This window comes from Hirundo rustica, chromosome 4 (genome assembly GCF_015227805.2).
Source record: "Hirundo rustica isolate bHirRus1 chromosome 4, bHirRus1.pri.v3, whole genome shotgun sequence".
Classification (NCBI taxonomy): Eukaryota; Metazoa; Chordata; class Aves; order Passeriformes; family Hirundinidae; genus Hirundo; species Hirundo rustica.
This window is the reverse complement of record NC_053453.1, coordinates 46,213,188-46,281,467: the sequence shown is the minus strand read 5'-3', so window position 1 is coordinate 46,281,467 and position 68,280 is coordinate 46,213,188. Positions and strand designations below refer to the sequence as shown.

The 68,280-nt window shown below is 40.8% G+C and overlaps 2 protein-coding genes across 4 annotated transcripts; one reads left to right on the top strand and one right to left on the bottom strand.

Moving 5' to 3' along the window:
* Positions 1–7,609: 7,609 nt before the first annotated feature.
* UBE2N (ubiquitin conjugating enzyme E2 N) lies at positions 7,610–26,917 on the top strand. Its single transcript, XM_040062293.2, has 4 exons — positions 7,610–7,740; positions 25,038–25,284; positions 25,469–25,609; positions 26,233–26,917. Exons 1-4 carry the CDS (start codon positions 7,711–7,713, stop codon positions 26,271–26,273), a joined length of 459 nt encoding a protein of 152 aa, XP_039918227.1. The 5' UTR covers positions 7,610–7,710; the 3' UTR covers positions 26,274–26,917.
* A 5,247-nt stretch (positions 26,918–32,164) lies between these two features.
* Positions 32,165–59,230, bottom strand: NUDT4 (nudix hydrolase 4). Of its 3 annotated transcripts, XR_005700490.2 has the most exons (6): positions 58,832–59,230; positions 45,229–45,339; positions 39,310–39,354; positions 36,714–36,801; positions 35,412–35,671; positions 32,165–35,090 (listed from the first exon to the last, which is right to left on the bottom strand). XR_005700490.2 is itself a non-coding variant. In XM_040061768.2 (5 exons), exons 1-5 carry the CDS (start codon positions 58,928–58,930, stop codon positions 35,469–35,471), a joined length of 546 nt encoding a protein of 181 aa, XP_039917702.1. In that variant the 5' UTR covers positions 58,931–59,229; the 3' UTR covers positions 35,175–35,468. The 3 variants fall into 3 exon arrangements, 2 of the variants coding, with proteins under 2 accessions (XP_039917702.1, XP_039917703.1); XM_040061768.2 differs by lacking the exon at positions 32,165–35,090 and having other exon boundaries at positions 35,175–35,671; positions 58,832–59,229; XM_040061769.2 differs by lacking the exon at positions 32,165–35,090 and having other exon boundaries at positions 35,175–35,671; positions 36,714–36,798; positions 58,832–59,222.
* Between the last annotated feature and the right edge of the window lie 9,050 nt (positions 59,231–68,280).

The following is a 68,280-nucleotide window of genomic DNA, read 5'->3' as shown; positions in this document are numbered from 1 at the left end:
CCAGAGCAGGTTTAAACAGTTCCAAGAAAAAGGAAAAAAAAACAGTCCAGGGAAATTCTCTGCCCTAGCTAGCTGAAACTAACTAAAAGCAAAAAAAGATCTCTGTCCTGCAGTCTCTCCAAGCCTCCGCTGAACACCCCGTCCGGAGAAGAATGTGGAGGAGTCAGGCAGTTTTCTCAAAACAAACTCCGCGCTTCTCCTTGCTCTTAGAACCAGTCTTAAAGGCACAGGACTCAATATACAGCACAAACAGAACAGACGATTGGGGATACAAGCATCATAAAGTTACCCTAGGACAAATAGAAACAATTTTTTACTCTTCAGTGCCATATGTACATCCTGAGGACTGCATACAAACACACACATGTAAGTTTGAAAAAGTAGAGTTTCTAATGTTCCTGATGAATGTGACCAACAAGTCTCCTAATGGTGGGATTTTATAGGCTGGTGGCATTGAGTTGTTAATGGCTAGGAACCTAATTCATTAATGAGATTGTAAAGATCAACAAAAGCTTTAATTTAAAGGTAAAGTCTGTACTGCTTCAATAAAGGTTTTTTGGTTTTTTTTTCCTGTAAGGATTTTATTCTGGAAATGTGTGCTTTAGGAACATCCCCACAATGGCAAATCTTGTAACTTAAATCCTAGTTCTGAAAAGTTGCAATTGAAGGTACCACAAAACTTTATTTTTATTTTTTATAAACAGAACCACATACCCTGTTAGGCTTCCAGTCTATTTTTAGGTGGTTTCTATAAAAGGAGTTTTAGGAGATAGTAGATGAGGTCTACCCCCTTCCTGATGCATAATGTTCTGCAATAGTATTCTTAGCAGCATGTCGACAGATTACAGCTTTCTAAAGGGAGATGGGAATTGCTTAAGGACAGCTCAGAAGCGTGACTACACACTTCTCCAGCATGTCTGGAGATGGGGTTATTAATAACTACCAAGGCCCTTGCTTGCCTCAGCAGCTTGTAGACAGCATAGGGGGGAGTTGCTCAGTCTGTATTGGCTCGACAGGAAGGTTGTTTTCTCTGTTACCTGTGGAGATACTGTGGAGACACTAATGCTGAGTTCCAGACCTCTGGGACTTCATGTCCCTGGAAACCTGTAAGGTTTTGTTTCTAGGTTTCTCTCTTAATGAAGATAAACCATCAAACTGCTCTTACTCCAGTAAGTTACAAACTTCTCCAGGAAATGCCCTAACTGATCAGATGGTTGAGCTATAGTTAGGCTGCAGATGCTAAGCAGTGATGAGGGCAGGACTATGTTGGTTGGCTCTGTTTTAGAAAAACAAATTTATAAATCAGAGATATCATCTGCACTGGCGTGGGTTTTGTGTGAGCAGTTGCACACACACACACATACACACACACACGCACCCCTTCTGAGAAACAGAAAATTGGAACCTGGCTATTCTAGCTCTTTTGCCGCAGTGGCATATTTAGGAAATTGTTACTTAGGTAAAATCATTCAGGCTAGATCACTGGCAAACTGAATATAATACACATTTATTTTTTTCATAGAAACTAATGTTTCAAAATATTCCTAGGAATAAACATTTGGCTTCCTTTATTTCCTTTTAATCTGTCAAGGTACTACACAGTCATACCTAGAAATGGACCTAAATTTGTGAATGGATAGATGTGTTTCATTGCAAAAGTTTTGTCTTAACAATAGGGATGGATGGGCCTCCACTCCTGAAATACCATATCTTAATTTCTAGGAGGTTATCCTATAAATGTAGAAACCAAATTTTTAATGATAGTACACTGTAGTTTAGTTATGGTCTTAATTCTCAAGTTTTCTCAAGTCATGTTGTAGACAGACAGATTTCTATGTTTTAAGTCAATCTGTAAACACCCAGAGTAAACACCAAGGCTTATGTCAGTGGGCCCTCTTCATTATTTAGCATATCTCACACCATCTCATCATTGGTCCATCCTGTTACTGGTAAGGAAGAAGCTGCAACTGTAAATAACAGATGACAAAACTAAAGTGCCTCAGCAGTCATATGTGTATGTGCATATGCATATGACTGTGTTCCTGTTTTGTGTAAAAAACAGATAGTAATCTGTGTTCCTGTTGATTTCCATAGTTCAAGGAAACAATATTATGTCTCTATTCAAGCAGCCACTTAATGAAAAAAAATCAGAAATTATTTGCTACAGTGAAGTCTCCTATTCATAGCATCCCATTTTTATGTTCTAAGTTGGTAAAGCATATAACTGGTGGATTTTTTTCCTTCTCTCAGTACAATTTCACTCAGTCCTGCCAGTTCAGATAATTCTGAAAATGTCCAATGACAAATTACTGCTAAATGAAAAACATTACACTTCTGTGCCTTAGTTTCCCCCTTTGTACATAGGCACCATAGCAACTCTTGTGAAATTACTCTGTGATTTACTGAACATTTTTAATATAAAATTTGGATATTACTGTGCGTATTCATTCTGTATGTGTACATACATATATCTGTTTTTTGCTGTAGAACAGATTTTCTACAATACTTGGCAAAAATATAGAACTGCTTTTATGCAAAAATAATGCATCTGGGGTTTGAAAGAGAGTTATAATTACAGCAAAACTTCTATAAGATTGCAAAGAGGAATAGGAGGAGGAAATAAGATTAGTCAGCCACAGGCTCAGCTGGCCTGGATGCACCCACTCAGTGAGTAATTCAATGACAGCAGAAACTGTCACAGGAAGATGGTCAGCAGCTTTATTGAATAGTTCTGGGCATATTAATTGCCAAATTGCAATTACTTCTTTACCCTTCCTGCCTATTGTAGCATTATAGAACACTTTGTTGATGAATAAGGTGGTTGCCTATCTTTGTTCTTGGAACTGTTGTAATCCCAGCAGTGATATGATAATCACAGATTTGTGGGAGGAGGATTGTGCTCTCCATCCTGGCCTCTGCAGTGGTGCAGTGGGACAAGATCAGCTCAGCCAACAGAACAGGTCACTGTTACAGGAGGGGGTGGTCCTACATCTGCACCAGCTCACTCTGTTTCCTGCTGCTTCTCTTGTGCCAGCTCTGATGCCTCAGTGAGCTAGTCAGAAGGGTAACATAGCCAAAAAAACCCCACCAACAACAACCCCCTGTACCCCAGTAGATACATACCAATGGCAAGAGTGGATCAGGAATATAGGACAGGGAAATGGAGCAGGACCTCACTGCTGCCTGCAGCTTCTCCAAAAGGCTAAGGAGCATCCAAAGCTGAGTTAATTACTCACGGATACTACAGGGTGCAATTTCACTCCCACATCTATTACCTTTTGTTGTCTGGGGCTTGCCAGACCCCACTGTAAGACAAACCAATTCACCAGTGCAGCAGAAGGCCAGACTGAATGGCTGTTTTTCTGCCAAGTTAGTGTGTTGTATTAGCTCAGCAGAATGAACAGAGGGGAAAATACCGTGTGTAAGGAAAGAAAGTAGAAGGAGTGATAAGGGAAAGGGAAGAAAGAAGCCCTTTTTTTTAACAGATTGACTCAGCTGTTTGTCTAAAAACCTCACGTATGTGGATCCACACTGTCCCTAATGCAGGGAACTATAGACAGTCCTTTTCTCACACCCTCACCATGGGTTCCTGTCCCCTTTTTTTATGCCTCACCTGTACAGCTGTGTGGCTGCCTGTGGTTCACAGCAGCTTACTGCTCACCCAGGAACCATTTGTGCTTTTGATCAGCTCATCTTAGGTGAGATCACACTGTGAGCTGAGGGAACAGCAGTGTGTTGCAGAGGAAGAGGACAGCAGCCCTCTTTTTAGCAGCAATGCAAATAAAAAGTGATGTGCCCTTGACATGAAACTACACAGTCAATAACTACCGTGTCTCGGTTTTTTGTTCTGCGATTCAGGTGGTTTTAGAGTCCTTTTGCCTTCTGCAAAGCTCTGAGCCAGACGTAAAAAAGAGACAGAGTCTTCAGGTTCTGATTTTTTAAGGTTGCGCGCTTTGTTTATTGTTTCTTATTTTACAATTTTCTCAGTGCCCAACTGTCTTGGTTTTGAAAAGACAGGTCTCTGCTATGGAGAGGCAGGCCTCTCTAGGAAATGAGGGATTTGAATCCTTCCCTCCGTGTTATTATAATTTGGAAGATTAAAAAATAAAACTTTTTATTCAGAGCTATGGGGAAAAGGAATAACATTCCTTTACTAGTAAATATAACAGGACAGACAAAAAAACCCAACAGCAATTATAACAATAGTAGAACAGAACCAAGAACCCCGAGGGCACACGGTGGAAGCTCCGGCGCTGATGGCTGGAAGCCGGGCGCGGTGGACTGTCCTCCGCAGGCACGGGGTGTCCTCGGCAGGCAGAGGTGGCAGTGCCGGAGAAGCCGCAGCGGCGGGACCCGGTCTCACCCAAAATCCAGCAGGACAGCGAAGAAACTCCAAATTCCTGGATACTCCAACAGATGGTAGAATTCCCAGGACCAGACTCCTTCGTTAACCGTGGACTCCAGCAGCCAGCCGTGGCCCGATCGGTGCTCCCCCCCGGAAGAAGAAAAGAAAAGCCGCAAGATCCCCCCACCCTCAGCTCTCTCCGGGAGCTTTTTTCCCTCCCCCAAAACTAAGTTATCAGTTCTTTTGTCCACGTTAAGCACTCAGCACTTAGTCTCCTAGCAGCTTGGGAGGGGGGAAAAAATTCTACAGGAGACTTAAACCCCAACACCAACTAAGGTCTGTGCAGTTGCTTGGGCATCTGTTGACTCCCCCCTCACTGGGCTGTGGCATAATCTTTTATACTAATTGTTACATGTTCTTTATTTATCATTATTTGCTAATACTTATCACTTATACTAAAAAGGTCATCTCTGCTTTGACTTAATCTCTTTAAACTACTTTGTGCCACTGTCACTGCAGAAAATGGAGTGAGGGAAGAAGAAAGAAGAAGCAGGAGACAACGCCTCAAATCCTCCATCTTGCTCCCATTCACTTCTATACTAAAAACTCAAACTTACTGTTTTTTCACCCTGTGATAAGCTAAACTACTATCTTTCACACTCTTGTGGCTTGCAATCCTTCCCGCAGTGCAGGAAGCCTTTCCCATGGACTGGGATCAAAGCCAATGTCCCTCTGGGCTCTGTGCCAGGGTCCCAGACCCCCCCGTCCAGGTCTCTGACCCTCCAGGGCAGCCAAAGGAATGCCCTGGACTCCAACAACCGTGGAGGCCGGCCTTGGCGGTTGGGCTGTAGGAATGAATGCCCGTTTGAATGGGGACTACAGGTGACAGTCTGTAGTCAGTTTTGTGGAGTAGCCAGTTTGGATGGCTTTTCCAGGCCGATATGGATACTCAGGGATCTCTGTAGTAGTTCTTCTAGGAGCTAAAATGGCTTAGGGGAACAATCTAAATCTTTGTAGATATGACAAAAGAAATCAATGTTTTTGTTCACTGCTATCTCCTGATCAAGTGTATTTCAAAAGCCTTTTCATAAAAGAAGCCAGGAGAGGTGTAATGAAAGCTCCCAGGATGTGACAGACCACCTGCTGTGCAACAAAAGCTTTCAAAATATATTAAGCCAGACTGACTTGCTGCAACTTCTGATTGACGCAAGATTCCTGGTCTACAACACTTGAAAGCGGCCACTGAATGCAACACTGATGAACATATATTTGAGCCAACTGTGCTTCACTCTATTGTCCCGTCTCACAGACTTTCAAGAAACTGAGTGCCATCTTACTCCCATAGAGCCTACATCCACCTTTTGGCCCATGTTTTCTTGCATGTATGCCAGTCCTTTAATGGACAGTATTCTGGGAGAAGTGTAAAAGAGAGAAAAAAATTAAAAAGGGGGGGGAAGGCAGAAACAAAGAAAGAGAAGTAATTCAGCATGCACTGTAACAAAGTACATAATTTTCCAATTACTTTTGTCTTGAGTGTAAGGCCCAGTGAAGATGATTTGGTATCTAAATAACCAAATGTTGGAGTTATGGAGTCTTTCTCCTGGATTTGCTATTTCAAGATCTTTACTTTCTAGCAGAGTACACAGAACTACATCCTGTTTAAAATCAAGTCCTGCTTTAAACCAGAAGAAAATACTTGACAGGGAATCATATGCAAATAGGGTTCTATTCCTGGCTGTGCTGCTGTCCTGCTGAGTAACCTATGGGAAATTAGTTCATCTTTCTGTGCTTTCATTTCCCATAAATAATGATGCACATTCTTAGATGTTACTATTACTATAAACACGGGCAAGGAGACCAGTTCCCTTTTAATGCCTTTATTAAAGCCAGCTCTTTTAAGGGGGAACTCGGGAGGTGGCACACACCACCGCTGCTCCTGCTGGACACCGCTGAGAAGGTGGAAGTCAAATCTGCTGCTCGCGCTGCAGAGTCAGGACTCCTGCCTCATGGAGATTCCCACAAACTCACCTTGGCTCGCATAATCTAGGGGTGTCTCTTTCTCTTAGCAATTTTAGGTTATAGAGAGGAGATAAAAACTGCTCATGGGTAGCCTGAGGTTCTGTCTATATAAGAATATCTTTTCCAAGTTGAGATCTTGTGTTGGCTCGTTGTTTTAGGGGCTTTCTGGTGCTAATTGGACTTCTGCTTGGAGCTAAGCATCATGGGAGTCTCTTGATTTCCCTATTAGGTGGCGTCAGTAGTTCGAGGAGCAGGCGGTGTCAGTAGTTTGACGGACAGGTGGGGAGCAGTGGAGGCCTAGCTGGCTGGGATGTAAGGGGAATTTGGGGAGAAATATATAACTTTGGAATACAAGAGTCTGGGATTTAAGGGTACAGGGTCAGCATGAACGGTTTGGAATAGGGGGTAAGTAACAGCATAACATTTTAGCAATAGAACAAACAGTATAACCTTCTTAACAATACAACAAGCAACGTAACTTGGAGTCTTTGGGTTCTTATTCATTTCAGTATGCTTGTGCAGTAATTATATTCCAGCGTTTACAATATTCCTCTTTCTGCTGAAAAGGAAGGAGGTTCACTAACCAGGTGTTATTAAGACAAACACCACAGAATCACAGAATTGTTAGGACTGGAAGATCTTATTTCCAACCTCCCTTCTGAGGCAGGGTCATCAAGAGCAGGTGACACAGGAACACGTCCAGGTGGGTTTTGAATGTCTCCAGAGAGGGAGACTCCACAACCTCCCCACGCAGCGTGTTCCAGTGCTCTGCTAACCTCAGTGTCAAGAAGTTCTTCCTCATGTTGAGGTGGAACTTCTTGTGCTTTACTTTATGGCCATTGCTCTTTGTCCTCTCACTGGGCACCACTGAAAAGGGTCTGGCAGTATTCTCTTGACACCCGCCTTTGAAATATTTTTATGTATTGATGCGATCCCTTCGCAGTCTTTTCTTCTCTAGACTAAACAGGCCCAGCTCCCTCGGTCTCTCCTCGACAGAGATGTACCAGACCCCTCATCACCTTTGTGGCCCTTTCCTAGACTCTATCAGTAGCTCCTTGTCTTTCATGTACTGATGTTCTAAGATATCTTTGAGACAGGTTTAGGGACGCTCACAGAAGCTAAAAGTCAGGGACGGACAGACGTCTCGCTCCGACAGCGCACGGCTCCGCTGACGACGGCTTCGTTCGCTGCGTGCTGAGCGCGGACCCCACACACGGATCCCTCTATCCTACATTTCCCGGAGTCACGCGCGCAGGGCGGTGCCACAGGAAGCGCGGCGCGGGTCTTTCCGGCCGTGCGCGCGCCCCGAGCGGAGGCGCGCCCCGAGCCTGCACCGACGAGACAAGATGGCCGGGCTGCCCCGCAGGATTATCAAGGTACGGCCGCGCGCCCTGCGCGCCGTGCGCCGCTCCGCCGTGCCCCGCCGGGCGCGCCGGGCCGCGGTCCCGCGCCCCGGGCAGAGCTGCGCTGCACCGGGCGCCGCTTCCGGTGACCGGGAGTAGGGCCGCGCTAGGGCAGGGCCGCCCCCCCGGCCTCCTCCCGGGCGAGGGGCGCCTCGCTGCAGCCCCACCCGTGCCCCCTCCGCTTCCCGCCGCCGCCGCGGGAGTCCCCGCGCGCTGTGTCGGCGTGCGCGGGCGGCGGGAGCGGTCGGGCCCTCCTGGCGGGCGCGGGCCCGCGCCCATTGCGGAGATTGCCCGGGCGGCGGCGGCGCCCCACGGCCCCCGGTGCTGCCGAGCGCTGGTATTTGCGCACCCTTCGGGGTCCGGAGCTCAAAAGACACCGGGCACAACCCCCCTCTGGCTTCTGCCGGCCGTGCGGCTCCTCACCGGCGGCTTCCGCCAGGCCCCGGCTTCGCGGCGCAGCTCTCGGCGTGCTTGGGCCGGGGGAGGGCGGCGGTGGCGCCGTGCTCGGCTTCCTCCTGTGTGCTGAGGGACAAGCCACTGGGAGCAGTTAAACCTGGGCTACAGCTGCATATGCATTGGGACATTCACACCGATGGTACACGCTGGGACAGCCTGGTTACTGCTACGTTTGCTCGGAGCTGTCGGCCCTTACTCTATTAACGTGTCGTGCTGCTGGTTCGGTATCATGCTTCGGCTTTGATTTGCCGAGCTTTACAAGGGTTCTTAACTTTGGGGTACTTTCAGCAGATCCTCCGTATTCAGTTCCAGCTTAAGACTTGAATAATTTGGAGTCACTTACGGGAGGTACAGGTAGCTGTCTTGCAAGCTGTGAAAACAGTTCGGTCCTGCAGCTCACGCGGCTGTTTCTGCTGTACTACTGTCTCCTACTCGATTTGTAATGGTGTGAATTGAAACCTTCAAATGGGTAATCGGTCCCTTTGCAAAAGTATTAAGTGATTTCCAGTAAAGTTTGTTATCCCTTGGAGGAAATGACAGCATCCTCATAGCTTGTTTCAGTGAATGGATGTTCATTTATAACACTATGAGGCTCTCTCGGTTGCTAACCATTCTAAATAAATGAATTTAGAAATTGTTATATATTGAATGAAAAAATACAGCTATATTCTCTAAGGAGTGAAGTTATCAAGTAGGTGATAGAGATGATGAGGTAAAATAAGTCAGGAGTAGTGTTTATCTTCTGTGAAATAGAACTGAACTATGATTAGATTAAAAACAAAGACCAATATTACAGATTTTGATGCCTGTCCAGCTGCCTGGGTGCACAGCATACTAATCTGAATGAATTTCAGGTGTGGTAGGGAACAGTGATTCATAATACAGTGGAACTGGTATTTATCATAGAGTTGCAGTAAGAGCTCAGTCATGAGGCTGGTGTCTGTGTTAAATTTTCATTGCTCTTGACAGTTCCCCAGAATACAACCGAGACATGCACCCGCTTATGCTGGTGCATAGATTTTTGTTTTCTTTGTGCTTTTCTAGAAAAAAATACTGGCACAATTTACACAACTCACTTCAGAGATGTGTGCTGATGTGGGACTTTTCTTCCTGGAGAAGAAAGGTGGAGGACAAAAGAGAGACTACAGGTTTTCTAGGAAGGATCCTCCTTAGGCATATGATGGGTTGGGTATGTTCATGCATGCATTGTAAGTTGTCTGCAGCCAGTCTGGAGCTTTTAAATCTTGGGTTGGTTGTATTAGATGACCAGCTCTTCAGCTCCTGTGCTGTGCATGCTTTAGGTTGCCGCATGTGTGTATGATCTAGGACTTGAATCGGACTTGTTACTACAGTCTCAAAAATGTGCAAAGTCATATTTTGAACTGTCCCAGCTGCAGAGGTGCAGACCTAGAAATATTCCTGCTTAAGTTTTCAGTAGTCTTGAATGACAATTGTTTTGATCTTTCCTATCATGCAATTTTGATTTTAGTGTTAAATTTCCTATTCTGGATGTCTTAGAGGGAGGGGAGGGAGTGATCTCAATTGCTAGTGAGAATTTGAAAGATCAGGAAAGAAAATGGAAGAGAGAGATAGGAAAGAGCTGAGTAATGGTAAAATTACTCCAGTAAAGAAAATTAAATCTTCATGTTATGCATGGTAATAAATATTATGATAAATGGCTTAGGTTACTTTTAGGAAAAGACCTTCTCCCTTTGCACCACATGCATCCTTTCTGTTGTCATCCAGGAGAGACCACTGTTGGCTACTTGGGGCTAGGAGAGGGTATTTGGACTGTAATGAAGTCCTGAGCCTGGCTGGCCGCTCCAAATGCAGTTGGCATTCCCTGTCTTGAGCAACTGCTGGCAGATGGCCGGGCTCTCAGGTTGACTTGCAGCCCTGTACTCCTCAGCCTGCGACTTTGCTGTGCGCAGGCTGTCATCCAGCCCAGGAGGAGAGCAGGAGCTTTCCTTGTCACTGCAAGAGCTGTTTATGTTTCCAATACTCTCTTCAAATTCAATGAAAAGGTGACAGTATGGGTGTTGCAAAGAAGTTGTTGCAGAAGATACAGAATTATTCCCACTTTGCTGTCCTCAGATTACTTAGAAACAGACTTGATTAAAGTGTGTATGGGAATAGTCTATGAATTCAAAAGATGACTTGCTTTAGAATTATGACTGTTAGCACATCACAAATGGTGAGTAGAAGACATTGATGTGGTTTTGAATCTTTAAAGACATAATCAGAATTGGGACACCTTATATGTTGTGAATAGAGAAAAAGTATTTTTGTTTTCTTCAGTAGTTCAACACCAGGGTTCCTATGAGAATCATCCTGACCAAAAAAAAAAAAAAAAAAAAAAAATCTATTAATGTAAGATAAAATTCAAATGTGTTATTGGCACATTTACATAGATGTGTGGTTTTGATGCTGTAAACCTTTTTCCAAAAAGTGACTATTTCCAGAATTAAAAGGTGAGCCTTTGCAACAGACAGTAGATAAGCCCAGTGGCTTTTACTTTCCATTCTTTCCCATGTTGCAAAGTCACGTACCTCCAGTCGAGTAAGGAATTGAATTGCATCTGAATTTTTTTCTTGGCTGACATTCAGTCCACCTCATTGCTGTGTCAAGTGCAGTCAGAGTATGTGAATGGGATGGACAATATCACCCCATATCATCTTTTAAAATGTTTTTTTCCCTGCTGTTTTCATTGCTGCAGTGATCTCATCATTCATGATTTGATGCACAGGTCTCTTCAGTTGAGTGTCGTTATTAGTGCTTCTGTTACAATCACTGCAGCCGCTCCTATCATGCAGTAACCATCTGAAGCAGTAGCTGAGATTCCTTCAGATTTTTTTTTTTCTAATTAATTTATCAGTGTTAAATTACAGAGGCTTTGATTTCCTCCCCTGCATGATACTGTGGTGATGTCTGAGATACGCGTTCCTTGCTATTTACTGTGTGAAGCTATTTCCATTATCTGCAGTGAACTCCTGCTTGCTGTATTTTTTGAGACTCTGGGAACACTTGTACTGCTCACTACAAAATGCTGCTTCAAAATGTAAAATTTCTGGGAGGTTTTATGGAGTGTCTCTTGGTTTGTGTGATGCTAGGCACTTAGAACTTTCTTTAGTAGAGGTCAGCATAGTCAGCCTTATATGTTTGAGGGGTTTTTTAGGTATTTAAATTGCAACTGGAGCTTTCTAGAAGTTTTTAAAAGTACTACTGGCAACCAACTTGAAGTTTCTTTCTTTTTCTTGAAAGCTGTGTTTTTTTGAAGCATGGACTTCTGTCTCCACATTAAAATTTAAAGTCACTGCTGCTTTTTGATTTTGCTGACATTTCTGACCACTTTATTTCCTGCCTAAAAAAAATTAAATAACAAAGACTTGAGGTAAACCTAATACCTTTTTGTGGTGTTTTGTATTTCTTTGGATGGTGGTTAGGCACAGAAAACATTACTTCTGAAGAATGCTGTGCCTTGACATTTGTGAGAGAATGTAATGTCTTTTTGCACCTTGTATGCCATTTGAATCTTGTGGATCACTTCAAATTTGGTAGAAGGATGAAAATTTTGGGAATCTTCAGAAGTGTTTTTCTGCTGATCTTAAAACACTTTTCTCTCTGTTCTTCTCCCCCTTCCCCCCAAGTGTAGAAAGGTAGAAAGATAATACATTTGCTGTTTGCAACCCGCATCGAGTCTTCTTGCCAAGTGACCAATATAGCCTGGGCTGGCTGGGATAGTGGGAGTGGTATGCAGGCAGGTATTGGAGGCCTGAAGCTTTGTGCAGGTAGGGGAGGTAAGCTGAGAAGAAGGCTCTGGCCCAGAGGTTAAGAAAACTTTCCAGTTAGGTCTAGTCAGGTTAAGTTTTAAAAAGAAAATATGGAGTCTTAATAACAGATCTTTAAGAGGACACTGGTAACTTTTCACTACCTTTTCCTTGCCTTTCAGTAAACCCTGTAGAATAAAAACCAAGGAAAACCCAAGAAAATAACCCAGATAGAAGCAATAATCCTGTTTGGGCCGTATTGTGTAATACTTGAGCACCTTTGAGGCACAAACCTATAGTACACCAATGGATTTTTATTGCTTTGCATGCAGCTGTTTTATACTATAAACGTCTGTTAAATTTATATGGCTTTCAGAGTATCATCAAAATTTGTTCTTGTAATAGTACAAAACAAAATCACATTTTTGTAGTTACTTGTGACTGGTGGATTAATAGTGAGAAGCAAGTTGCAAATTTTGCCGTAGATGTTGTGGTGGGTTGACCTTGGCTGGACACCACTCTATCCCTTCCCTCCTCCAGCTGAGCAGGGGAGAGAAAATAAAACCAAAGAATCTTGGGTCAAGGGAATCACAATCACAGGGAAGGATCACTCGCCCATTAGAGTCGTAGGCAGAACAGACTTGACTTGGGGAAGTTAATATAATTTATTAGCTATCAAATCCTAGTAGGTTAATGAGAAATGAAACCTAAATTTTAAACCACCTTCCCCCCCACCTCACCCGTCTTCCTAGGCTCAACTTCATTCCTGATTTTCCTCTCTCTCCTACCCCTCAGTGGTGCAGAGGAATCGGAAGTGGGGGTTATGTTCAGTGCATCACACATTTTTGCTGTTGCTTCTTTCTCCTTAGGAGCAAGACTCTCTATACTCTTCCCCTGCTCCAGCATGCAGTCTCTCTCCGTGAACTTCTCCAACATGAGTCCTTTCTCACAGGCTGCAGTCTTCACAAACTCCTCCACTGTGGGTCCTTTCCACAGGGTGCAGTCCTTCAGGAACAAACTGCTTCAGTGTGGGTCATGGGTCGCATGTTGTGCCAGCAAACCTGCTCCAGCATGGGCTTCTTTCTCCACAGGATCTGCAAGGAACTTGCTTCACTGTAGGCTTCCCATGGGGTCACAGTCTCCTATGGGTGCATCCACGTGCTCCAGCATGGGGTCATCCATGGGCTGCAGGGGAATCTCTGCCCCCACACCTAGAGCACTTCCTCCCTCTACTTCTGCCCTGACCTTGGTGTCTGCAGAGTTGTTGTTCTCACATAATCTCGTTTCTTTGGCTGCTGCTGCTGCTCAGGTTGTGGGTTTTTCCCCTTTCTTCAATATATTACTTCAGAAGTGCTACCACCAGTGCTGATGGTCTGAGCCTTGGCCAGGGGCAGCTCTGTCTTGGAGCTGGCTGCCAGTGGCTCTGTTGGACATGGGGGAAGCTTCTGGCAGCTTCTCACAGAAGCACCTTGGTGGGTGTCCCCCAATACCAGAATGAACCTTGCCATGCACACTCAGTATAGATAGCATTTGAACAGAAGCTCAGTATGAGTTACTGTTTGCATTAACCACACTTTGATAGTTGACTCTATACCATATAGTAATGCAAGCTTCCAGTGCAAATGTGCTTCATCAGTATAACTACAGGAATGGTTTACACTCAGCTTCGTGAATAAAGTTGTGCCTTACTTTACAATAGCTGGAGATGCACCATGAAAAGCTCTATCTGTGCTATCACATAGATAATCCTTTAGGAATTTGCATAGGATCTCAGATTCACAGTTTCAAAATCCTGTAATTTGCTGTGGAAAATTCAAGAGTGAGGTCATTCTCGGGGAAGAGTGTTGCTGACCTTAAAATGTCCCTCTTCATGTTACTGCTTGGCTACAGGGTCTTCTTCCAAGAGTGGGTAGATTCCGGTTACTGTTTTTCTATTTTTCTGGGAAGGCACTGTTACTTGGAATACATTGGTCTTTGTCTCATTGCAAGTGGTTTTGCAATGGTTAAAATTGTGTGGTGATGGGATTTGGAGAGCCAGAAGTGTGTGAGATGATTGAGAGCAATCCAGAGTTCATTCACAGTGCTTCCTTAGCAGAGCTGTAGTACCAATGTGCTGGGCAGCTGTCTGTATATTGAATACTAGTTAATGTTTTCTAAATCTGCTGTACCACTGTTTTATTCTTTCTTTTTTTACAGCTGATGCCTTTAAAATGTTGACACTCTGGACTTGTTTTCTTGCCTTTTTTTGAGGAGGTGGTATTAGATACAGTTGGGTCTAGGGTCTGGTAACCTGCAGGGTGGTAGAGGCATTAACGTACAAAAGCCATTAGCCCAGTAATGAGTCCAGGAAGCTGGGGCATGTGGAATGCTGACACTTGGTGATTATATGGCAAGGAAGAGAATTCATGTGGAGGCTGTCTAAACATTCTATTTATGACGTTTGACCCTTGCTTTACATTTTAATGGGTTTTGCTGCTAATTCCTTTTTTCTTTGTCCTAAAAGGTAATGTTATTTTCAGAAGATTTTCTTCAGTGAAGTTGTTTTACAGTGATACAGTTTTAATGTAAACATTCTGAAATCTCTCTGACAATATGACATCTGCTTAGGTAACCAATTCATTTTCAGTAATGCTAGTTACAACCAGTTCTTTACATAGTTGTAGCTAATGAATTGATAGATCCTGGTAGAATTTGTGCCAAAACGTGATGTAATGTTATACTAAGTTTTGAATTAAGTCTTAGTAGTTTTCTGAGGCAGCTTTATTCTTATATGTAGAAGACAGTTTTGACTGGTAAGTTTCATTTTTCCCTACTGCCTCCCCCTCAGAAATCAAAGCAAAAACATGCATGCTTTTTTACCTTCTTGTGTTCAGTTCATCACTCCTCAGTGAAGGGGATCAGTGTGATCTTCCCCCTTATCACAGTCAGACAGGAAAGAATTGTCATTTGGCAAGTAATTATAACTTGTCACTGTGCCAGTATAGTGCTTTAACTAAAGCCTTAAGTTTCTATTTCGTACCCCAGAATTAATCTGGACTATTGGATGTCTTTGGGAGGTAATGATGCTGGGAACTGGCAAGGGTTACCTGTGGTCAGAATGCAGAAGTGTATTCTCCATGTAGTCTGAATTGAAATGCTGAAGTTGGTTATTGTACTTTTGTTTTTTGCAGAGAGCTGCATGAGGTGAAGAAGATAGCACCTAGCTTAACCAGAAGTTTGTGAAGCGATCAATCTGGCTCATTCTTTTAGCAGCCTTGCAGTACCTAAAGTAGGCCTACAAAAGAGCTGGAGAAGGACTTTTTTATACAAGAGCGTATAGGCATAGGACAAGGGGAGTGGATTCAAACTGAAAGAGAGCAGGTTTAGATGTAAGAAGAAATTCTTTACTATGAGGTTGGGGAGGCTCTGGAACAGGTTGCCCAGTGAAGTTGTGGATGCCCCATCCCTGCTAGTGTTCAAGGGTGGGTTGGGTGGGGCTCTGAGCGAGTGGGAGGTGTCCCTGCCCATGGCAGAGGAGTTGGACTGGGTGATCTTTAAGGTCCTTTCCAGCCCAGGCTCTTCTATGACTCTGATTCAGGTTGAACAGCCGTACTGTATGAACAGTATTGTGCCAGTGTGGTGAACTTAGACTGAGGAAGTGATTTGGCTCAGAACTCTACAGTAAAGGTTATTTCTTAAGCCAAATCAGTTCTGTGATCTCATCTGTTATTTGACTTTGCAAACTCTTGGGCTGTTGAGGGCAGTATGTGGAAGGACGACTGTTCAAATTAGTGCTGCTGCTGAGAAGTTAGAGCTTCCCATTCAGGCAAACTTGCATTTTGTGGGGAAAGGAAAAGGTGGAGGTAGTTACAGATGGGTGAAGTTAATCAAGAAGGACTGAGAGCCATGCTGAAATGGTGGGTAGAAGAGCAGTTTGACTTAACTGTAAACTCAACAGCCAATGAAGAATGAAACAAGGGACTTCACTCTCAGTGACTAAAAATAAGTGGAACTTAGGTGTAATTTAAAAAAAGTCATTGATTTTTGCTGTTGGTAGTGTCTTTTCATCTGTTTTAGAAATCTTCTTGGAGGATTTGGCAGCAAATGTTTTATCTCCCTTAGGAAGCAAATACTGAAATGACTGATGAGGAATCAGTTAAACTGAAAGATCTCTCTTTTTCCTCATCACATTTTCTCCCACATAAATTGTTATGTGTGGTACTCTGCAAGTGAAAAGTGTTATCATTTCAGGTGTAGCAAGAAATGGAGCTAGTGGTTTTAATTTTAAGTCTGTCATCTCTTTCTCAAAAATTCTTAATTTTCAGTATCATCTCTGGAGTCTGAAACTGTCTGCTGCATTCTCTCTAAAAGTGGTTCTGGATACCACAGCTCAAACAGATTAAAAAGTACTATGTGATTTATGATGAGGTGGGTTGACCTTGGCCAGATGCTCACCCAGCCACACTCTCTCCTCACCTCAGCCAGACAGGGGGAAAAAATAAGAAGGAAAAGCTCATGGGTCAAGACAAAGACAGAGAGATTATTTATGGATAATCATTATAGCAAAACAAGCTCAACTTGGGGCACATTAATTAATTAATTAATTTGCTTCCATGTAAGATAGAATTTGGATGGTGAGACACAAAAGACAAAATTGAAACAACACCTTTGCCACCCTTTTCCAATACTCAGTTTCATTCCTGCACTCGTTATTCCCCAGCTCCTCTGTCCCTGGTGGATGCAGGGGAATGGGGATGGGGGTTTATGGTTAGTCCACAGTGACCCGTCACTGCTGTTCCTTCCTCCTTACACTTTTCCTGGGCTCCGGAGTAGCACATGGGCTACAGTGTGGGTATATGCTCCACTGTGGTCCTTCATAGGCTACAGAGAATCTTTGCACCCATGCCTGGAGCTCATCCTTACTGTCTCTCTCTGACCCTGGTGTTCACATTAATCTTGCTCACAAACTTTTTTTTTAACCCCTCGCTGCTCTCTGTGGTGTTGTCTTCTGTCCTTAAATATGAGCAAGCATATAAAGCAAGTGTACATTTCATTTTCCCAGGTGTGCCACCAGCTTGGCCGATGGGTTCACCTGTGTGCTGTGGCATGCTTTTGGAGCTGGCTGTGTCTGGTGAGGTACAGCTTCTTGTTTCTCCTCACGGAGGTCACCCCTGGAGGCCCTCTGCTGCCAGCAACTTGACACATACACCCTGTACATATGCTCAGTTGGTAATGCAGTTAAATTAGATCATACAAAAAAAAAAAAAAAGGGTGGGGGGAGAAGCTGATGTGGATTTCTTTCAGTTGGGGCACTTTTTTCATTTTACAAGTAATGCTTCTTTTTTGCCGTTTTGGGACTATTCCTACAGTATTGCATTGTTCCTTTTATAAATGGCCAGGATTACCAAAAAGTTTGTTTTGTGGCTGGCTGTTTGGAGACCTTCGCTTGTAGCACCTGTGGAAGAAACTTGTCAAGGGATGTGCAGATTTTTTTCATTTGTACTCATGGAAGATGCTTCTGTCCGCAGCCAGTGCCAGCAGTTCCATGGTTTCTATTGGAAGTTACTGTCCTCTGCTGGATGGCAGCAGAGTTTTTATGTTGTCAGTCAGCATTTTTCAGATTAATGATCTTGATAAGAAGACCTAGCTCACTTTTCCTGAGTTGCATTGAGAATGCTGACAGGGTGTGCTTTGTCAATAGATTTGCAGAATGGTGATTCCTGGCAAGGTGGCAGCAATAAACACTCATACTTGAGCTGTAGCTCCTGTTGTGGATTAAGTCCACATACGTCATCTATCTTCTCTGATCTGTTCAGAATAAAGCTAGGGTTAGTTGAACCTACAAGTAAGGGTAGATGCTGCCTTCACTTTCTCACTGATGTAGATTAGAGAGGATTTGTACCTTTCCTTGGCCTGACAAAGTTGTAGGAGTGTAGCATCTGTCTTAGTAGGTGATACTGAAGGAAAATTGCTTGACTACTGCTTAGTGAATTGTGCTGGTAAATGTGCTACTGAAAATATGAGGAAAGAATCATTCCCCTGAGATTTTGGATAAAGATTTAAAACATTTAACAGCTTTAAGACCTGCAGTGTTTTCTCTACGTAAGAGACCATTATTAATGTTTCGTGTTTTGAGGTTTCAGAATAATTTTATCACATGTATGTCAGCCTCTTAAAGATATTATCTCTCTTTTTAAGGTATGAGCATAAAGTTGCTAGCCATAAGGATGCTTTTCTGTAGTCTTAGTGCTATAAAAGGTTCTTAGATATCTGTTTATAACAAGTAAGATATGCAGAGTCTTTGGTGTTTAAGACTTTCATAGATGGATGAAGATTTTTAATTCAGTAGTTTACCATCTGTTACTGAAATTAGCTGAGTTGGTAGTTAAGCTTCTTCCTTTGGAATGAGGAGGAAGGCTCTGCATTTCCTTTTTAGGCTGGTTACAGAATAGTAATCTGTTACGCTGGTATCCTGCTGTGATTAACACTGCAGTCCCAACTCTTTAAATCAGGCCTTCCACCGGAAGGAATCTTCTCCTGTCTTTTTGAGAGAATGTGTTTGCCCCCTGCTTTTTGTTGTCACAGCTGTTTGTGTGGCGCACTGCAGCAGGGGCTCTTCTCTCTTGCATGACTTTTTTCCTTTTCTTTTTATTTAGTTTCATTAAGTTTTGTTTCTTTTCTTCCAGATTGGCTACTTGCTATGTTAGACCATGAGATCAAGAGACAGCTATACAGGCAAAAGTGAAACTGTATAATAGGCTGAACTGGAAAGGCAGAACAAATTTTGTTTTTTCTTTTCCTTTCTTCAGTGGCTGATCATTTATCACCTTAAAATATCCAGACCCTCTAAGGTGGTGTGATTTCTCTAAGCTACCTTTGTTCTAATGGATTTTACAAAGTTCACTAGGTGATGTTGCAGCTGATATTAAAGGACATTGTGGACCAGAAGACCATTCTGTAAAATAGTGTGTTCCTTCAATTGGAACACTCACTGAGACCACAGTATTTAATTTGTGGATTAAGAAGCAGCATGTTTTATTTATTAAAGTAATCCGCAGAGCAGTAATATTGAATGTGAAATAAGAAAACTGGGGTGTCAGGAAAATGAAATGCAGATAGCTGAATTACTAAGCAAAGCACATATGTCTAGAGATATGGAGCTTAGATTTCTTCTTTGAGCTAGTTTGCGCTGACTTCACAAGCAAGCTTCTCCTCAATTCTAGTGGCCTTCACACAGTAGCTTTAAAGTTCACCTATTTTATAGGTGCTTGATATTGATTTGTTCCTAACTGTTTTAGTCATGTTACTTGGCAGGCAGTGTGAAATTCGTGGTGGTTAGCTATTGCCGTAGCACAAGGAACAGAACTGCACTATTTTTCTGAGCAAAGAATAGTTCTCCTTTCTAAAAAGTAATGAAGAAGCTTTTATAATTGTCTAATTCCATGCCAGAATTTCTTCCTTCAGTACTGTAGTGGTCTTGGTCAGACAGAGAAGCTTTACATTTCAGCTGCCATGGCTCTGCTATGTAAGAAATAACATTTGGGTTTTTTTGCAAGTAGTTGCGTAGTTGAGTTTTCTGATTGTGGTATTTTCCACTTGTATTTTGGCACTATCTGTTTGTAGTTATTTGTTTGGTCCTGCCTTAGTCTGTTGACAGCAAGCAAGACTTCTGAAGTACCTTTTTGTTTTTCAAAAGGGTAGCACATAGAAATCTTTTTTTAGTTGTTTTTACTGAGGCCTTGGCAGCTTGAGGCTTTTGTAAACACTTCTGCAAGACTCTTCTGCAAGAAAGTGATTGAAATAATATATTTCAAATGGGCTCCTCCTTGCTCATACCTCCATGTTCATTAGCAGTTGATTTTCTTGTATGTAGGTATGGAAGCATCTTCTAGGCTGTTCAATTTACTTCCTTAAAGGAGTGCTCTGTCTCATTCTGTGTGTATGAACAAGGAGAATCCTGGTGGTTATGTGTGCTTTTCAGTAACTTTTTTTCCCCCCTTTGACTGAGAGCAGAATAACCAAGCGAAAACTCAAAGAATGAATGAAACCTACTCTCCTGCGGATCCCTCTGTCCTCATTGTGTGGCTTCTCTTAGTCTTGGCAGTCTCAGAAACCCTCACCTCCACCTCCTCCTGTTCTTTCGAGGCTTCCTATCCTCATATGTTACTGTAAAAACAGGTTGAGAGTTTCTTCCCCCTAAGGTACAATTAGTTTTCAATTTAATGTCTTCATAGAAGACTAGCTATGCAGAATGTCAGCTACACCATCTGTCCCATCAGTATAATCTGTCACTCTGCTTCAGGCCAACTCTGTTAATAAGGAGAGCTTTGCTTTTGCTTGTCAGAACACCTTCAACACTTCCATGTTTTCTAACCACTTAATTAAAAATAAAAAAGGTGAGGCATAAAAAGGGGGGAGGCATAGCCAGTTGTGATTGACAGATTAGGGTTTTTTTTGTTGTTTTTTGAAGTATAGACTGCCCTGTATCTTCCTTTTGGTTTTAATAATTTATTTTAGTCAATGGAAATTGTTGCATTACTTGGAATTGGAAAAAGTGGAGTAAATGCAGGAGTGAGAAGAAATCTCAATCTAAAAACATTGCAGAGTATGACAAATAGAAAGAATTGCCTACGGCAGTATGGGAAACTTTATTAAAAGCTCTAGAGCTTTCAAGATATGTGCTGAAATATCTTCTGTGAATTTCAGTATGCTAGAGAAAAGCTAATAAAAGCCACTGCATAGTACTGTTCTGGAAAACACTTACTTGACTGGAGTTTGTATTCTTGTTGAAGACAAAGCTAACTATTATAAAAACATTTATTGTGGGTAGAAGAACTGCAGAACCCAGTCTAAATTTTTTGTTTTTCCTTTTTAGCTTGTGTATATATGGGTGCTCCAGCTTTTTTAATCCATATTGTCAGGGATTTTTGCTGGCCAAGGATGGTACATACTTGGTTGGAATAAACTGGCCAAACAACAGTCGTGGTATTGGAGTTGTTCATGACTTCCTCTCCAGTAGCACTAGGCTTGGTTAGCCTTACTTACTGACAGCTGACAATACATACAGAACAGTTGAAATTGGACAAAGGGTTTAAAGGCAGTTTTGGGGGAAAAGGGGGAAGTAACAGAGTGCATAACACTCACTTCCTCAGTTAAAAAAGTGTAAGAAAGATTGCCTAAAAAGCCGTGGGAAATCAAATATTGCATGTGTTCAATTGTCTTGATTAGTTAAAAAAGGAGGTAAGTTAAAAGTTTAATTAAAATAAATTAAACATTCATTCATTTATTTAAATATATTTGAGAGACTTATTTTCTTTGGGTAGCCATCCTCTGGGAATTAGAGAATAAGATTAACGTGTAGTTCGACATTTCTGAATTTTGTCTACATCTCATCATTCTCTTTTGGGTGATGTACAGGGTGGTAGGTGGTTGGTTTTGCAGTGGTCTTTTTTTTGTTTGTTTGTTTTGGGTTTTTTTTGTTTTTTTGTTTTTTTTTTTTTTTTTTTGTTTTTGTTTTGTTTTGTGTTGTTGTTGTTGTTGGTTGGTTTTTTACTTTTGTTTGTTTTTGTTTGTATGTATGTTGTTTTGGCTTTTTCAAATTGGCAGTGTACACTTAAAAGAATTAAAATCTATAAACAAGTCAGCTTCCTGACCAGGTGCACAGCATTGCCTGTGTACTCACTTTTTTTCCCCTCTCAAATATGACTTGTTGTTGCAAGTTTTATGGAAAATCAATTTTATTTTAGTATCAGCACATCTGCAACTGTCCATCTTACACTAAAATGTGGAAATCAAGTTCCTGTAATCACTTTAGAATTGGGCCTACTTGTATGTTTAAGCATTTTATATGCTTAGTTAGATCTTACAATGTAACTTCTTGATTATCTCTTTCTGCTCCTTTTCCATGGTGTTCCCCAAAATATATTTAAGATATTATTGTTAATGTCTTCATAACTGCAGGACAAAACCTTATTTACTGTCAGAATTTAGGAGGTGTGGATGTATTTCAGTACAAACATTTTACGTTCCCTCAATAAATGGTGTCTTTGCTGTGTTTCTTGCAGTCTAGCGAGCTCCTCTGTGTTACAGAGTTCTAAAAAGATGTGTTTTCTGAAGCTTTTGCACAAAGGCAGTGATGTGTGTTCACGGGATCGCGGCCTTTGATTTTGAGTGTATCGGAGTTTAGCCTGGTGCTTGCTCTGTGCTGCACCAGAGCCTGGCAGGTGTGAAAGATGAGTGTCAACCAGTTCCCTCACAAGTATTCATCCTCATTTCTGTTTGAGAACAGCTCCAGTTACACCGATAGTGATGGAGCTCTGTGCACAGTACAGGAAGCAAGGTGCGCTTGCTTAAAGGAATTTTCATCTAATATTAATGTTCCCCAAGGGGCCTGTGTGGGCTCAGAGTAGGCTCAGTGCTTGTGTGGCTGTATGCAGCATAAACGCTTTTCTGTGCGCTCCCTTTTGTCTGGGGTGTTTTACAGCAAGATAACCACACTCACAGAATGTGGAGGCATGAAGGGCTTTCAGAGAGGGGTGACACGAGCGCAGTGGTACAGCCCCTTAAGTATTACGGGGTGTATGCGTTGAAAGAATTGTTTTTCTCATGTATGGGCTCTCCCATTGCTTCCTGACAAGTGGTTTTTAGTGGCAGAATGTGCAGCTTGGAGCCAGGCATTGCTCCCTCAGATATGCTGGCAGGTAGAAGTGCTGATGCTGCTGCCAGAGAACTGCTGATTCTAGGTTATTTTAAGCCAGGATTGGCTGCCCAGTATAGTTACAGTCAGCATACTGGCATAACTAGGGTGGCAGTCTGGGGTCTGGGGTGACTGAGGGGGAGCTGGGGACTGCTGAGATCAGCCCAGCTATTAAAATGTATTACCCTTAATATTAAAAAAAAGGTTTTGAGTGTGTCTATCAGAACCAAAGCCACAATTTGCTTACAAACACATCTCTGGCAAAGTCCAGCTGTGAAGAAGTTTAAAAATTGGTCTTTTCCATAAGTTCCTTAATTTTAAGTTTTCAGTTGTCTCACGTTAGTTTATATTTAGCATAAGACACTTTGCTCTGTCAGAATTGTCAAACAGAATATGGTCCTTCATAGGCAGAAACCCAAACTGTCCCATTTACCTGGGGCATCACTCATACTGACAGCTTGGTGAAAGAAACTGAGGATGGTTTATGCATTTACAGGGATAATCTGTAGTTTCGCACTGACTTTTCATACCGCTGAATGTAAACTGTCAGAATTCATTATAATTGCTTTTCTATACAATTAGTCTACAATAGCCAGCAGAATACAATTGAATAAGTTATAAAATTATGTGAATAATTTAAAATATACTCACAAAAGTAAATGTAGACAGCTCTAAGAAGCTTGGATAACCTTCTAGTGAGGTGTCATCAAATATCTGTGCAGATAAGTAGACAATATATAGTGGCAACAAGGAAGCACACCAGTTATATTTGGTTTTAGGTTTCCATATGTACGTAGTAATAAATTCTATATTATGATTTGTAGGACCTTGACAATTCAGAGATGAGTGATTGGATTTTGGAATTAATTACTGTGACTTCGCTTCTTTATGTATTGGTTACTTTTGTAAAATGAGGTCTTACTTACCCTTTATCAAGACAAATCACTTAAATGGTGTGTACACTTACTTTTGCAAGAGTAATGTAGCAGTACCGTTGTTTTTAAGAATTTTTTTAGCTAAGTAAAGATAATGTGTTTTGTGCTTGTATTAAAGAGAGACTTACTGTATTGGAGAGAGGCTGACTACAAAGGTGTGTACTGACAGGACAAGGAGAAATGGCTCCAAACTGAGAGTGAGTTTAGATACGATGTTAGGAAGAAATGCTTTACTGTGAGGGGTGGTGAGGCAGCGGGACAGGCTGTGCAGAGAAATTGTGGATGCCCCATGCCTGGAAGTGCTATTGTAGATATATGGAATAAATATGCTATAAAACTGAAACAATAAATTTATCTTATACCTACAAGTTGACATCTTCTGTCAGTAGAAACAGGATAATTTTTCTTTGTGAAAGCCAACACAGGTGGTGAAAAAACTAACTGTACACAGTAAAAGCAAGCTTAGAAGGAAAGAGGAAATGGGACTAAAACTGTGTGAGGAGATGAGGCTTTAGCAGGATTTTTTTGTCCTTGCCTAGTGTCCTTTTGCCCATTTTGGCCTTGGGATCTTTAGAAGAACCAGAACGGTGCCCATAAAACTTGTGAAGACAGGCAGCCAAGGAAAGGCAAGACGTACAGGACTTGGTCTGTCTGCTCAGTGCATTTGCAGGATGGGCAGCTCTTAGCTATGGTCACAGCTTGGTGCCTGAGAACTGGCAGAAGAATGGAGCAACAAAGAAACCAGGTCACTGTGGGAGACTGACCTTTCCTAATTTTACTGCTTACAGAACATCTTGACTGTCTCGTACTGTCTGTTAGAGTGATTTTAAACATGGTTATATGTAGGCTGAAAGTGCTCACCCCAAAGCTATTTATGCATATGTATGTCTAAATTTATAAAACATCCTTAAAGTGCACCTTTAGTGTTGCAGCAGAGTAGCGCTTTAAATTCTTCGAAGTTGGATCTGATTCCAGTACAAATGTTCAGCTTAATAAACCAGTCCACTCTTACTAAGAGTAAACCTTGAACACTTTCTGTGAGTGATTCTTTGGCTATTCACTTCTGGGAGTTTCTATGTAAGGTAGAATGGGAAGTGCTTTTGGTGTTTTCATTGTGGTATTCTTTAAAATGCTTCTAAGTATATGGAGAAAAACACAGTAGCTTGGCAATAGTTCAATCAAAAGTTAAGAAAATTGGGGACATCTGAGTTATCTATTACTGTGTGTTACAGAAGCACACAACAGGTGAGGATCTGGGAGGACATGGGTACCAGTTTACCACAGCCTCATCTTCTTTCTGCAGATGTTCTTTAAGGTATTTAACACAGTTTCTGTGAATATAGGCTAAATGAATGCTTGTTGCTTTTAAAATGGTTTGTACAGGTCATGTTTATTTTAAATGGGTTTTATTTGTTTCATTTCCTCCTTTTCTTCTAGGAAACCCAGCGCTTGCTGGCGGAGCCAGTCCCTGGGATAAAAGCCGAGCCAGATGAAAGCAACGCACGCTATTTTCATGTGGTCATTGCAGGTCCACAGGATTCCCCCTTTGAGGGTGGGACATTTAAACTTGAACTATTCCTTCCAGAAGAATATCCAATGGCAGCTCCTAAAGTACGTTTCATGACCAAAATTTACCACCCTAATGTAGACAAGCTGGGAAGAATATGTTTAGATATTTTGAAAGGTAAGTGTTAACTGTGTTTTCTTTCTTCTTACTGTATTTAAGTACAGGTATTTGTAAGTTGACTCTAAAAAGAGTTTTCATGTATTCAAAGAATATCTTGCTGCTTCTTTAATCTGGAAAAACTTGCTATTTCTGTAGACTGTTGTGAATATGGTGTTTCATAGTGCTATAAATGTTTCTTCAGATAAATGGTCCCCAGCTTTGCAGATTCGTACAGTTCTGCTATCAATCCAGGCTTTGTTAAGTGCTCCCAATCCAGATGATCCACTAGCAAACGATGTAGCTGAGCAATGGAAGACCAATGAAGCCCAAGCCATAGAAACAGGTGATGTATCTTTTTTTTTTCCCTAGTTTTAGGAATAGCTTATTACTCACTGGCTGGAGTATGTAATTCCTGACCTCTAGTTTTATGTCTGCAACTTGGAGAAACAAAAAACTACTGCATACAGTCATAGTTCAGGTGCCCTGAATGTGCCTGCAGTGATTTATTTTTAAGTCTGTGAGGCTTGATAGAAGAAGCAGCTTTCTTGATCTGTTTTATCTTGAGTTTTGATGGTCCTAATTTGTTAGTTTGTCTAATTGGGAGTTCCAGTAAAATGAAGGAGCATTCTACTGCTTGTCCTCTGCAGCTTAAAGGAGCACATTAACAGGTTCCAGAAAGTACATCTCTCTGATATTGCTGCATCTGTTGCAGGCTGTTGTGGAATGGAAGAGTTACTGTGTTATGTCTCTTCACTTTTGGATCCACTGCTGTCAGACTGTTTCTATAATATACAAAAGTTGACAGCTGCTGGAACTCAAAATTGCACTTAAAAATCTCAGAGCTGATACATTTTGTGTGCTTGCAGCAGTGGTATAAAAGATATATTTAAGAATATGAATTTAAAATTGCTTTAATCAAGACTGAAAACTACATCTTTTCTTAAATGTATTTCTTTTTCTTTACAGCCAGAGCATGGACTAGGCTATATGCCATGAATAATATTTAAATGGGCTTTGAACATCAAGTGTGCATCACTTCTCCTGTTCTGCCAAGACCTCTTCCTTTTTTTGTTTGCATTTAATGGACACAGTCTTAGAAACATTACAGAATAAAAGCCCAGACATCTTCAGTCCTTTGGTGATTAAATGCACATTAGCAAATCTGTGTCTTGTCCTATTTCACTATTGTACCGCATGAGCAGAGGCTAGAAGTATCATCTGGATTGTTGTGAAATTGTTTGAAAGCAGCAGCACATCTCTGCTTTTAATCATTTTTCCCGTCATGGTTTAAGTATAAGCACTGTGAATGAAGGTAGGCAGGGTTAGCTGCGGGGCTTTTTGTTTTAATTTTGTGGGCTCCTCCTCCCTTTTTATGGTGATGCTAATTGCATTGGTAAAAGCAGCTAACCAGTTATACTTTAGAATATACCCTCTAGCCCAGTCTAACTTAGACGCTGTAGATGGACAAGCTTCATTGTTTGAACAAAAAATGGGAACATTAAACATCCATCACCTTCACTAATACTATAGTGATTCTGCTGTCAAGTGTAGAAAAATCCCTCCAAGAAAAAGCTTGTGACCATTTTGTATGGCTTGTCTGGAAAATCTCCTGTAAATCTTATGTTTTAGTAAAATATTTTTTGTTATTCTACTTTGTCTTTGTATAGTTTGTTTTGCTGTGTTTTCATTTCTCTGTGACAATCATATTTAAAAAAAATTGAGTCCAGAATTGACAGTTTTTCTTCACTTGTCTGACAGAGTTAACAGTAAAGAGGGGGAATTCACCTTTTTTTTTTTTTTTTTTTTTTTTTTGGTGAGTGTGTGTTTTGTTTTGTTTTGTTTTCTTCTTCTGTGTCCTGACTGTTTTTATTAGTTTGTGTTATGCAGGTGACCTTACTTGGCCAATTTAATATGAACTTGCATTTGGAGTGACTTTTAGAAACAAGTCTCTGACTTTGTAACAATTGTAACCTTAATTTTAGTAATGAGTTGATGTGTGTTTTCATGGAAATAACCAGAATGAAGTGGAAGGTTGAGAGCAAATGACAGCAGTTACGAGTCTCTGCATAGTAGCATGGTTTTCTAACTTCTTTAATTCCTGCCCTCTATTAATTGAAATTCCAGTGTGCAGAACCACTGTTAGAGCCAGCTTGTGTATTGACTGATGTCTGCTTAGCCACTTACAGCTAGCAACTCATACCAGTGGTTTTCTCTACAACCCTTATTAAGCTACTTGCTTGAGCAACCAGTGAGCTTAAATAACAACAGAGCTTCTTTACTGGAGGGAAGGAAAGTGATGAAAAAAATTCCTTCTCATCCTTGTTTTTTGTGTATGCATCCTGTCTAGGACACCAGTATCCAGGAACCCATCTAATTGCTTCCCTTCATTTCTTGTATCTATGTTCTCTTCCCTTCCCCAAGCCCTCTCCTTCACAAAACCAACCAGCCAAACAAAAAGCTTAAAAGCTTTTGGCAAGACCAGCCTGAAATGTATAAATGACAGCTCGTAGTGGTTACAATAGGGAGTGTTTTGTCATGCAGTTCAGGGGTATGGTTATGTAGTCTATTGGTATTCTCCCTCTTTCACCTCTTCTTCCTCTAGTGTCATCTGAAATTTCTATAGAATGTGGTGTATTTATTGTGCTCTTATGTAAGATGAAGAATATCTATTAAAACTATGTTTTCCAACAGACAGTGCTTTCAGTGGTTAGTAACTGGTATTGTCCCTCAAAGTTCTCTGCAACATGGCTGAAAAATGGTTCAAAATTCAACTTTTTCACCAAACTGAGTAATAAAAAAACTGTTTTAAAAGTAGTTTCTGTGTTGAATGTAAGCCAGAGTTGGGTCCAGGGCTTGTAACATGTTCTTCAGAGTGGGGTAAGCACCATTAACCCTCTCTTCTTACAAATGTCTGTTTGGGGCTGGCTGTCCAATGTCCTGGATCTGCAAGTGGCATAGATAACTTTTGTAGCAGGCAGCTGAGAGTGAGCTGTGCCACAGACTCTGGATTCACTTCACCTACCTCTAACACTACATATGCAGCTTTCCTCAGCTCTGTCTCTAGTCCAAGGGCTGGTGGCACCCCCAGAGGACAGTCAGTCCCACCTAAGCATCCTGTGTGAGAGTGGCTTTCCCTTCCTTCAGTAGAGAAACAAAACCTGAGCTGGCATTTAGAAGTTTTAGCTTCATAAGCAGGATGAACCAGACCCAGATAATATACATTAAATAATACTTTAGTTCTAAATGTGATTTAAGAGCTCTGTATAAAGTCAAGCTGGGAATTTCATTCCAGTTTGTGCTAAGGAATGTGTGACACTCAGGCTAAGTTCTTTGAAGCCAGTAAGATATAACCTTTTCCTCACTCAAAAAGGTGTATATTTCCAGTTGCTATGTGAAACTCAGTTATTTTTCTTACTCCTACCATTGCAGCTGATCAGCAAATGTAGCTGTCTTTTAGGGAGTGTAAGTTTTATCTCCATTTTTAGTACATGTCTACTGGATCAATTTACAGTAACTCTAAAATAAATGGGTTTCCTCTGCCATTACTGGTGCTATGTGTCAAACGTCCTAAAATCCTGAGCAAGAGTGATGACACTGCATTTTATGTGTCAGTGTTTGAGTAGTAAAGTCTAGCTGTTGAGCCTGGATTATCATATGGGCTCTATAACCACACATGCAAAATACTTTTGCAGCAGTTTCCTGTCCATCAAGAGGAAGGCTTTTGGTTTTGCATAAATATTCGGTGGTGGTCCTTTCACATGAAGCCATGTTCTGTCATAGGTATGAAGTGTATGATTGCTGGGAACTGATGGAAGGGGTTTTGTATCTTAGCTGACTTTAGTCTAAACCAAGTGAAAGAAACATTGCTTCAATAGCTTTCAAGTACTTGAATTCCTAACACATTGAGACTATTGTGGAACATCTTAATGGACCAGTGACATCATAAATTGTGACATCTCTATATCTATTCCTTCTTGGGTTGGGTTTTTTGGGTTTTTTTTTGAGAGTTAAAGTAAAATGTCTGGTAGGTTTTGCCAATAACATGTCTTGACTGTAATGTGACACTGAAATAAAAGGAAGAGTGATTATTCATTACTTAGGCACTGAGCTTCATTTAACTGCAGTGGGCTGCCATCAGTGTGCAGCAGTTTCCTAACAGTTCTTAACATCTGGTAAAATAAGAAAGATAACCTTTGACTTCTGTTGTAACTTTTCAATAGCTTGTGGCTTCCCCCATGTATGGAGAGAGAAGAGCAGCGCCTCTGTCCTCGGAGTCCTCAGAGGAAACTGCTCTGGTACACAGCTCAGAGGATGTGTTGAGTCCCTTTCCTGCTTCCCCCTCCTTTTTGGTTTGTTTGGTTTTGTTTCGTTTGTTGGTGTGGGGTCTTCTGTTGGTTTTTGGGGTTTTTTTTTTGCCTGCCTGTTCAAAGATGTCTGGTTTAGTACAGGACTTTCCTGCTTATATACACAGTTTGCAGTTTCTAGTGCAATCAAAACGATGTATTGAGCTTTGCTAAGTTGTTACATTATGAGCATGGCACAAGGTTAATAATCACATGCCTGCTGGGATGGAGTTTGTGCAGTTTATTGCAGCCTTTGCTGCCTGTTGCACTGTGGCAGTGTGCAGGATGATTTCAAAGCAAATATTTGTTATGTTGCAGTGAAGTACAGTAGAAAAGTAGGTATCAAGCAGAATGACTGCCTTATCTGTGGTGGTTGCTTTAATGTAACTCCCCTCAGCACTTAGATAAGGGGTTAGGTGTGAGCAAGTAGAGTATCTTTGGATAGACTGCTCCAGTGGAAGCACTCAGGGGAATGCTACCCACTGGCTGTCCTGGGTTAGGAAAGGGAATTGTACCCTAAGAGGACACATCTGGGTAGCTCAGTTAGTTGCTATGGAGCGGTCACTGTTGGTCAGCCCATCACTGAGAGACTGAGTGCTTTACCTGAAGAATTCTTGAGCACCGGGAGGTAGAAACCACAGGTACTTAGCACACTGCATGAGCCTTCCCACACAGAGATGGATGCAAGCGTGGTATGTAACAGAAGCATTTTCATTAGTTAATTTTTTAGGAAGGTAAATACAGATTTCACATAAAGTCTTCTCTGACTAGAGTACTTACGGCAAGGTTGTTCCGGGAACTCATGTAAGCTGGGTTCTTGTCCTCAGAGCTGCAGTGAAGGAGTATTTTTGGTTCAGGCCTAATCTACACCTTCCTACCTAAGTTGCCTACTAAGGCTTGCATGGTCATTTATAAATCTGAAAGATTTCATCTGTGGTATTCAGTTGTTGCCTGCTGTAGCAAGTGTGCTTGTCTCAGCCTGAATACCTGCTGTGCCTTCAGAAGAACTGTCATTTTCCCATCAGCTGCTTATGAGTGTGTTCTTCCAGGTAAGACCGAAGGCTTAGCCTAGGTCCTGGTAAATTTATGAAGAATGTCTGTGGTCTCATGAACAATTATCAGGGGCAGGCTAATCTTACTACACAGTAAGGTGATTCTAGTGGTGTTTTTTCTTCCTTCAGTTGCTGTGGATGTTCGTCTACCCTATTCAAAGACAGGTTGCTTTAGTGTCATAGCCAGAAAGCAGGAAAGAAGAAAATACTTAGGAGTGTGAAGCAGTTGAATGAGAGCAAAAAGGCCCTTAGGACAAGAGCCTTGTTACAGAATCTGGGTGTAATGGGCATTAGGGCACAGGTAAAGCCAAGAGCCGGCTAAGTGCACAAGTTGATGGTCTTTGGCCAGCATCATACATTGCTGTAATGCTTCTTCATACTGCCCATGCATCAGAACTGGTGGTAACAAAGGAGGGAAGGCTGCTGAGCTACTGAAAGCAGTGTGGGCCATGAGGCAAGCAGCATCTGATCACACAGCAGACACATTCAGTGGCCCCATGCCTTCCCAAAATGGCTCTTTGAACAGTATTTCGTGCTTATTTAGGGAAGAAAATTGAGAGCATTTTTTGGAGTGGTGGTGCATAGCCCACAGCAATCAGACTGTCACAAGCCGGGTTATGTCTGTGATTGCTGAGTCTGCAGGTTAAGAGGTGACACCATTCCTTATGTGGAACATTGTCCTAATGTGGATGTGGTGCTGTTTTCCATCACTTGAGCTAAGGAGGCAGTGCCTTTAATAATGTCACAGCAGTACTGAGACTAAGAGTATTGAAAGAGAGTAAGTTCAAAACAACCCAACACTTTTTCAGTTCAAGCTTGAAGGGTATTATCTCTCCAAGTCTTGGGAAAGTCAGTCGTTCGTGTCTTTCCAGCCAGCTCTTGTGCTTTTGGCACTTCTGCCTCGACTTGTGTCTTCACTTGATGCCTTGGAGATAATGGTGATAGGAGCCACAGAACTGTGGTAAATTTCCCCTTAAGCTGAAGAGAGGGAGGGGTGGCAACAGTCTGCTTGTCAGAAATCATACTGTATGAGAGGGGGAAACACAGGAGCTGCTTACCATCCTAACTGTGGAAGAATGCAGGTTCAAAAAACAAGGTAAGGGGAGGTAAGGTCTGCAGCAGCAAGCTGAGCAACTGGCACCAGTTTTCAAGTTGGGACAGGCACTGGACATGTGCTAAGGGGAGAGGGGAGTGTCATGTCAAGTTAAGGAAACGATTCTTTGGAACAATGAGCTTGGTAAAGCTTGAGTGCAAGGACAAGGCAAGAAGTAGGATATACTAGATGAAATTTAAATACAGTTTAGATGGGGTTGAAGCCTTTCACACAATCACTTCTGGTGCAATATTTGCAATGGAATGACTGCATCATCCACAGGACTAATTTAGATTTTATTTCAGTATTTCTCAAATATAAAAAGTCAAAATTCTTACATAAATCTTTAAAGAAAATCCATGCAAGCAGGTCAAAATGTTTACAACTTAATTCCCTCCCCACCCCCCCCCCCCCCTTCCTTTCAGTTTTCACTTCACAAACCATGCTGGTAAGTAAAGCAAATATCTCCCCCTAATTTTTCTTTTCACAGCACATTGTTAACAGAACAATGCTAGCCTAAGTCAGGGGTGCAGTAAGCACCAAAATAAGATTTTTCACTTGATCAGCCTCTGCAATACCTCAGGATTTCTTGTCTTTAAAAGCACATCCATTTTGCTTAATTCTGGCTCTGTGAGATGCTACACTTCATGGCTCTTTTTCTTTTGATTCCACCATAATGTAACTCACAAGAATCTCAAAAACCTATCAGCCAGGAAAAGCAGCAGTACAAACTAGACTATGACAATTGCAGGTGAGAACCTGTCTCTTCCCTTTTTCCTCTGGAGAACCAAATCTGGATACATGTACAGAATTTTTGGCATGACAATCCCAAATTTGCTTTGTTTGAAATAGGTTTGGCCCATCAAACTAGAGATTCATGTAAAAAAAATGCTTCTAACATTGAAATTGATAAGTAGTAGAAAAAATTGTGGTCTTGCTATTCCCATTCTTACAACTCTTTCTGTTGGAGTTTAGTGTCAGATTTCATTAGTACCTTTACTAGTTGTTCCCTGTAGCAAAACTAAAGTGTCTTCAGTTTACATCTGTGATTCACAAAACATTTCTCTTTGAAAGGGAGTATAAATCAAAGCAATAGAGCTTCATTCTGAACATTGCATAGAGACTGAAGAGATTTATACAACAAATGCTGTTTAAAAAAAAACCACCTGTCTGGCACTACTGAACAGCTCAAATGTGTGTGACCAAAAATATTTATAGGCAATCAACTCTGAGTTTGTTAGCGACAGCAATACTGTACATTTTACATTATTATCAAATACATAATTCAAGAGTTATAAAATAAGATCATGCATTACCACTAAATCTCATACAAGCTTGGATTGATTTCATTCCAAAAATCTGAAATGGAGACAGCTTTTTTTTTTTTTTAAATGAATACAAACTCAAACTCTGGCTTCTGTTATATCAAATCCATGAAAGATAAAATCTTGTTACAAGAAAGCCTATACATGTTTGCTCAATTTAAAGTGTTAACTACTGAACAAAAAAAGTGAGCCATTAAAGTGATCAAAAAAGGGAGCTAAATGATTCATTCTTTTAAAGGCAGCTTTGAAGCCAGAGTTACCATTCCACACCATGTGTATGATTTTACAGATATTCATCATGCTCAACCCCACCTTCTGTTTCACCAGGCTAAACAGTTTCAAGTGGAGAGCTGAGTAAATGGTGTCCCAGTCTGAACAGGTTCAGTTTAAAATAAATGTACCCATGTGTGCACTGCTGAAACAGCAATGCTCCTTCCCTGGCCTCCCACCTCATGGCTGAAAGGATGGATAGGCTGTTGGCAATACTTCCACCTTTAGGTGCACCTGAACATTTAACTGTGTGTTCTTTCCAGTTCTGGAAGTGACCCAGACTAGGAGCTAAGAGGGATGGCAAACATTATCCTACCCACTGTTTCAGAAGTCTTCAGCTTTTTGGCTCATGCCTCCCCTTCGCAGTAGTATTTATGACTTGTCAAAGAGAGCAGCATTAAGAGATCAGATCACCTGTTTCCCTAGTCTCACTGCATTTACATATGGCACAAGATTGTTTTTCTAGGAGTAACTTATGGCAATAACATTTTTTCCTAAAAAAGTGTAACAGCACAAAAAAATTCATAGCAGCATTTTACACAATTTGTGTTAAAAAAGTAGAAGTTAACCACTTGTGTATTGAGTAACAAAAGGTTTAAATTACATTTATTTTCCATTTTACACTCAACTATTTACTAGTTGGACTATTTACAAAAGTTCAAATGTTCTATAAGAGAATGAACTTTACCCAGAATAAACTTCCCATGGGAGGCAGTGGTCTACCTCGACCTGTTTTGGCTGGATATAAAGGAGGTACAGTTGGGTTTAGACCCTAGAAAAAATTCAGAAGTAGGATGTTCATGTGAATTAGATTGTGTTCTTGTAGAAGAAACCATGCACACACACATACAGAGAGAATAACCCTATGGTAAAAACGTTAAGACCTACAGGGGATTTAGTTTTCATCTTCTCTGATAAAAAGCAGGAGAAATAATTAGAGGGAGGTTGTCAGCTGTACCTCATTTATTCCAACTACATTTTTACCAAGAGGCCAGCTTTTATTTGAAGATGCTAAAGTAATTGATGTTTAAACAGTAGAACTGAAGAATTCAAGAATTAACTTAAAATGGGGGCAGGGGTGGGGGGGTGGAGGGTGTTTCAGCACTCCTTCTAATAAGACAAAGGAGTATTATTTCTCTATGGTTGAAGTAGATATCAAGACTCCTGTCCCAAGCACTGGAGGCAGCACTACCAGCTCCTGCAGGGCAAGGCACCTCAACACATGCTTGATAATAGACACCTCTGCAACCTAAGGGTGCCCCTGGTTAAGTCTTATTTTCCTCCAAACATTTTTAAATTGCAACAGACTGCAGGAACACTACATGAGATATTTCTAATTGAAGTTTTTGGAACCTGCAGTGTAATCACATCATGAACAAAACATGTATCAAGGTTAAAAGGAAAAAAAAAAAGGGGGTAAGAAAGATCTACAATGCTTTTCTCACACAAATCTTCTGACAGTTCACCAGCTGACCAAGTGATGAAACAAATGTCTAGTGGACAGTTTTGGTAGCTGCAAGACAAAGTTACTGTTCACGCCCTAGTTATATGTTACATGAAGATTGCATAGGACAAGGCAACCTTTTGGATAAGTGAGGCAAGCAGTGCTTAGTGTTGGTATCCTTTGCTCTTGACAGGCTGAATGAGGTTTAGTGCTTTGTTGTAGTCACCCTTGTGCATCTCTGCCTTCAACACATCCATTTACCCAAATACTGCCAGCTTAAGGGTCTTAGCACTTCATCTGTGGATACCAAATAAGAGTTTAGTATAAGATTATTTGCTCAAGCTTTAACTGCTGACTAGAACTCACAAGTTTTAAATAAGCTGAACACCACTGAGATGCATATTTTATTTTAGCAGATATGGAAATTTATAAATTTATATAGTCAAGTATTTTTTTTAATGGCCTATTAAGGCATCTTTAAAAAAAAAAATCCCTATATGGCTTTGGTTTGCTGAAATACTACTTTGCATTGTTAAAAGAAAAACATGTTCAAATAAATTTGACATTACGACACATTCACATATTTCACTTAGAACTGACAGTTATACAGATGCCTACATGTTATCACAGATGTCTCCTGTCGTGATGACACGGATAAAAAGGTAATCCAAATGTTTATCTCACAGTAGAGGGCAACCCAGAAGTCTGTGCAGAAGTGACATATAAGGAGTTATTATCTGGAAGAGGGGGAACCACAGAGTTTCCATTAGTAGGTGAACAGCTCAGTTTCAGTTTTTCCAAGTATTCTGCATGAACAGGCTTGTGACACTGAAGGACCTTGATTGCATCTTCTACTTTAAACCATTCTCTTTTCCTTCCTGAATGAGTACAATCCACAAGAAAGAACAGAGTTATAAAATTTTAACAGCACTACTGGTTGCTATCTAGTTATTCCCTTTTTCTCAGTTCTTTGGAAGTTGAAGTTGTTGGACAAAAGAGCAAATGAAAAGACCTTGAAAGAACTGATCAACAGAAGGGATTCACTCAAGCTTACTAAAATGCAATTCCTAATAAAGCCTTCCAGATAACTGGCTTGAAGCAGATACTGGACAAACTCATATGACTTTATATGCTCCAAAAGCCACATCTGGTCATTAGAGGAAAGTGTGATGTTACTTAAATGATTTGCTACTGCTGCCCTACATTGTCATGCCTAGCAGAAAACCAGTCTTTAGACTGAACATGCATGCATGATGAATGGCTTGGTCTGATTTCAAAAGCCATGTTCCATACTTAAAATCTCCATATGCATCCATATACAGAGTTACTCAGGTTAGCTGTGAGTTTTAAAAAATAGTATACCTTGCATGAGACATGTTTATACAAGTTTCAAGACTTTACTAAAATCAGCTTAAGACCATCTTACTTTTACAAGTTGGTCCTTCAAAATTCAAAGTCTCTGAAAATACATATAGACAAGGTCAATGGTAGTACTTTTAACAATTGAATTAATTCTATTTTTCATTTGGTTTTGTGGCATTACAAGTACTGTGCTTAAACATATATAAACCACTTGTTTAAGATCAAGGATACTTTCAAAAACAACCCAGAGTATCAGAAAGTAAAACATTCTTTTTACAGAAAAAAACATTTGGCAGTATAAAAAAATATTTGGCCTTTAAAAAAATCACAATGTTTATTCTGTCATGATGTTATAATAATTAGCATATTCTAAGAGTAACACTATGTTGGAAGCAACCCTAGTTATGTGTATATTAAAGTGTGCAAGAACAGCATCACCACTTTTTCTAGAACAGAATTAGTATCCTCCCTGAATTACACAAACTGCTTCAGAAAAATGGTAAGATTTTGTTTAAAACATTTTTAAGTGTAGCACATAAGGACAGAGAATTAATTTACCTATATTAACTGAATCCTCCCAGTCTTCCAGTATTTCCGTCACAGTAAGAACATAAACGTACGTCCTATGCTTCCGATCCTGGTTCTGCTTGAATATTAGAAGTACAAGTTTAAATTCTCATCTAAACAACTTACAAACTTACCACAACTACAAGACTGGAAATTACTTACCTCTAAAGGATAGTTGCCAGCAAGCCTTGCTTTTATTTTCACTAAACAAACATCTGTACTGATGAGACCCAAAATGATGGGAAAACAGACATTTTATTTGAAACAGCTGTTCTCTTTTACTAGACTAAAAAAACTGAACAAAATCAAAGACAATACAAACAATTTTGAAGATTGTGAAGTTCTGACCAAAGTGTGTTCTTGGCTGCCCAGCTAAGTATTAGCAGTTGCCCACTAATACTGCCTTAGGTAAGTACTAGCACTTATCTTTTACATACGTTGTAAATTACCACAGTACACCACATTTGCTAAAACTGTTTCCACAACGCATTTCTGGATGAAAGATCATTTAAAAATACCCAAACACTTTTTGCAAGATGGAACCACTGCATCATGTGGCCACGTCTTCTACACAATGCTGGCTATAAAGTTCCACTCTGTGGGTGAAGCACATTAAATAGCCTATGCTTGCAGTCATGACAAATGCAAAAATAATTACCATCTGCTCATTCAGCAGGTTTGCCACGATGGCAGCACTCATCACCTGTTAAGGCGGAATGTGTTTTGCCCACGGCAGGTTAAACAGAGTTAGAGAGGTATCTGCTCAGGGTAAGGCCACGACGCTGCAGCCGCTCCATGCGAAGTTGGCATAGACGTTGCTCCCTGCCACTCCAAAGCAGGCCAGTGGCAGTGTTTGAGGTGCTACCTGACCAATCAGACTGTCCTTCCCCTTGGAGAAGAACTGAGCTCCCAATAAAACCAGGAGCATCTACAATTACAACTATATTAAGTACCAAGGTATGTTATGGACTAGCTCCCCTAACAGATGGCTTTATCCTTGTACCAATAACCTTTCCTACTTAATTTAGTTTCATTACAAGCTTAATATAGTTTTGAACTGTTATGCTTTACTAGGAAATAAAAATTCTTCAGGAGTTGTCAGTATCACCATTAAGCAGGATACATACATTTATACCACATATTCTTTCTGGCTGTAGTTCTAGAATAAGAGGTCTCAGCAGCAGCATTTATTTCCATCTTTTCTTAGTTCCACCCCCAGGTCACAAGGTATGGCCCCCTCAATGGTACTAACAACATTTTGTGGGGGCCTACTGAGAAACCAAAGTAGGGCCTTGATTTAAGTTAGAAGTAACCTGGAAAAGTGACCCATCACCGATTTTTCTCTTATGGTCTAGCTGGTGTAAATGGCTTCAGAAGAACATATACCTGAATTACCAGTGAATCATCATGCTTTGCAGTCCCTAATGCCCTATCATGTTGTCTTAAGCCAACAACATGATAGGTATCCTGGGCTTTTTTCATTTGGGCTGGGAAATGGAGAATACTTTTGTAGACTGACCAGCAGAAAACAGCTAGGACCATCCAGTTCAACTCAAACCCAAAAAATATCAGAAAAATGTGAGTAGTACTAACTAAAAAGCTACAGGAGCTTCTCTAAATAGTTGTGTCATGGCTTCCATACTTCACACAATGGGACACATGACTGAGTAGTATTTCACACAAGAAATCCTTTCCAGGAATCTACTGCCTATAAAAGCTGAGTGAAGACTTATACTTGAGACTAAGGGACTTTCACTTAATATACAGCACAACCTAGTAACACTGGATGTATTAGGGGCTGAAGACAAACTATAGTCTGCTCCTGTCTAGAACCTGGGCAGAAGTGGGTGGCACCAACACTAAAACAGAGTCCTAGCTAGCTTGTGTCCTTGTGCTGACGGTAGTTCAGAGTCTGATGTTTATACTATCAAACAGATGTTTTGAACTACACAGTTTGCTAAAAGTTAGATTTATCTGTCATCCAAAAGCTTGGCCTTTTTTGTTTAGTGAATCAAAGCCATAATGAGAATTTATATCCAGAATTATCAATTTACATGTGTGAAAATTTACAAATTACTTCAGCAAAATTTAATCAGGGAGGAAAAGTCAAAAGAGTGCCTCAAAAAAGGCTGGTGTAATGTTTCATAAATCCTAGCTCTGTGAATGGTTTGTTTTATAACTTCTACATATTATCCAAGTACTTATTTAATCTTTCCAGTAAAGGTCCAAAATGACCTGAGCTTAGCTCAGCTGTGGTGAGAGCCTGGTGCTGGATAACACCATGGTGATGGGTTTGATCCCTGTAGAAGACATTCACTTAAAAGCTGGACTTGATGATCCTGGTGGGTCCCTTCCAACTGAGAATATTCTGTGATTCTGAGAAACTGGTATAAGTACTTTGAACTCTTCCAATTCAACACATCGTGTAACACCTAAAGTCCTGTCTAATGCAGCAGATCCAGTAACACTGCAAAATGTTAATTATGTAATAATGTTAAATAAGTAATACTTATGAACTTAAGTCTGATGCAGCAGCTTAGCAGTTGTCACAAACCATTGCTTTTAGAACTTAAAGGAAATAGCTCACCTCAAATACCCCAAGTAGTCTGCCTAGCTTTCCCTTTACTCCAGCCTACAAAACAAATAGGAAAAAAGTGTTAGCATTTGGTATTAATTAATTAAAAAAAAAAAAAAAAGTAGCTGTACCATCATCCTACATTAGCATACTCCTTTTTAGGGCTATTTAAGGAAGAGCTTTAAGCTTCAGTTTTAATTAGAAAGTGCTGCACTAATTTTGGAGATTCTGGTTTTAGACTCTTTATGAGTATTAGAGTACAAAAGCTTGCCCTAATGAGTGGATCAAAGAATCCATAAATCTTTCAAGGTTTCCATCCAGACTACAATACTGTGTTACCACATTTTTAGTGTACTGTATTTTATTAAATAGATAAATCATAGCCAATAATGAAATAATCCAAGAAAGTAGGAAGGGCAAGAGAATTTCAAGTAGTATTAGAAATCATCTAAAGAAGCAATCATTGAAACTCCAGTGCTATTTTAACACAGAAATTTAAATACAAGTTTTCAAAATACAATAATAAATTAAACTGTAGGTTATTGCATGGATCTTGCAGCATAATGACTTCATGTGTACTGATTTTCATATCAAAGTAGCTTTTGGCACATAATATAAAATTTATATCCCCAATTCTCTGCAGTTTTGAACTCTTTTTCTAGCTTATAAAAGGCTTTCAATTCAGAGTTTTACTCCAATACTTTAAAATAATCCCTGTATCAGCCCATGCTTTGTGATTTCTATCAATTCAGAGAAGGTGGTCATTACTTTCTACAAAGACTAAGGTTTGCTTTTTCAGAAGTAATATATAATGCCTCTTCCATGGGACATGGCTTACCATCATCCATAATTTCTAAACAAAACTCAGTCCATATGACTGACACATAAAGGCATGTGTTGCCTACTGGCAGATAAATAAATTTAGATTGTTTTTGTCTTGTATAACCAATATTTAAAATAGAGTTTCTTAGTGCTAAGATGAAATTTTCTAATTTTCAGTCTTTGCTTCCAGCCTTAGCCAAAGACAGTTATTGATGTCTTATGTCTTTATATAAAGGACCATATGGATCTTCATTACATTTTAATGAGTAACTCTGACAAATAATTGGGCAGGATTTAGCAATAAGTCTAATCAAAGTCTTACAAGTGAATGCTTTCTGTGACTGTCTTTTTGAAGAAAGCAGATGGCTGGTGGTATTTATTAAGCCATTTTGATGAAGGAAGCCCAACCACAGCCCATGCAAAAATCATCAAGGCATTCTGCTTATCTAGAGCAAGAGCTAGAACAAAAATTAATGCAAAACTACATATAATATTGTGTGTGTCTGCTGTGACGGCCGAGATACCTGTTAAAGCTCATAAAGCCAAAATAAACAACTGGACTTGACAGATAAATGATTAAGCAGCACATTAATTAGGAGAGTGACAGGCCCTTATTCTGTGCCAAAGGAGTAAGCTATGCCACTACAGGCACTAAAGACTGCTTATGCTTTATACTGGGTAATGAAAAAGCACTTATTCGCAAAAAGCAGAATGCTGAAGAAATGTTTTAAGTTTTACTGATCAGTCCTAATTTCCTCAGCATTACAGTATCACTTCAAGTGGCAGTCTGATAACTAGCTAATATTTAACACGTGGCAAAACCACCATGACCAGCTAGGTTTACTGATACTGAACAGCTTTCATAGAGAAGTTTTGTCAACTAACTGGTATCCCACAGTCACAATGTGAATTTATCAATGTTACTCCTAGTGGAATTTACTTAACAGTTTCTCTTTTTTCCCTCCAAGCAAATCAATTGTTTAAACAAATACACTTAGCTGAGTAATTCTGAATGAAACTATTAGAAGCACTCCATTGTGCACTAAAAAATGAAGTAACAACATCAAGTGTAAAAACTCCCCAAAGCTTGATATGAAGCTTTGGTGCAATTAGATGTTGCTATGTAAATGTGATTACTATAACTGATGTCTAATTACTCTTTACTCAAATATATATTTTTCCAAAATGTAGCATCCTGCCTGCAGACAGCAGTGTATTTTGAAAACCTCTACACTCAAAAGTGTAAAAAGGTAGTAATTCAAAATCTCATTATTTTTTCCCTCTGAAAATAATATTCAACTGAATAATCTACATGGTTGAAAAAGTACCTTGAATTTGACAGTGATCTTTTAAGTGCTTTTACTAACATTTTCTTCAAGTTCTTTTCATAATGTAATTCAAAATGTGTCAAATTTAAGTGCTAGAGGACCAAGAAATACTTCAGCTTTATCCTCAGAACAGCAAAAGTGGTTCCCCCTTTTCCAATGGCAGGTTTCTAATCCAGTGCACTGGTTAAATTTTAGACTTTGAACCATTTTGCCTCTCATGAAAACATACTTCTTTCTTTGGCTTTTATGTACCCATGGCTGTTAAAATATGCTTCTTCAAGTAAACAGAATCCTATAGGCTTCTATGAGTGCGTAAGGCCATCTAAACTTTGGGGGGAAAGCCTGAAAAAACCCAGCTTTCTTCTGACAGACACGCTGTTGAATTAAGTGCTATACTTCCCCAGAACAATCCTCTAAGGAAGTCTGAATACTATGCAAAGAGGATCTCAGATCTGAATTTTATGCATATATTTTAGCATTAGTCTAAATCCAGCCTCAAGAGAGAAAACTATCCACTTCATCCCATAATTAGTCTAGCCTGGAGGTAATTTCTTTTCGCAGCTGTGGAGGTACTGCAGTCTCAGATGACCTTCAGACTCGCCTGTTTCCTGTAGATGGAGCAAGAGTCATGCTGCAGTTTAATTTCTAAGCCAGCAGTCTACCAGGGCAGACAGTTGCTTAAGATCTGAAAGATGTGAGCTATTTTTAACTCTGGCATCTGTGGGATAGTACTGTAGCCATTTTAATGGCTACACTCCTGAATGGATGGTGGCAAGACTACCCCTGCCCCATTTTTGCATACTTTTCTAAAATAAAGTGTTTGACTACATCTGCCTTCATCTTTCAACAGAATGTGCTTTATTAATTTATTTTTGCAGTGTCTAACTAGTTCTAGTCTGTAGCACCCAATTATTTTTCAAATATTAGATGCCCATTGGAGCTAATTTCTCTATTTCCTGTGAGAAGTCTTAGATGATATTATTGCCATTTTCACAGTTGCAGCAAATTAATCTTCAGGATCACCCTCTTCTTCTCAGAAACTATATCCACACAGGGCTGGGGGAAATTGTCTATTTTCTTGTAGGCCTTTCAATACAAAGACACATAGCAAGAGTCACTTTTTTATAAGATGGACAAGAAAAGGGAGTGGTTCACAGAAGATCTCCATTTACAAAGCTGGACATAATTGGCTTGCCACTCATTTGTGTCATTTTTCTTTGAACAGTGCATGTGCACACAACCTACTTTCATCTTTCCTGCTATGCAATTAAAGACAAAGCTCCAAATTCATTAATGGAGTAGTAGCTCCCCATTTAGATGAGTCTTTCTGGGATTGCTTTATTACTGTAACTTCATTTTGGTATTCTACTTTCAGATTTGGTATTCTACTTTCAGATTTGTAAAAGTTTATTGTATCTAAATAGTTAAGGTAACTGTCAATTTCCTGTAACCTGTCAGACTACCTTAAATGAAACACTAAATATTCAGTAGAGGTAAAAACTCGTATCACTAACATGAACAGAACTGAAGAATTAAAAAAAACCCTGGAGTCATGTACACAGGCAGACTATGAAACAACTGCAATGCACACACATTTGATTACAGAGATCTTTGAGTTGTAAAACGAAGATTCTAAACACACTACTGTTGGTGTCAAAGTGAGGATATTTAAAACCAGTGGGCTATCCATGCTTCTACCATTAAGGAATGCCATTATAATTCCCACTATGAATTTATCCATTTTAATAAATTAAAAGAAACCAGTGCTTAGTCTGTGCATGACCCAAAACTGAAGAAACATTTAAAACCAGCACCACTGTGCTTTCTTTGAAGTTTATTCATTCACAAAACTCTTAACAGTTCACTGTACTGTAACCAGCCTGCCAGGTGGCATTGACCTTTGTATAAAAATAGAAAGGACATCCACCTTTAGAAAGATCAGTATGAATTTCCATGGCTCAACCCCCTAAATATCACTCCTTTTTCTTTAAAAATGGCACTTGGCACTCTCATGGAATCATATAAGACTTAGCCAGTAGATGAAGAATATTTTACTTTAAGATATGGGCTTCTAATCTGATCAGCTATAAAAGCTATCATACCCCAGAAATTCTGAGGGAGTAGAACAAGTGTAACCATATTATTTTTGCTTATTAAAGCCTGATGCCTGTGGAAACTCTCCATGCATTTGCAAGCACAGCTCAAAGCAGAACATGGCTGGAACTCAATATTGTACTCCAAAACATCATAAAAAGCATAGTCCCTTCAACATCATCCATTCTTCACCATCAAAGAGAAAACCCCAAGCATATGACTACAGTTTAGTCAGATCTACACCTTAAGTCAGATCAGCAATTAAAATTCCTAGGAACCCTGAGCAGAGGACTGTGCTGTTTCAGCCTACCCATGAACTCGTGACAGTGAGAAGACAAGACTTTCCCTAGAGGTGTTACAACTGCTTTTGGAAACCTGAATCTTTGCTGACTCATTGCTAGAATTCAAACTCTTTGCTCCTTTCAAATGGACTGTACCCTGTGGCTGAGTATGTCTTAAGTAGATCAAAATGGGCTCCTCCAGGAAAACTGAACACAGTCTGGAGCACCTTTCATTAAGTGAGGCTTATTCATGCTTGAACCTTGCGGCAGAAAGGTTGCTAAGTGGAGCAAATAGTGAAATAGTCTGTTCCCCAAGTAAAGTGGGAGAAGGGTCACTGAATTACAGTTCACAGATGATCTCATTTTGACATTGAATAGCAGACACTGTTTGGTGCAAGTCACATCTGCATTAAGTTCCTAAGCCTCAACACCACAACAGAACCAGTCTTAGGACTGAGCAAGATAAACCACCAAACAGCACAACTAATAGGAAAAAAAAAAAAATTGTTACATATACTAATCAGCAACAATATTAGTGTGTTTTGGGAACAGCAAAAATGGGATGAGAATGCTGTCTAGGTCCAGCAGAAATCCTGTAGTTCACTCACCAGAATGCATCCAATTTATGAAAAAATCTTATACCTTCTATTTAAAAGTATGATATTTTGATTTTTCTTGTAGTTTTATTTGGTTTAGACATGGCTGTTAGATATCAAAGAAACACTTAATATTTTTGACAATTTTCCTAGGAAATATAAATAGCAAGTGAAACCCCAGAATCCTGAATTTGAAATTTAAGTATTGTAGTATACAGAAACTGCATTAATTCATCATGACTTAAAGCTCTGTTTTTCCTAGTCATAGGGGCAGAGATAGAAAGGCAGACTATAACCATAATGCTTTCTCAATAGATAAGCAGCCTTAAATCTATGAATTCTCAACTGCTCAGATAGATCAGTTTCTAATCTGTTTAGTCTGGAATGTCCTCAAAGGTCTGCTGATTTCTTGTTCTTATGCAGCTACATGTTAATGGTTAGTTTACCTTCACTCTGTTCTACAAGAGCTGCAAGTCAAACATTTTCTTCACAAACACAGAAATGTTACACTACTATAACATGTCATTTGGCATAAAGTCCCAGTTCTACTTCCAGTACTTGTTTATAAAGGCAGACAGAAATTCAGCTATGAAATGAGAGCTGTGAAGAAGCTAATTTAATTAGTTTCCCTCACCACACTACACCCCAATTCTAACTCACAGAACTGCAGTTCTTTGAATTTCATAACCACAGAGGTCTCAGTCAAATACTGGATAAAGGAGGCGGTTCCCTCTTCCTTCTTGGTTCCCATCTGAAGACAACAGCAGCAAAGATCAGCTGGATTTTTTGCTTTGTTTTGTTTTTAGTTACCTCTTCATACACCTCTCTCACAGCTGCTCCCCCTGGCTCTTCTTCTGGTTCCATTCCTCCACCTGGTACAATCCACTGATCTGGGTATCGGCTACTGCTTACCAACAGCACCTGTAAATAATTGCAAGTGACTCTTTAAATGCAGCTCACAAGTCAGGAATCTCACTGCTATCTGCCTTTGCAGCAATGCACTTTTTCACCTAGCCAGGTGGATTACGGACTTTAGAAATAAAACATAACAGGCAAGCAGGAGTTGGAAAAAGAGGAAAACAGTTAACGTCCAATTCTGTTTTATAAAACTAAGTCAAGACAATGTCATTGCCATCTCTTTGTACAAACGTTTTCATTGGATGCTTAGACACAATGGGGAAAACACAGAATGTGCACAGAAGTGAAGGCATACAACAAAAATCTAATAACAATATTTTCCAGAACTAAGTCTTTAAATCATATAGATAGCAAAGTATGAAAATTAAGACATTCTCATCACATAGAAGTTAAAGTAATTTTTCTGGAATGGAATCTTCTGATTAACAATAGACTTTTGAAAATATTTCTGATTTTTAGTCAGAAACAAGCTTTTTAGTTACTGAAGTGTTATGTTAGCATGACATGCTTCCACTTTTGTATAACTGAAATACAGGGAGAGTACTTCATTGGTCCTATTTGGTTTCTTTTAAACATTTACATAAGAGGAAAAACACAACACATTGAATTTTATTTCTAGATTTAACATTTTTTCCAAAGACACTTTAATTTCACTTAATTTGACCCTAACCTGGTTCTGTCACTGACATATGCTGATTTAAAAGCCCCGGTCTACAGGATGTGGCCTTCATAATATTCAGAGCAGAGAAGATATTAGCTACCTGTCCAACAAACTATGATACCTTGTATTTGGAGTAATTTTGCAGTAGAAGTTTATGAAGACAAGACCTTGAATCAGGACCACTTGGAAATAAGCAGTTTAACTTATATTTGAGACACATCCCAGTTACTAAGACAAACTCAGTCATCTGTGTAGTAAAAGGCTTCCTATTCTAGGCATTACTGACATAAACCCTGCCCTGAAGTCAAAGGACAACTGTGAGGAGGAAAAGGGCAGGGTCACTGCCCGAATCTTGAAAAGCAATTAGAAGACTAGAACAAGAACCTCAAGTCGAAAGGTTATAGTTTTAACTGGTGCCAGACAACTAAGTGACAGTCCCAGCCCTCACCTTTATGGACTTCAAACTCACCCTCTGTTGGGTTAAGTAGGAGAATGACTCTCTGATGACACCAACAGGGAAATGATTACCACTTACACTGTGTCACTTTGGCACTCATGGAATTAAATTGTGGATTCACCTACAGGAACTGGGAGTGTATTTCAGATGACTGCATACTTTGTGAATGCAATGATATATGTGCATTCTGAGGTGCATGTGCAAGAGCCTTATCTGACAGAAACTGTCTTGTGATGTTTACCTTACGTGCAGTCAAGATTAGTACAGTAGAGAATCCTATAGGGTAGGACTAATTTCCCCCAAGTTTTTTCCTATGCTAAGTAAGGAATACAGCAGAGACATCATTTAGTACAGAAGCATTCTTAGCATATGATGTAAATGTTCATGTTTTCAGTCAACTCAAGAATTTCACTCAGCTATCCAAAACCCTAAAAATATTCAGCAAAAGCAATAAGGTTAGACACAAATGCATCTCAACTTGATGTTTACAGCCACAGGTTTTGGTTTCCTAGGATCCTTTGACATTAACAAAAGATTCACAGAGCGTACACAGCCCTACTAAAAGTAATTTTAGAAAATGTTTTTTAACACTTAGATGCAGCACCTATATCACTACAAAGAACCACTTTAAGCAGTGCTTAAGAACAGTTGTAAAAATCAAGTTATGAATTCACTTTTGAGTTCCAGATATAAGCAGGAATAATTTTCTGCCGATAAAACCAGCGCTCAATCCAGTCATGTGAAAGCTAGCAACAATAATGAATAAAAGATGATTATCATTAAATCATTCCCAGCTTGGTAGAACAATTTAAAAATCAGCATTTATTGCTTAGTTAAGGATAAACATAGAACTCTTAATTACAACTATGGGATAAATCAGGTTGCTTATTCTGGCAGTGTAGTGTAAAGCCAGGCTTTTTTAATGTCTTTATATATTGTAGTTGATTACTGCTAATCTGATCAATAGACTACTAAACTGGGCTTGTACATATATTAGCTTTAAATTACCCTTTAAAAAAAGCAGAAACAAATACATCTAGCAAGTAATCAACATTAAAATACATCAACTCTTGTAGATAGGCTTTACACCTACATATACAATAAACTCCCAAGCATTACAGCCTGAGAATTCATTTTAGCAACTGTACAAATCTCCACTAACCCTGGAAGCATTTTCTCAAACATCTTTCCCTCTATGCTTCATTCTCCTGTGATCCCACTGCTTCTACAGTCCGAGTCCAAGGGATCACACTAGGATATATCCTTGAGATCCTCAGATGCATATTTTTTTTATCCATTAACAAAGCCACTAGGGCATGAAGCATCTGTCCTGGGGTAATGCTATCAAAAATGTACTCGGTGTTAATCAGATTCAACAAACAACAAGACCTCATAACTAGCAGTTGCAGGATTGTGTGGTAAGGCTGAAAATCCTTCTACAGATTTTTTCAGTCATAGCATCAAGCAGTCTTCCGTTTTTTTGTTTTTCTGTATGCTGTTTTTCATTTGTGTAATTTTGAGGTGTTTCCATCTGTAAGTGGCCAGAAGATAAATCCTCCTAAATGATGAGGCTGTAAATATAAATGTAATTTAACTACAAAGACACCAAAAGATTTGGTTGGTTGACACTGCACTCATATACCAAGAGAGGTGCAAAAATGGGCAACAAAAACGCAGCCATTCACCTTCCCTCAACAGAAGATAAACTAGGAGAAATGTGATCTAGGTAGCCTGGATATCCAGTCTTTTCTGAGGAGGCTCATGGTCAAGCAGATTACAATAGTCTATTGGAAAAGACCACAGAATCTCACACATCTATCTTTTTCCTGGCTTATGCACACTAAATTTTACATCATAACCCCATTAGGCTCAGACAAATAAACCCGCTAAAGTACTTCCTATGCAAAGAAGTCTGATGCATCCCCAGATGCAGAAAAAAGACTAAGATTTGAATTGTATTACTTGCTAGTGGTCACTGCCTTTCCCATGTCTCTAAGATTTACCATTGATAACTTGCTCAAAAAAGGGTACAGAGTATTGCAATGAAATTTGCTTGTCTAGTTACATAGCTAATTTTATTTTACTCCTAAGACTAAGGTAAAGATACCATAATGCTGCCAAGTGAAGAAGTGAAGCTGCAAAGTTCAGTGAAGAGGAAACAAAAGAAAATATTCTTCCATTAACCTTTACCAGCCAAGTTTCACCTCACTTCCAACTCCAGGAATAGCAATAACCTTTGAGTGTAGTGAGGAGGAAAAACTGCTAGCCAGCCTGCTTGTAATAAGCACCTATCAATACACGTAACAATAGTATGGTTAACCAAAAAGGTTATTTCAGGGCAGGTGGCATCATGGGACTTGATCACTATAAATGCTAAGCTTGCAGGCAAACAACTGAAAATGTCTAAATATGCTGAAGTTTTGGCTCTTCAGTGTTCTCAAGTCAAAACCACCCATGAAACAGTTAGTAGCCATGTATTGCAGAAGACCAAAGTAGCAACAGCTCAGAGTAACACGAATTATAACCTTAAGTTAATAATCTCTATTTTTTTCATATTAAACACTGGAGCAGTAGAAAATTATTTAAGTTTATATAAAATATAATTGCTTTCTATCTTTCTTAACTGAAGGACATTATACCATACCAAAATAATTGCATTAAAAACCAGTTTACATTAAAAAGCAAGGATAAAGTTTAAATTAGCTAGAGCAAACCCCCTCAGCTGGATTCTTTAGACTTCAAAAAAAGTAATCCACAACTTGAAGGAAAAATTTACAGTTGAAAATACACCATTCCAATTTCACAATAATTATTTGTCATCAGATGTCTTTTCTCTATTCCCAGCCTAATCCCATCTGTTCCTGTCTTCCCCACTGCACACCCCATTTTCTTCCCTCTCCCACTACTCCAGTAGCTGGGTCAAACCTGATGTTTGAATTACCGAATGGAGATAGCCAAGTCTGCCCTACTTTATAGCAAAGCTGGCAGTTAAAAAGATCAATGTCCAAGAGAAAAGGAATCAACCTGTCACTCCCAAAAGACCACTGATTTGTGTGACTCAGCTGCAAAGAACATCACATTGCTCAGGTACACTGCTCAGAAGACAGGTGTGTGGAAAACAAAGGACTCAGCTCCCAAACTCCATAAACATGAGTACACACAAATCATTTCAGAAGATTTAAACTGATCAGAGTATGGAAAAGATCATGAAGGCATTAAAAGGTACCTCACAGGTACAAAACAGCATCAAATGCTGTTAGATGTACTGCACATTTTCATAGGCATCAGAAACATTAAGAGGATAAAACATACAAGCCTACTTCGAGAAAAAAGTCAGGACCTACTCTAAGGGAGGTTAATATAACTTAACACACTCAAAATGGAAACTCAGCCTACATGGTTAGCCTGCTAAAGTTAAAAGCACCTGAAAGAGTGAGAAACATGGTTTACTCCTAATACAGCCAAAAGGGTCAGTCAAGCCCTATGATTTATTTAAAAACAGCCATAAACAGATACACAGGGAAGAACAGAAACAGTTTTATTATTCCCTAACACTTTCAACTTTGAATTGTTTTCAGCTCAGGAGCTTCCTTGAAAGCACTAGGGAACAACTTTGAATGCTGCAACACAGGAACACTATTAAGAAGCAAGGAAAAGCATCTCTTACAAACACTGGCTCATATTTGCAGAATTAACTGTATGCATTTTTAGGCAACAGCACACATCTCAGAGAGCATATGTCAGCCTGCTACTGTAGTTAAGAGATTTCCTTTATTTAACACTTTTTTCTATTTTAAGAATCACTGCCTCAGTTTAGTAGTTCTGAAATAGTTTCTCAGTTCCCCTATAGGTTAATGTGATATCCTTGTCCTAGAATGCCATTGCCTTTTTTTGGACTGCAGAAGGTTGGAAAATGCAGCTTCAAACCTTGCCATAGCAAAGCTACAGAGGCAGCATTTAGTAAGGAACATTTGCCTTCCTGAGAAGATTCTCAGTAGAGTGCTTATAGTCCTTTTGTTACTGCAGTAAATTTCAAAATCACTTTATGTTTTAAACTTGGAGAAATAACATGCACAAACTTATTGTAAAGTACTAACAAAACCTTAGGATCAGAGTTGACAGCACTTTTAAGAGCTAAGTAAAGTCAAGACTGCAACACCTTTACTTTCCCCCTAACACTGGGATAATGAGTTCAGGAAGCTGATCTGGATGAGAAGTGGATTCCCCCTGAAAGCTCAGCATCCAGCCCGCACACACCGCACCCATCAGGACACAGCCATTCAAGAGAAAGCGCTGCACAAACTGGGGCAGAAAGGCACCACTGCAACCTCTGGATTTCAGATGAGCCTATACCAATTCAAGAGCCTCTAGCAAAGTACTTTAAAGACAACAGACTGAAAAGGAGCCCCCAGCTATGACAGAGGTTTAAAAGATGATTTAGCCTCACTGAACAGCAGCCAGCACAACAGCAGAGGAATGGCTAACCAGCAGTACATTAACTCTAATGCTCATTAATTTGAGCACAAATCTTGAATGCATCTCAGAAAAACTGGGTTCTCTCTACACAATATATTAAAGTCTGAAATATCCTCCCAACTTTACTTTAAGATCACTTTTCAAAGCAGCAACACAGCACTTAGATATCAGTCAGTGCTACTTTATCCCCATTCTGATGAATGGTAAAGAAATATGGATATAATTTTATAGTACTTCAAAATTAAATCTGGAAAATATTTTTCCTTTGAGACCTGATGTTAAGGCTATAGGGCAATAATGAGAGACACATCAGCCTTTTTCAGAAGTTTTGCTTTTGACTTGCGAATACAGCTAAAATATTTTATAAATTTTATTTCACATTAAATTCCAATATTTAGCTAACATGTTACAGTGATACAGAATTTGTCTTCCTCTGGCTATTTAAAATACTTCACTTTGTTCTTCGGCTAAAGCGTTCATATCACAAATAGAACAGCACTGTACTACCATGGCATACCAGTCAGAACACATTTCCTCACAAAGTGACTCAAGTCACCTGTAGCATTTGATCTCCCCCTAAGCTTTAGCATGCTTTGGAGAAACAGATGTGAAGGGTGCAGACCTTGCACCCAGACATAAGATAAAAGGAGATTCCTGGCTGACAAAAAGCAAACCTGCAAACAAACAAGAAACATCCCACAAGTGCCTATAAAAAGTTTTACTTCTCACGCTGGGCCAGTTCCTTGATCCACTATAAATAACAGCCTTCTTCCCTCGTGCTTGCTAATGCACACCAAGGGAGAAATCACAATTTCAGGTAGCAGGGGAAGAGCTGAATTAATATTGCTACCCATTTTTTTTAAACTTGAAACTATGGCCTAATCTCGAGCAGGAGAACTGGGCTTTACTGGTTACTCAGCAACATAATCTGTTTGACTTAGGGATCAGCTTCCAAGCACTTGTCAGAAACAAGAGCTCCAGGTCTTTGAGGGCTGTTCAGTTGCAGGTAAAGATTTGACAAGTTTATTTCTTGACAAGTACCAGTCACCTTTTAGCCTTTTCTATCTTTGAGATACATCTCTGAAGAAAAAAAATTGTTTTAAAGTATTTACATTTGTACCACTGGTTTCACCAAAGTGCTTAAGCAGTAAGTCAAAAAGCCACCGAATTAAAGTAAGCTTTTCAAGAGTTCTACAAACAAGACTGGAAAAAAATAAACATCAACCTATGGTCTGTGAACTCACATATCTATAAGAGATGTTTAAAAAAACATGTCTACAAACCCTAGCTAGAGATAAGAATGCACGTATGTGTGTGCATACAGGCATATATATATATAGCTATGAAATTAATATTGTTCTGAAAAAGTCTGGCACTATGCTATTTCACAGTAACTTGGAAGTTTTGAGCACCACTGAGTTACCTGAAGCAATTCAAATAGAAACTTTGCCACCAGTTTAAATCCCAAGTAAACTTACAATGGTGCAAGTAAGCTGAAAGGGTATTTTTTCAAGTATATTAACATAAATATAACTAGTTCAAAAATACAGCATCTTCTAAACAGGGCAGAAAGTGCTTTGTTACAGGATATCTTAGCCTGACGTTATACAGGTACAGCCACAGTTCCTTCTCTTCTCAGCCCAGCCCACTTTGTGCAACTGTCAACCCCATTAAACATACCCATATGGCATAGACAAGTAATACCACAGGTACAGAGAAAAAAAAAAGAAGATGTTTCAAAATAATAAAACACCTCATGGTTGACTGATGTCAGTATCTGAAGACTTAGGAACAAAGACCGAAGATTTCTGCTATGGTAAACTGTTGAATTCCCACAGCCTCACTAAACCTGCAGGCTTCCTCTGCTGGCAAGTAGTTGGAATTTGTCAAAAAATATTCCAGCATGAAAACAAGGTGCATATGCCATGCCTGCAGAAAGCTGCTTTTCTTGTGACATAATAAACACCAGTGTCTTGTGTCTAGAGTTGGTTACCTGACATAAATCCCACCACAGTAACCTAACATTCAATTTTTCTTAACATTAACACAAGCTTTAACCCCATATAAGCCTGCAGGGATACACTAAAAGCAAACACTGCCTCTGTAGACACATCATAAAGAGCCATTTTGGAAGCTGTTTATGGGTCTTGATTTTTCGAGCTATACCCTTTCCTACAGCATGCAGATCATAGACTGGTTTGGGGTGGAAGGGACCTTTAAACATAATTTGGTAGTTCCAGCTCCCCTGACACAGGCAGGAATACCTTCCACTACACCAGATTGCTCATCCAACCTGACTGATAATGTCCAAATGTCAAGAAAATACTGAGGAAAAGCTAAGACAGCAATTACCCTATGTTAATTACTCTTCCTCTCCATTAGCAAGGCAGGGAAATGAAACAGAAAAAAATAAAAGCCACAGTATGCTTGAAGTCCATAGAGAAATGTGTATTGTCTGGCATTTAAAATATGCCTATATTCTATCAGACCATCATAATGCAATGTAGGCAGCCCACACCACTATGGAGACCACGCCAGCCTTAAATAAGGTGCCACGGTCATACCCCTAGTTATTTGAAAGCACACATTATTTATGTGTTTGCACCTGAGAGCTCTACACTGAAGGATAAAGAAACCAAATGAAAAAATCCATGTCAGGTACGGAATATCTTTCATGACTGCGCAAGTTTATTTACAATAATTCCTAGAACACCCCATTTTGCCAGGATAGCCAGGTGGTACTTCTGGGCCCTGGTTTTATGGATCAGGTTGCATAACAAAAGGTGTTTATGGCTTTCAGACCATTTAGACCAATGCACATAAAAATAACATTTTATTTTTCCCTTTAATAAAACCATTGCTGATGTGAAGCAACAGCTGTGCAACACTGAGGTACACTATTTTTTAAAATGACAAAGCTGTGACCACCGTAACACATAAGAAACCCATGCTTAAACTATCTCTACATTCTACAAGCAAATAAATAAAGTAATTAAATCAGACCAAAAAGAAGCTATAACACTAGGAGCTTATAATTTTTAACTAAAGACTAAGATAAATAGTTGACATAGAAATGTATGCCTGCTACAGAAGGGGGAAAAAAAAAAAATCTACATATCCTGTAGGTGTGTAACAATGTATGTTTCCTCACTACTGTCTCAATATTGGAAAAAACCCTTCCCATCTGTTTTCATCTCATGTACAAGGCTGAACAACAAAGGTAAAATTAAATATTGAAAAGCCTGAAGACTTCTTTTGCATATGTAACTATTTTAGGTCTGCCACTAGCAACTGCTGGCTGAACACTAAAGTAGGGCTTTCAGTACCATATTTGATTACATAAAGCACTGTTACAGATGCCAAAGTAATTAGAATGCACTCAAAGTTTATATCCAAGATACTTAAAAATAACTGCTCATTTATTTGTATAAGATGTAGTTGATGGAAAAAATTAAATTAGGTTTCAAAATTATTTCAGTTACTCAAATTGCTACAAAATTTATGTTTATTACTATTTGCTCTTGCTCCTTTAAAGGCGTGCCTTGTTCTCCGCATTGAAAAGTAAGAATTTCCTTGCCTACCCTCTGCCCAGACCCTAAGACAGGAGGATTTTTATGTAAAACTACTATTTGCAGAACACCAAATGCATAAACAATTTTAACCTGTGGAAGCAGTCCGTCCTCATGGTACCAAGAGGGCTCTCCTGCAGGCTTACTCTAAAGCTACCATCGACTCCTAGTTGCTCAAGAGAAACTGGCATTTCCTCAGAGACAGATCTGGCAGCCCATCCCTGCCTGCTGAATACCATCAACTTTCTGCACACACCTACCGGCTTCTTGTTTGTTCAAAGCAAAAAGCTGCACCCCGCCATGCACTGTATGCCCACATAGCCTTCTTTTGTTTTTTAATGAGATTTCTCCTGCTTTATTTCCAGGATGTTTTCTTCTTTCAAAGGGCAGACAGCCCTTGCAATTACTGGTTTATTTCCTTGAAGAACAAAAGGAACTAGCACTTAAGCTAGTATCCAGCCATCTTGCTGTCTATTCAGCCCAAATGACAGCGCTGAGACCAAAACAGGCAACACTTTAATGACAGTAGTCCAAGAGACCATCTCCTTTAAAACTCAAAAAAACCCCAAAGCTACTGGGCACATTACTTGGCTATTTGGGCTTCCTTCTTTTTAAATGATTTTTTTCTTTTTAAATCACACACTATGACAGCATGAAGGAAACAAAATCTAAACCAAAATGGACTATATGTGTGGAGGCACTTGAAGATAAGACACATGGATTTTCACAGTGGTGCAGCTGAACAACCACCAGTCTTCCCAGGTTTTCAGATGCAATAGCAGCTCTCAAAGCAGCAGCTTTTCACAGGTTGCAGGACTGCACGGAAGCCCAGTTTGGCAGCCTGTAACACTCAAGAGAACTGACTCAACAATTTTAAGCCTGGCAGCAAGGACTGGCAAGTCCGAGAGAAAGTCTGATTGGACAAGGTGCAGTAGCTGGGAAGTAGGAGTTCGGCATCTGTATTTCAAACTGCATGCAGGAACCACTAGACTCAATTTTGCCTCAGCAGTACTCTACCGCACACCTAGGTTTCAAATTGAGAAATAAAGAGGTAAACTGAAACCCAATGTAAATAGTTGTGTAATAATAAAATAAATAGATGTATAATGAAACCTAAGGGATGGGTTTGACCAGTCTTTTTCTGTTGACGTATTACTTCACTGTGCATTAAACTCAGCTGTAACATCAATGAGGCTACCAAGGTAGCGTAAGAAGTGCAGTACGGTTAAGAAATCGACCAGGAAGCCATAACAAGCAGATCTTCCTAGATAAACAATAAAGATATTGAATGTTTTAGTGACCTTCCCAATTTTTGTCAATGGGCACAAAAAGCTGTTACTGAAAATGCCTAAGTCTTAGTCAAGAGGCAGCATCCAGAAGTCATGGTATCAACAGGGGACTTCACATGAAGTTGCAGAAGAAGGATCACCTTCAGATAAGAACACTGCTGTGGATTCCTGGTAGAAGTTGAGAGTCCATGACGTGGCAACAAGTTAGACACTTAGATATCACCAGTAAATACAAGATGACTACACAACAGCTTTACAATCATGATAGAGATGGGTCCTATTACAGCATTTTTTCTGGTACAGCTAGAGAAGGGTTGGTTTACACAGCACAGCACAATTCCATCCAAAGCAACCACAAGTGTCACCCACGTTAAAAAATACATTTGCCAAACAGAAGGAGATGTAAGAGCTAACATGATGACGAAAACAGAAAACTATTTTTAAGAGAAGATGATTTAAGACTTCAAGTTCATAAAAAATGCTAAGAAAGGAACGACTGCTAGCTTTCTGACATATCTGTAGACAAAGTGTAAAAATGGAAGAAAAACACTTAAGCTCAGCTATAACTGGCTAGGGACTAGCCTTTCAGACAGTCAAAATGGAAGTAGAAAGAAAGGTTAATTCTAAGACTTGTATCACAAGATTGCTAGATACTCATTCCTCCAGATAGAACCTTATCAGATGAAAAGTAGAACAAATTTAGTCTTGCACATAGTATCTCCAGAAAAAAAAAAATAAAAAAAAATGAGATTTGGATTTCTTGCTTTTAAGACTCCTAAAAAGAAATGTATTGCTAAAAATTGTTGTTTTCAGTTGATGGTTCTCTTTTCTCAAGCAACTCTTTGCTTATCCTGTTAAGTCAGAATAACTATGAAAACTATTCTATCCTGTAGCTCCCCTCCATCCCCACCTCCAAATAACTTCTACAGGAATCTCCTGTTCCTTTCTTTTCCAGTCACCCAGGTATCACCCTGTACTCCTTCCCTGCAGAAGTTACCCTACATTGAAACACCCTGGAGATGTAGCTTGGCTGAAAATTGATGGTGCAAACTCTAGAGTCTTAGAAAAGAAACACTGAAGCCATTTACATGGAGTAGACCAACACAGAAACTACCCAAACAACAGTGTTCAGGAAGACAGAGGCAAGCCTCAAAACACCCAATTTGGGGAACATGGCTGGTGTTAATGGGGAACATGGTGAAGTTAATCACAAACAGCAGTCAGGCATCAAACTTCAAAGGAATAGATTCTGTACTGGTACAGAGGAAGCTGGCACTTGGGAAACAGCTCCTAAGTAAGTTCAAGCTGTTGGCACTGCTTTCCTGGAAATAACTTACCAGAAAGCAATTTTAACTGTTTTCACACACCTAATCTATGTCCTAAATCTGATCTGATGTTCTCCCATTCACTTCATCCTCAAGTATGTCTACCTACATGATGCCAAGGGCCAGCCTCATGCCAGCCACACAAGTACTTCACCCAGGATACCACAAAGGACTGCAGTGCAATAATGGTCAGTACCCACTCTTCTTATACAGCCCAGCGAAGCTGCTATCATTCCTAGCCTCAAAGGATGTTACTACACACAAACAATATTCTGAAGCAGCCAGCAATCTCATTGGATGCAAGACTGAAAGAGAATAAAAAAAAGGTATATCAGGAAATGAAGAATGAATGGAAATCACTGACAAAGGTGACCCTAACCATGAATTTCCAACTACAATTGGTGCAAAAAGCTGTAACAGTGGCTCAGGTACTCAAACTCCAAATAATTCTGAGCTGGAGCAGCATCCAAAAAGAAATATTAAAGGCACATAAATGCTGAAGTATGTTGGAGTTCAGAGACCAAAGAAAAGGTGTAACCAAGAAAAAAGCTATAACAAAACCTTGCAAGATCCCTGCTGGGTGCCTTTCTTCCTTGTACTAGGCAAAACTCATCAGCATGGTCCCAAGGCTATATTTATACCACACAGGAAATTTTTTTTTTTGTTTAAACCCAAGTGCCTGTATTTTGAGATCAGGCCTCTTTCCATTGCATTATATTTACTTAGTAGATACTTAAGAAAGACATTCTCTGTACTGACAGCTTGGGAAGGACATCAGCACCTTCCAGCATATAGATAAAGGCAGGAAAAACGCCTAAAGCATAACCTTTATAGTTATTTTATGGCTACTAAGCAAGAAAATGAAAACAGAAATCGCAAAAGGGTATGCCTCCAGCCCGAGACCATCTATAAAGGCATTGTGCAATGAAACCATCAGTCGAGTTCCCAGATAACAGGCAGTGCCATTGACCTTGGCTCGGAACACGGAACAACTTTGTTGCTACCTCCCGAATCCGCTGCAACATAAAATTCCGGGTGAGCTGCCCGCTGCAACCAAAGCCGCAGAAAGAACTCTCCAGCTCGCCAACTCGTTCACGAAGTATTTCTAAGCCCCATTTTGCTCTCTCCGTGGGAAAATCAGGTGTTCCAAGCAAAGGCTTTTTTTTATTGAAACCAAGCGGGGCAGGAGGTTCGCCTTCAGGGTGACACGCTAGCCCTGCCCTCCACGCGCCATTATACATTCACCGGTTTTCCGCGTGTTACTGGCACACCGACGATAACCCCGGAGCTCCCGTCGGTGTCCCGGCCCATCCCACCCCGCCCGAAGAGCGGAGTCTCCCTCTACCCGCCGAGGGGCGCCGGGGCCGCGCACAAAGGCGGCGCCGCGCACGTGGGCGCGCACCCCACCGCCCCAAGATGGTGGGCGAGAGGCGCGCCCACCCCGCCCCCGGCACCGCTCGGGCCGGCACAGCCCGGGGGCCGCCCGCCACCGGCTCCAACCGGCCGGAACCCGCGCAGCCCCGCCGTGCAGCCCCCGCCCGCTCTCGGGGTGGCGGGAGCCCCGGCGCGACTGTGCGCGCTGGGGTGTCCCCCGGGAGGCGCCCGCGGCCAGACAAAGGGATGCTGCGGCGGCGGGGCCGGCGGAACGCGAACCTCGGCCGGACCGGGCCAGGCGCGGCGTCCCCCGCCTCACGTGCGCGGCGGCTCGGCGGGCTCACCTCGTCCTCCCGCTCGCTGCGGAAGCACAGGCACGCCGCCCGCTTCTTGTAGCCCTCCCGGTCGTACGTCCGCGTCTGATTCGGCTTGAATTTCATCATAGAGGCGGTGACACGCCGGCTGCCCCCGGCCGCCGCTGCTGCCGCCACGGCTCCTCTCTGCGAGCGCCGGCGCCGCGCCCCTGGGACACCGGCGCGGGGCCCCCGCTCGGGAGCGAGGCTGGAGGAGGGCCAGTCCCCGCCGCTGTCACAACAGCGCCGCGCCGCCTCTGCCGCTGATGCCACCGCTCCGGGAGCTACGCCGCGCCATGGAGACTCTCCTGGTGCCCTAAGCCGCCGCCGCCTGCCCGCGGCGGCCGCCCCTGCGCCCCCACTATTTAACCGTAACGCGCATTCCTGCGCCCTCCGCGCCGCTCCGCGCAGGCGCCGGGCGGGGCGGGGCCGCGGGGGGCGGGAGGCGAAGCGCCGGTCACGGCGGGCGAGAGCGGTACCGCGGGGCGGGCGCTGTGCGGGCCCGGGGCGGCGCAGGCGCCGCTCTGGGGCCGGTGCTCGGCGAGGCTCGGGGCGGTTGCGGTCTGTGCCGGCAGCCGCCGTGGCGTCGAGCCCGGCGTAGTTGTGCCGGGTGGGCGGCTTTCCCTGCGCGGTACTTGGGGTGTGCACATGGCTCGAGTGCCGTAATAAGAGCGTAGCTTTGGCAGCGTAAGTTAACCCCTTTTTGAAATAACTTGTTTTTGGAAGACGTGCCCTATGAAGACTGGGGTGCGGACAGCTGACGCTGGTTTTGTTTCATTTGTACTGTATTATTTGCGAGCTAAGGATAGACGAAGGGCCTTCCCAATGCTGCCAGTAAGCTAGGAAGAAGTCTGCTAGCTCCATACTTCGGTTGTCTTCTGACCGTTGTCATAAAAACCCCCCCCAACAACTCACAAAACCCGTCCGAAAGCAAAACAAGAAAATGCTGCTCCTTTCAATGTCCCCGGATTGCTGTCAACTGCAAGCAGTGTCCTTGTTGTATTGGTGCGATTATAAAAATCTCCCATCTCAACTCTTCCATAAACCTTTCCCTTCACCTGAATCTTTTTGCTGTTCAGCAGGCTCTTGTGCTTTTAGGGTGCACTAGTGTGCTTTAAACTTCTATTCTACTTGTCACACTTCAGAACCATGAAAGCTGAAGGAAGGAAGGCATAATTGCAATGAGTTATATTTATTATTTTGCCAAAGTTATAATAAGCTGCAAAGTCAAACACCCAGAGATTAAGAAACCCCATATTTAATTTGCTTTTCCATATTAGTTACTTGTATAAATATAACTTTTTAAAGAGGCCTCTGCCAATTTGCCACTTCTGCTGCTTAGCAAATGGACTGGAAGATAAGATTTCTTCCTTTTCTCCTGATTCAGTGCAGATCCAGGTCTCATTTATTGCTACTTGCCACCAGTCAGGCCTCAGGCTACATACAATTTTAACAATTTAATGGATCTCCAGCCAGGATAAATTCTTAGATTTTTTTTTTTTTTTTTTTTTTTTTAAATGTGAGGGATGGACCAGTGCCTAATAAGTGCCTGAAATTTTTAGTTTAAAGGTTACCTTTGAGAATGCTGAGGAATGGTTTTGGTGCTTGTATTCATAAATTCATCCATGATAAAAAGCAGGGAGTGTGGTATAGTCTGCTGAATTCTCATGTAGTTTAAAAGACACATCTTACATCTCTACAAACCGGGTAGATGTCATTCATCAAATGCATAAGGGAAAAAAAAAATCTTGTCATTCTTTTGCTTTTTAAAACAGGCTAGGGTAAAACTTATTTTGGTTTGGGTGGTTCCTTGAGCTACTGCTTCAGGGTTTATCTTTCAAGACAAACCTGTTTCAAGTCTTCCACATGGATATCTTTCTGAATTAACTTTTTATTATTGTTTTTTGTTTTGTTTGTTTGGGAGGCTTTACCTCTCATGGAATTGGAGAGAGCTCAAAAATAGGATTTATACTTAATGAGAGCACTGTCCAAAGATCAGATGACCTTAGGCCACGTTTTCCACTTCTGTACAACTCACCCCTCCCACCCCCCCCAAACCAAATACAACATTTGACTGCCAAATCAGAACACAACACAGAAATCTATCTATTGTGAAACTCGTGGTTTCTTTGTCACATATCGTAGAGGTAAGGGCTGGAAGACAGAGCTCTGTGAGACTGGCCAGTCGGTGGCTATAGTTACAGCTCCTAATCTTTTTTTGTTTGTTTGTTCTGTTTTTGTTTTTTGTTTTGAGAGAGAGAAGCTGATATTCGTTGTGCTGTCAGTTCATCTTAAGTGAATTTGGAAATGTGATCCTTAAACAATCCTTCATTTTTAGAGTCATCAGGAGGCTTGAATCTTCAATGTTTTTGGGGGTTTTTTAATTGTTTATTTTTTTCTTGTAATTCTAAGTAATATGATCTATGTATACACTGAAATCAACATCAACTGAAAAAGTGTGAAAAAGTCATATGATCCATGAATAATTGATATTTACAATGCTATCAGAGACTCATTTTCATAATAGTTTTGTAATGATGCATTGCTTAGTATTTTCTTAATGCTGTGTATGAATAATGGGTATCAAATGGGACATATTGCTGAAAGGAACTGCTACCCTGTGGTACCAAAGATCTATTTTATTCAGTGATGGGGTTTTTTGGTCTGCTTTTTTTCTGATGCATGTATCTGGATTTTGTGTTTTAGCTCCAGTAACTGTGAAGTAAGTGGTGACACCTTGAGTACAAGTGTGAACCAGAACTGAGTGTACAATCCAGAGTGCAAAGAAGGAGGTTCAAACACTTGTGCATTCAGGCAAAAATAATTTCTCACCTAGCTGTAGTTACACTTTGAAGTGAAGTGTGCTTAAATGCAAAGGAACAATTTTCTTTTCTTTGAGACGAAAGAAACAGGTTTAAAAATTTACAGAGTAATTAGATTTTCCAGTTCCCTTGACCTACATTTATTGCTGAGATTAGAAACTGCAGTGTTCAATAACTATGTTCTGGCAAGTTTTATGTGACTTTCTTTGCCACTCTTAGTTTATTATGGTTAATAAAAAAGAAATATTTGCTTTGGAGGTACTTTTAGTCCTCTACTTAATATTTGCTCTGGAGAGGAATGGATGCCTAAGATTTTTTCTCACCTCTTCAAATAGCACATCCAAATTTATATTAGGGAAACCAGTGTCTTCAGTTATTATTCTAGGTGTTCATTTGCTCTGTCACATTTACAACATTTCTTTGTTATTCAACAGCTAAACCAGCACAAAAATCCCAAAGTTCAGGAGCAAACAGTGTCTTAAGAATGCATCCCTCTAGTGCTGCATAGCATGTGGACTTTTGGAGCAGTAGGTCCTCATTCAGCTGTACTGGGGCCAGGTGAAAGGCTGCCTGTAGCTGCAGCCCAGTCATCATATCAGCAGAAGCTGCAGTAACTGCAGTGTTGAGGTTGGAAAGGTTAGCCTGACAACCAGACTGGTTAGCAGCTTTCCCAAACCTGGGAAAAAACTTGAGCATATTTAAATGTAAGAACATGTGGTTTACTGTTGTTGTGCATTATTTGGGTTTATATTGTATTTCATTTTTAAATTGGGTTTTGTAATGGTTTCTTCTCTACCCCCCTGTTCCCCTGGAAAGTGTATCATCCCAAGGTTTATCCCTGCTCCTTTTCCCCGCCCATTCCCCCACACTAGAATGTAATCCAACTCTGTTCCACTCCCACCTTATCCCTGATTGGGTAGTGGCTTGTCCCAGCCTCTAGCCCCTTCCCCCTGGATAAAAGCCAGGAAAAGATGTGGAGCTGTCTCTTGGTTTGGGGACAGGGACCTGGGCTGGGCTCTGGACCTTGAGGGAGAGATCCTTGAGAAGAAGGACTGAATAAAGCCCTGGTTACCCCCGAATCAAGTGCAGACTCTTTCCTTTGCCATCAACAGGGACCTGCTCCCTCTAAAGGAAAAGGTTCACGGCCGCTCTGGGGTCTTTAGGGCCCTGGAAAAATCCTTCCAGCTGTGGTTTCTCTCTCAAGTTAGCCGAGGCAAAAACGGATCAGGGGCTCCGAGAGAGAGAGAGACACACAGCAGGTGATGCCCAAATATGGTGCTCAAAGCCACAAGGGGCTCCCAGGAGAAGGCTCGAAGAACCACGGGTGGAGCGCATGGCTGAGGAACTTCACGCAGGCACATGAGTCTCGAAACGCGGCCCTTCCGCACAGGGAGACAGACCCATCAGGCTTGGCATTTGCTCTGGAGTCTCCGAAACACAGAGAGAGGCTGTGGTTTTCCTTTGGACTTAAAAGACCATCGGATTTCTGCAAAGAAGCCTCCTAAACGGCAGGCTGCTCCCAGAGAAGGCGACCACGTGTTTGTGGACAGCTGACTCTGGGAACCGAAACTAGAAGCTCTTTTTGCACCAAAAGGGTCAATTTCAGGCAGAGGAGTGACTGCAAATTTTTTTGTCTCCATGCTGGAGTTTTGTAAGTATTCCCAACTCAGGAATCTTAGGAAAAAATCTTTCAGAGGCTTTAAATCTCAGGGAAGAGTTTTTTTTCATTTGGGGGAAGGTTCTCACCTTCAGGGTGCTTTAAAGCAATTTTGTTTAGGCTGTGCAGCCCCTGGGTGGAAAAAGTAACAGTTTCTCCTTCTGGGTTTTTTTTTTCTCTCCAGCGAGGTTTCTTTGGTTTTTTTTTTTTTTCTTTCAGCTTCCCAGTTGCAATCAAAGGGGACCCAGAAGCTTAAAATCTGAGCCAAAAATGGGTGCTAGGCTGTCTGTGTCTCAAAAAAACATCTTTTACAAAATTTTAAATGCCTTGGATGATGGTGGGAACAACTGTTCAAAGAAACACTTGAAAAAATATATTCGCTGGTTGTTTTCTAACTTTCCACATGTATCATTAGAGCAAATAAGCTTCCAGGAATTTTGTGAGGCTGTTGCAAATAAATTGGCTGAATCAGGCACTCCTAAGGACACAGAAACTGCAAATTTTGCTCTCTGGAGCTTGCAAATTTGGTTTGCATTGCAAAAGCAAAATTATACTAAAAAATAGCCAGTTCCTAGTTATTTTTCCCCAGTTTCCTCAGTTTCTCCCTCTTCCAACCCCAAAATCCCTTCCCCAAGCTCGAGTATTCTGAGGAAAGCAGCCCACCAGACAGTGCAGGGAGGCTGCAGCTCCCCTGACTTTCCCTGAATTCCTGAGTCTGCCTGCTTGAGTAATCCTGGCCAGACTGCTTGAAAAACCCCTAAATTTTCCTCAAACCTCCCTTCTTCTCCAGTTTGTAAATCCCATGTTCAGTTTACTTTTGCAGACAGTTCAGGTGCTCAAAATCCCCATTTCAGTGATCCCCAAGCTAGTTTCAGTTCTGTGAGGGGGGTCACAAGATGGCAGAGATGATGCTGGATTTTTTTCCTTTGTTCCCCAAAATGGCACAAGCCATGAGGAGCCTCTTTCTTTATCTCTCCCTCCTTCTTCCCACAATCCCTTTCATAACCCGAGCAACCCTTTCCTCTCCCCAGACCCCTCCTTCCCTGCCCCTGGCAGGCTGCCCCTGGCACCACCCTCTTCTCCAACTCCGCCCCTAACCTCAAACCTCCGCCCTCCAACTCTGCCCCTTGTGACTCAAGCCTCCAGCCCCGCTCTGCTGCTGGTTCCCACGGTTTCCCCGCCCACAATCCCAGTTCCCACACCCTAGAGGGGGATGAGGGGGGCAGCCGGGAGCCCAGAAGCAGGAACCGATCCCAGCTTTTCTGCCACCCCTGTCACATATCGATGGTCAAAAAGGGGGGGTGTTGTCCATGGTGATTGGGACCCCTTTCCCCAACAAGTGATTCAGGATTTCTGCAAAGCTCATATCGAAGTTGGACGCGAAAGTGAATACTTTCACAACCTTTTAAAAGCAAATTTAGCAGGGAATCTTACAGTTCCCTTTGATCTCCAAAGAGATTTGCTTCCGGAACTTTGGCAAAATCCCAAAACAGCTGTTAATAATAATAATAATTTCCCGATTCGATTAGAACATCTATGTGGTTATAGTGAATGGGTCTCAGCCCTCAAGCAGGCTCAGGAAATTCCTTTGCTTCCATCAGAACCTTTTGTAACATTTGTGGAACGATTAACCCAAGCTATCGAGTTACAGATTAAGAATGAAGGAGCCCAGGAACAGGTCCTGGAGGAAATGGCGCTGACCAATGCAAACAAACAGTGCAAGGCAGCTATCCTCAGCCTGCCCTTGTAACCGGCTCCAGCCTTAGATGACATGCTCCAGGTGTGTGCCAGGAAGGTTCCCTTCATGACAGGTCACCAAAGCCAGAGTTTGAGAGATGCATTCAAGCCACCACAAAGAGCTGCTGCTGCAGACGCCGTGCCTCCTGTACCTGTGCCATGAGCACTGCCCAAGAGAAGAACAACGTGTCTCCTGTGTGATCAGGCTGGACATTGGACATCTCAATGCCCATTAAAGAGACAATTTCTGGACTTTCAGGATGATGGGGGCAGGGGGTCTCGGGGGCCCAAAGGGAATTTTTCAAAAAACTAAAAGGTGAGAGCCGGCTTGCCCACCGTGCTGACATAAATGGGGCAAATCCGAGGAGGGGGGAGAAAAACTGGAAAATGCCAATGTTAAATTAACTAATCCTGCTTTAACCAGTTCTGCTTTTCATCAGAAGTCACCAGATGTAATAGTAAAGGATCCAGCAACCAGAAAAACAAAAAGTCCTCATGATCTGGTTACCTGGGGTCGTGGCCTATGTGTCCACTCCCTCAAATCTCAAGTGGGTGCCAGCCAAGTAGGTGAAACCTTTCATCCCTAAAACTGTAAAGCCACCTGCAGAAGCCCCACAAGTGGCCAGTGCTGCCTGGAGAAGGAGAAAGCACCGAACCCTCTCCTAATTATCTTCTTCCCTTAACAGTGTTTCTCTGAACAGTTCGTTTGCACTAGGTGTCATTTTTTATTTTTCAGCTTTAAAGGTACTCAAGCTCCAAACTCTGAGCATCTCCCATGGACTGAGCCTTCCTCCTTCTTAATTTAATAAGAAAGGGGGAGTTGTTGTAGTGCATTAATTTAGTTTATATTTTATTTCATTTTTATATTCGGTTTTGTAATGGTTTCTTCTGTACCACCCTGTTCCCTTGGAAGATGTATCATGAGGTTTGTCCCTGTTCCTTCTCCCTGCCCATCCTCCCACACTGGAATGTAACCCAACTCTGTTCCACTCCCACCTTGTCCCTGATTGGGTAGTGGCTTGTCCCTGCCTCTAGCCCCTTCCCCCTGGGTAAAAGTCAGGAGACCAAGTGCAATTTCCTCTTGGCTTGGGGGATGAGGACCAGGACAGAGCGCCAGACCCTGCAGGGGCAAGACCACAGGAGCAAAGCTCTAGTCTCCCCCCAAATCAAGTGCAGACTCTTTCCTTTTGCCATTGACGGGTGCCCTCTCTCTCTAGAGGAAAATGTTCCAGCCGCTCTGAGATCTTTGGGACCCTGAGAGAAAAAATCCTTCCAACTGTGGTTTGTCTCTCTCAAGCTAGCTGTGGCAAAAATGGGGCCAGGGCTCCGAGAGAGAGAGACAGACGGCACCCCTTGGATAAAAGTCAGGAAACCATGTGGAGCTGTTTCTTGGTTTGAGGACAGGGACGTGGGCTGGGCTCTGGACCCTGCCGGGGCAGGACCACAGAAGGACTGAATGAAGCCCTGGTTCCCCCCGAATCAAGTGCAGACTCTTCCATTTTGCCATCAACGGGGACCTGCTCTCTCTAAAGGAAAAGGTTCACGGCTGCTCTGGGATCTTTAGGGCCCTGGGAAAAATCCTTCCTGCTGTGGTTTCTCTCTCAAGCTAGCCAAGGCAAAAACGGAGCAGGGGCTCTGAGAGAGAGAGAGACACTACAGTTTAAGGAAAATGAAGGATTCATTGGGTTAGTTTTTATTTAAGTTGATTTACTCCAGCAAGTTACAATAGGAGGGAGTTTTGATGCTTCTGAGATTTTATATATTTGGCAGATTTTATATATTTTTATATATTTGCTTGCTTACCTAAAATTACTTTAGGTAAGCAAGCAAATAAGAGCAGTGCCAAGCTAGCTTCCCTGCAGACTTAAAATATTATCTTTTTAATGACTGTCAGTTATGAAAATGCCAGCATTACTCTTAAAATACTTTTAAGTGCCAAAAAAATATGCAAAAGGCTTGCCAATTCGTACATGCACTCTCTTCTGCTGAACACTGAACAGGAGGAATTTCAAAAAATGGAACACTTATGTATTTCTAAATTGTGCTGCTACATAAAGGAGCTTTTATGAAGTAAGTTCCACATTATCTTTTCCCTTAGAGCCAGATTGTCATCAGGACTGTTGTAAGCTGCACTTTGAATACACATACATGCTCACTATAATGGGAGTTGCATTCACCATCCACAGGGCTCCCTAATTTTCAGGTGAATGTAGACCATTGCTACAGCTGCCAACATTTTTTTTTTCCTTCTGTTTTTTGTTGTTGAATAATATATATGAACTGTATGCCATTACACTATTACTGTCTGCCAGTCCAGCTTTATAATCTTATCAAAAAGTATAGTTAGCATTCCTCTGATGTCTGGTAAGTGGCCCTGCCAGTAAAGATAGGGATTAGTATCAAATTCTTATGAATGGGGATGAATAATAGTCACCATTTAATTGAAAGAGGGAATCAGTTAAATGCAATTATGTTCATTTTAGTGTAGACATCTGAGCATGTTTATTTTTTGTATATTTAGAAAACTACCTGTTTTTTAAGCTTCTTTTTTGTGTGTATGTGTGTTCAGTGAATTGTGATTGGTTTAAATTTGCTTAAAATTGAACTTTTAGCAAAATAGAAAAAGTACTACTTTACCTAACTGCTTAGCATAACTTACTGGGCTTCTGTGATAAAGTTATACTGACAATACTCAACTTCATTCAAAGTACCTGAAGATTTTTTAAAACTAATACAAAATTCTTTTATCTTTATGATAGACACAATCTAAAATCAAAAGGGTTTATCCAAATTCCATGAAATATGTAAGTAGAAATTAGGTCATTGTTCAGTATTTCAGATTTTCTGTGTGATTATGTAATTTTAAAATTGGGTTTAAGCTCCTAAGGCCATAAAGTTTTGTTAATTGTATCTGCTGTTGTTTAGTTTTATAGTGATAAATATTCCTCCCATGAAAGGTGCATTTCACAATTGGGTCCTTAGTATTTTCTCCCCAGTTGTGAATTCATTGCCATAACACTTTTTAAATTCAAGTTTTTATTTAATTTAGGTAGTAGACTACTTTTAGTGCAAGTGGATGTAGTTTGGAGAGACTATATGACTTACTAGGCTTGTTCAGTGATAAAGTTATACCTTCCAGTGATTGCAATGAAATCCTGATTTCTGTGCAAAGAAAATTAGAAGTGTGGCTCCATGAAGATAGTAATATTATGGGGTTCTTTGTT

What these genes read in the sequence shown, in the direction of transcription:
- UBE2N (XM_040062293.2), top strand. Translation starts at nt 7,711, where the DNA reads ATGGCCGGGCTGCCCCGCAGGATTATCAAG. An exon ending in ATGTTTAGATATTTTGAAAG is followed by an intron (nt 25,285 to 25,468) that starts GTAAGTGTTAAC and finishes ATGTTTCTTCAG; the next exon opens with ATAAATGGTCCCCAGCTTTG. An exon ending in AGCCCAAGCCATAGAAACAG is followed by an intron (nt 25,610 to 26,232) that starts GTGATGTATCTT and finishes TTTTCTTTACAG; the next exon opens with CCAGAGCATGGACTAGGCTA.
- NUDT4 (XM_040061768.2), bottom strand. Translation starts at nt 58,930, where the DNA reads ATGATGAAATTCAAGCCGAATCAGACGCGGACGTACGACCGGGAGGGC. An exon ending in GCAGCGAGCGGGAGGACGAG is followed by an intron (nt 45,340 to 58,831) that starts GTGAGCCCGCCG and finishes AATTATTTACAG; the next exon opens with GTGCTGTTGGTAAGCAGTAG. An exon ending in TGAGAGAGGTGTATGAAGAG is followed by an intron (nt 39,355 to 45,228) that starts GTAACTAAAAAC and finishes TTTGTTTTGTAG; the next exon opens with GCTGGAGTAAAGGGAAAGCT.